Source organism: Ranitomeya variabilis, chromosome 2, assembly GCF_051348905.1.
Source record: "Ranitomeya variabilis isolate aRanVar5 chromosome 2, aRanVar5.hap1, whole genome shotgun sequence".
NCBI lineage: Eukaryota > Metazoa > Chordata > Amphibia > Anura > Dendrobatidae > Ranitomeya > Ranitomeya variabilis.
In genome coordinates, this window is record NC_135233.1 from 1,103,724,822 (window position 1) to 1,103,796,910 (window position 72,089).

At 46.5% G+C, this 72,089-nt stretch overlaps 1 protein-coding gene across 1 annotated transcript; it reads left to right on the top strand.

Annotated features, from left to right (window-relative positions):
• Positions 1-24,218: 24,218 nt before the first annotated feature.
• Positions 24,219-56,915, top strand: LOC143810243 (DNA (cytosine-5)-methyltransferase 3A-like). The gene is made up of 12 exons (XM_077293110.1): positions 24,219-24,273; positions 25,661-25,740; positions 25,867-25,979; positions 32,967-33,150; positions 33,238-33,322; positions 33,626-33,771; positions 39,632-39,722; positions 39,815-39,963; positions 40,635-40,720; positions 42,093-42,162; positions 55,003-55,121; positions 56,667-56,915. Exons 1-12 carry the CDS (start codon positions 24,267-24,269, stop codon positions 56,806-56,808), a joined length of 1,272 nt encoding a protein of 423 aa, XP_077149225.1. The 5' UTR covers positions 24,219-24,266; the 3' UTR covers positions 56,809-56,915.
• The last annotated feature ends 15,174 nt before the right edge of the window (positions 56,916-72,089 follow it).

Below are 72,089 nucleotides of genomic sequence, written 5' to 3' on the forward strand. Positions count from 1 at the left end.
GGGCCTTTCTGAGTCTAGCTACGGCGCTGATTACATGTAAGAGACAAATAATGCCGCTACACCATGATCATATAGTGGCTTAAAAATAACACCGCACTGATCAACAAAACTTGTCCACTATGTGGTTCTCATGCAATAATAACGTCCCCCCATCTGTCTCCCTATGTGACCCCCATATATTAGCAATGTCCATCCCTTATGTAGCCCCAGACATTAATAATGTCCCTATCTAGAAGTATGCTGCCATTGTGTTGCAGCAGTCTGCCCCCACAGTGCTCCTCACAGACCCCACCAGATCTCCCCCGTCCTTGCTCCCACGCTGAGCTCCTTCATCCTTATTGCACCGCCAGTGCCATGCAGCTGCGGGAATCTGATGGGCCTGCGGCTGTAGGTGCGGGACAGGGAGTCAGTGGCCATACTGGGGCTTAGTCGGAGCTGGCACCTCCTGCACTAGTCCCAGCAGGCCCTCAGATGCTGGGGCTTAGTCGGAGCTGGCACCTCCTGCACTGATCCCAGCTGGCCCTCAGATGCTGGGGAGCCTGGTCGGAGCTGGCACCTCCTGCACTGATCCCAGCCGGCCCTCAAATGCTGGGGCTTAGTCTGAGCTGGCACCTCCTGCACTGGTCCCAGCCGGCCCTCAAATGCTGGGGCTTAGTCTGAGCTGGCACCTCCTGCACTGGTCCCAGCTGGCCTTCAGATGCTGAAGCTTAGTCTGAGCTGGCACCTCCTGCACTGGTCCCAGCCGGCCCTCAGATGCTGGGGAGCCCGGTCTGAGCTGCACACCCTGCACTGGTCCCAGCCGGCCCTCAGATGCTGGGGCTTAGTCTGAGCTGGCAGCTCCTGCACTGGTCCCAGCCAGCCCTCAGATGCTGGGGCTGAGTCTGAGCTGGCACCTCCTGCACTGGTCCCAGCCGGCCCTCAGATGCTGGGGCTTACTCTGAGCGGGCACCTCCTGCACTGGTCCCAGCCGGCCCTCAGATGCTGGGGCTTAGTCTGAACTGGCACCTCTTGCACTGGTCCCAGCCGGCCCTCAGATGCTGGGGCTTAGTCTGAGCGGGCACCTCCTGCACTGGTCCCAGCCGGTCCTCAGATGCTGGGGCTTAGTCTGAGCGGGCACCTCCTGCACTGGTCCCAGCCGGCCCTCAGATGCTGGGGCTTAGTCTGAACTGGCACCTCTTGCACTGGTCCCAGCCAGCCCTCAGATGCTGGGGCTTAGTCTGAACTAGCACCTCCTGCACTGGTCCGAGCCGGCCCTCAGATGCTGGGGTCCTGGTCTGAGCTGCACCCCCTGCACTGGTCCGAGCCGGCCGTCAGATGCTGTGGAGCCTGGACTGAGCTGCACCCCCTGCACCTGCCATCATTATGTCTCTGACTCCCAGCAGCACCAGATGAAGCCTCAGACATAGAAAGGTCCCAACGGTGTGATAAGGATAAAACCTCCGCGTGGTTTGTGTCCAGGGGTCACTTACTTAGGTCTGATCAGACATGTCAGGGTGTAAACCTTCAGCTTCTCTTTCCTTGTCCCATGAGTCTGACAGCGGAAGACCGATGGCCGCGATTCCTCCAGTCTGACGTTATATCCCCCGGAGTACAATGCGTCACATTGATGGCGGAGCGCTCACTGCCGCCACTCACAGCTCTGGGCACCGCTGGTAGGAACGTTCTCCACTTGTGGCCGACGGGAAGTTTCTGATATTTTTCCCACTTTTGTAACCTAAATTGTGATGAAGCTGTCGGCCGCTCTTGGCTACGGACCCCCTGAGAAGTTCTGCACACTTTTTTAAAAAGTTTATGGAGCTGCCGAGACCGGAGCGAAAACTTCAAGGGTCAAGACATTCCTGTCCAACCGAGAGGCAAAGAGGTCCTGCAACAATTCACACTGTTTTATGCAAAAACGTAACGAACGAACGATGATCTTCATCTGGAGACCAATAATGCTGTCTGACAACTATAAACCAGTGACGCTGTCTGACAACTATAGACCAGTGACGCTGTCTGACAACTATAGACCAGTGACGCTGTCTGACAACTATAGACCAGTGACGCTGTCTGACAACTATAGACCAGTGACGCTGTCTGACAACTATAGACCAGTGACGCTGTCTGACAACTATAGACCAGTGACGCTGTCTGACAACTATAAACCAGTGACGCTGTCTGACAACTATAGACCAGTGACGCTGTCTGACAACTATAGACCAGTGACGCTGTCTGACAACTATAGACCAGTGACGCTGTCTGACAACTATAGACCAGTGACGCTGTCTGACAACTATAGACCAGTGACGCTGCCTGACAACTATAGACCAGTGACGCTGCCTGACAACTATAGACCAGTGACGCTGCCTGACAACTATAGACCAGTGATGCTGTCTGACAACTATAGACCAGTGACGCTGCCTGACAACTATAGACCAGTGACGCTGCCTGACAACTATAGACCAGTGACGCTGTCTGACAACTATAGACCAGTGACGCTGTCTGACAACTATAGACCAGTGACGCTGCCTGACAACTATAGACCAGTGACGCTGCCTGACAACTATAGACCAGTGACGCTGCCTGACAACTATAGACCAGTGACGCTGTCTGACAACTATAGACCAGTGATGCTGCCTGACAACTATAGACCAGTGATGCTGTCTGACAACTATAGACCAGTGATGCTGCCTGACAACTATAGACCAGTGATGCTGCCTGACAACTATAGACCAGTGATGCTGCCTGACAACTATAGACCAGTGACGCTGTCTGACAACTATAGACAAGTGATGCTGCCTGACAACTATAGACCAGTGATGCTGCCTGACAACTATAGACCAGTGATGCTGTCTGACAACTATAGACCAGTGACGCTGTCTGACAACTATAGACAAGTGACGCTGCCTGACAACTATAGACCAGTGACGCTGTCTGACAACTATAGACCAGTGACGCTGTCTGACAACTATAGACAAGTGATGCTGTCTGACAACTATAGACCAGTGACGCTGTCTGACAACTATAGACCAGTGACGCTGTCTGACAACTATAGACAAGTGACGCTGTCTGACAACTATAGACAAGTGATGCTGCCTGACAACTATAGACCAGTGACGCTGCCTGACAACTATAGACCAGTGACGCTGTCTGACAACTATAGACCAGTGACGCTGTCTGACAACTATAGACAAGTGACGCTGTCTGACAACTATAGACCAGTGACGCTGCCTGACAACTATAGACCAGTGACGCTGCCTGACAACTATAGACCAGTGACGCTGTCTGACAACTATAGACCAGTGATGCTGTCTGACAACTATAGACCAGTGACGCTGTCTGACAACTATAGACCAGTGACGCTGTCTGACAACTATAGACCAGTGACGCTGTCTGACAACTAAAGACCAGTGACGCTGCCTGACAACTATAGACCAGTGATGCTGTCTGACAACTATAGACCAGTGATGCTGCCTGACAACTATAGACCAGTGACGCTGTCTGACAACTATAGACAAGTGATGCTGCCTGACAACTATAGACCAGTGACGCTGTCTGACAACTATAGACAAGTGATGCTGCCTGACAACTATAGACCAGTGATGCTGCCTGACAACTATAGACCAGTGATGCTGCCTGACAACTATAGACCAGTGACGCTGTCTGACAACTATAGACAAGTGATGCTGCCTGACAACTATAGACCAGTGACGCTGTCTGACAACTATAGACAAGTGATGCTGCCTGACAACTATAGACCAGTGATGCTGCCTGACAACTATAGACCAGTGATGCTGTCTGACAACTATAGACCAGTGACGCTGTCTGACAACTATAGACAAGTGACGCTGCCTGACAACTATAGACCAGTGACGCTGTCTGACAACTATAGACCAGTGACGCTGTCTGACAACTATAGACAAGTGATGCTGTCTGACAACTATAGACCAGTGACGCTGTCTGACAACTATAGACCAGTGACGCTGTCTGACAACTATAGACAAGTGACGCTGTCTGACAACTATAGACAAGTGATGCTGCCTGACAACTATAGACCAGTGACGCTGCCTGACAACTATAGACCAGTGACGCTGCCTGACAACTATAGACCAGTGATGCTGCCTGACAACTATAGACCAGTGACGCTGCCTGACAACTATAGACCAGTGATGCTGCCTGACAACTATAGACCAGTGATGCTGCCTGACAACTATAGACCAGTGACGCTGTCTGACAACTATAGACCAGTGACGCTGCCTGACAACTATAGACCAGTGACGCTGCCTGACAACTATAGACCAGTGATGCTGCCTGACAACTATAGACCAGTGACGCTGCCTGACAACTATAGACCAGTGATGCTGCCTGACAACTATAGACCAGTGATGCTGCCTGACAACTATAGACCAGTGACGCTGTCTGACAACTATAGACCAGTGACGCTGCCTGACAACTATAGACCAGTGACGCTGCCTGACAACTATAGACCAGTGATGCTGTCTGACAACTATAGACCAGTGATGCTGTCTGACAACTATAGACCAGTGACGCTGTCTGACAACTATAGACCAGTGACGCTGTCTGACAACTATAGACCAGTGACGCTGTCTGACAACTAAAGACCAGTGACGCTGCCTGACAACTATAGACCAGTGATGCTGTCTGACAACTATAGACCAGTGATGCTGTCTGACAACTATAGACCAGTGACGCTGTCTGACAACTATAGACCAGTGACGCTGTCTGACAACTATAGACCAGTGACGCTGCCTGACAACTAAAGACCAGTGACGCTGTCTGACAACTAAAGACCAGTGACGCTGTCTGACAACCAGAGACATGAAATGATTGTATTTATCTGACAACCAGAGAGCAGAGCTGCTTTCTTTGCCTTTATGAAAATGATGGGAGTAGTTACAGGTTGGCAATGACATGTCCTTTTATTTGGTGACATGGAGCCGAGTCCCAGCTGTGCAGTTGGCCAGGAGAGTGCAGCCCAGGCCTGTGGTGCCGGCTGTATACAGTGAGGACCCCTGTGTACACCACCACTGCTCAGACAGCGCCATGTAATAATCTGCCCCTCACTCCTGTACACGGGTCTCTGCAGGAACAGTCTGCTGCGCCCTCTGCTGCTCATCCGTGGAAGTGCAGGCTGCAGCAGTGAACGCACACAGCGCCCTCTGCCGGCCCCTTGTGCAATCGTGCAATGCAGCAGTGACCGTGGGTGAAGAAAGTTCCTCCAGAATGTGAGTAGTAAGAAATGGTGGAGATGTATGAAAGTGATGATCACACACACAGCCTCAGATACAAGCACTCAGCACAGCCACACAGCTCAGATACAGCTCAGATACAGCTCAGATACAGCACAGCAACACAGAGAATAAGTCACAACCTCCACACAATCATCCATAACATCCACCACACATATTAGATACAAGATGACGAAGATAATAAACCCTCACAGATACTTTATCGCTCCAAAGAATCACAGAGACAACAGGTACAATAATGGACCGACTGTCCGCAGCGGTCACTGCAGGGTTTACATCTTGTTTTGTAAAGTTCAGCCCTGACTTTACATTTCTTAGATACTTTATAACACAGTTTTGTAGTAATTAGTGTGTTGTAGACGCTGTACTGTGTCCATATCGGAGACGTCCGTCACTGCCTCTGGGCCGTGCATTGTTTAATACTGCTGATGGATTGTCGCTTTGTTATCTTGTTACTTATTAACCTGCAGCTTTGCTTTGTTTCTATTCTTCTGCTGTTGATGTTTTGTGCATTATTTTATGTCCCGTAATTCTGAATCTATTCTGTATATTGTTGGCGCCCTTGAAATTGTTCCAGAAAATGAAGTCTTTCTCCCAGAATATTATCACAGTTCCTCGTGCTTTGTTATATATATGATTATTTCCTTTGTGTGTATTAGAACAAATAAAAAAAACTGAAAAAAAGGCAAATTGGACAGAATTTCACACAAACCCCAAAGATGGGCCAGACAAAATTCTCGGCACCCTCCTTAATATTTAGTTGCCCCCTTTGCAATAACTAACTGCAATCCATCGCTTCCTATAACCATCCACAAGCTTCTTCCTTCTCTCAGCCGGGATCTTGGCCGTCTCTTCTTACAATCTGCTCCCGCTCTCATATTTCACCTTCTCCCAACAGTAATATAAAGATCTCTCCACAGGGGATCTATGGGATTTAGATCCGAACTCATTGCTGCCACTTCACAAGTCTCCAGCGCTTTGTTTCCATCCATTTCGGGGGGCTTCTTGAAGGATGTTTGGGGTCATTGTCCTGCTGGAAGACCCATGATCTAGGACACAATCCCAGCTTCCTGACACTGGACACTACATTGCCACCCAAAATCCTTTGGCAATGTTCAGATTTCATAATACCTTGCAAACAGTCAAGGCACCCAATGCAAGAGGCAGCAAAACAACCCCAACATATGTGACCTTCCACCATATTTGACTGTGGGTACTGTGCTCTTTTCTTTGTAGGCCTCATTGCGTTTTTGGTAAACAGTAGAATGATGTGCTTTACCAAAAAGCTCTATCTTTGTCTCATCTGTCCACAAGACGCTTTCCCAGAAGGATTTTGACTTACATACATTTTTACAAATTGCAGTCTAGATTTTTTCTGTCTCTGTGACAGCAGTGGGGTCCTCTGGAGTCTCCTGCAATAGTGTTTCATTTCACTCACATGTGGACGGATAGTTGGCACGGACATTGATGCTGCCTGAGCCTGTGGGACAGCTTGAGTTTATTTCGACCTTGATTGGGGCTTATCCACCATCTGGACTATCCTGTAATGCAACCTTTCATCAATTTTTCTCTGCCATCCACTTCCAGGGAGATTAGCTACAGTGCAATGGGTTGTAAACTTCTTGATTATGTTGCGACTGTGGACAAAGTAACATCAAGATCTCTGGAGCTGGATTTGTAACCTCGGGGGAATTCGGTGTTTCGGTCCAGAGGATTTTCCCCTTGTAGGTTCTCCTGCTTAAGAGTCTAAATAAAGCCTTGCAATTTATCTGAGATCCTTGTCCATCTGGTTCCTAGGGTTCAGCTTCCACCGTGTCCTCTGTGGTCAAGTGGATTCACCAACCTCGCTCCGCCTGTCTTGGCATGACAGATTTTGCCCAGGCCATGGATCCTGCTGGTACCCAATTCTCCGCCCAAAGGGAGCTAGCCAGTCTTCGAAAAAGTCAGGACCAACTGGTGACTTTCATGCAGACTCTGGATGCCCGTCTCAGTACTCTTTAGGCTGCCGAACTCACCAATGCTACACAACTTGCGGATTTGCATCAGGAACTTGACCGGCAACGTGAGATGCAAACTCAGATGTTGAATTACTTGACTTCTGTGGATGAACGCCTAAGCAGCATGCAAAGGGCGCCCGCTCCTCCTCCTGCACCTGTACCAGTGCTCGATCTGGTGGTTGCCGTGGCATTCAGTCCCTCTCCTCGTCTCTGCAAAGTCACTCGGTATGCTGGTGATCCCAAGTTGTGCTGGGGGTTTCTTAACCATGGTCAGCTGCATTTTCGGCTGTTGCTCCATCAGTATCTGACAGACGTAGCTAAAGTGGCGTTCCTTGCCATACACATGGAGGGAAACACTTTAGCGTGGTTTAATCCCTTACTGGAGCGGAACGATCCCGTTGTGCCCAACTTCAAAATTTCCTGGACACCTTCTGTTAAATCTATGATTTACCCGGACTAGTGGTGTCGTCGATAGAAGCTATCTTCAACCTACAACAAGGTTCTCAATTGGTCAGTATGCCATCCAGTTCCGTACTCTGGCTTCTGAGTTACATACAGTCGTCTGGTGAACCATTGATTGGAGTGTTCTGACATGGGTTATCCGGGAGACTTAAGGATGAATTGGCAGTTCGGGATCTACCCAATACCCTGGATGACTTCTCTCTCATAATCCGAATTGATCTTTGCCTACAGGAACGGACCAAGGAAAGAGTCCATGACAGGCGATTTCCCGGTTTAGCTCCATCTTTCCAAAGACCCCTCATCTCATCTGATCCAGCCCCAACCTTGGTTTCCAAGCCTAAGGAGGTCAACCGCATCAAGTTGGGTGAACGAGAACGTGAGGAAAGGTTTTCCAGGAGGCTGAGTCTATACTGTGGCAGTGCTACCCATTTTCGTAGTCGATGTCCCAAGAGGACAGAAAACTTCTCCGCCTAGGTCTTTAAAGTGAGGCCTTCCTAAGTGAGAGTGAATCCTCTCTACTAGTGATGAGCGAGTAACATTATTTCTCGGGTCTCCCCGAGCATGCTTGGGTGATGTCCGAGTATTTTGATGTGCTCGGAGATTTAGTTTTCATCGCCTCAGCTGCATGATTTACGGCTTCCGGACAGCCTGAATCCATGTGGGAAATCCCTAACAAACAGGCATTCATCACATGTATTCAGCCTGTCTAGCAGTCGTAAATCATGCAGCTGAGGCGCGGAAAATTAATTCTCCGAGTACATCCAAATACTTGGAGATCACTCGAGCATCCTCGGGGAGACCAGAGCAACGAGTATACTCGCTCATCACTACTCTCTACCCCTTACTGGGTCTATATAGATGTCAGCTGATGGCAGATGATTTTCCAAGATGGCGTACTTGGATTCCGGTTCAGCAGGTAACTTTGTGCAGCAAGCTGTGGTTCATCACTTTGGGATTCTGGTTGTTCCTTTGCAGCATCCTCGTCTCATCACTTCCGTGGATGGAAGACCCTTGCAAGATTCCATCCTAGGAATCACAGAGGAGGTGAAACTTCAGATTGGGGCTCTCTAGAAGATCGCCTTCTATGTACTACCAAACCTCTCCACTATTTATCTTGGGTCTTCCTTGCCTTCGTACCCACGAACTGGTCTTGGATTGGCATACAGGAGACATCCTTCGTTGGGGTCAGTTGTGTCATCATCACTGTCTCACACCTGTGCAACCAGGTCACACTCCGTGATCTCCTTCACCCCTGGCCGGGTTACCTTTGGGCTACTGGTCTTTTGCGGATGTGTTCAACAACTGTGAGGCAGAGACTCTACCATCACACAGGTCGTATGACTGCCCCATTGATCTCATTCCAGGTTCTACTCCTCCCAGGAGGTTGGATTTATCCTCTGTAGCCTGTGGAGACCCAAGCTATATCTGACTACATCAAAGAAAACCTGGCTCAGAGGTTCATCCAGAAGTCCTCCTCCCCAGCTGGTGCGGGGTTCTTCTTTGTGAAAAAGAAGGATGGTCTTTGCGCCCATGCATCGACTATCAAGGACTCAATGCAATCACTGTGAAGAATAAGTATCCTCTGCCTCTTATTCCAGAGCTCTTCGATCACCTTCGTGGATCCAGGATCTTCACCAAATTGGACCTCTGAGGAGCCTACAATCTCATTAGGATTCTTTCCGGGGATGAGTGGAAGACCTCCTTCAACACACGTTATGGTCACTACGAGTACGGGGTAATGCCTTTTAGGTTAAGCAATGCGCCTGCGGTATTTCAGGAGTTCGTCAATGACATCTTCCGTGACCTTCTCTATGTCTGTGTAGTTGTTTATCTGGATGATATCCTGGTGTTTTCTCCGGACATTCCTACTCATAGAAGAAACGTCAGCCAAGTGCTCCAATGGTTGAGAGAGAATCGGCTGTATGCCAAATTTGAGAAGTGCCTCTTGGAGCAGAGCTCTCTGCCCTTCCTGGGTTACATCATCTCTGACACGGATCTCAAAATGGATCATAGAATGGTAGAGTTGGAAGGGACCTCCTGGGTCATCTGTTCCAACCCCCTGCTCAAAGCAGGATTCATTAAATCATGCCAGACAGATGTCTGTCCAGCCTCTGTTTGAAAACTTCCATGGAATGAGAACTCACCACCTCCCGTGGCAGCCTGTTCCACTCATTGATCACCCTGTCAAAATGTTTTTTCTAATGTCTAATCTGTGTTTCCTCCCATTCAGTTTCATCCCATTGCTTCTAGTCTTTCCTTGTGCAAATGACAATAAAGATGATCCTTCTACACTGTGACAGCCCTTAAGACATTTGTAGACAGCTATTAAGTCTCCTCTCAGTCTTCTTTTTTGCAAGCTAAACATTCCCAAATCCTATAAACGTTCCTCATAGGACATGGTTTGCAGACCAGTCACCATTCTGGTCGCTGTTCTCTGAACTTGCTTCAGTTTGTTGATGTATTTTTTAAAATGCGGTGCCCAAAACTGGACACAGTATTCCTGATGAGGTCTGACCAAAAAGGAGTAGAGGACAATAATGACTTTGCGTGATCTAGACTGTTTGCTCCTGTTAATACATCCCAGAATTGCATTTGCCTTTTTTGCTGCTGCATCACACTGTTGACTCATGTTCAGTTTATGATCTATTACTATATCCAAGTCTTTAATCCTGAAAAGGTGTCTGCCGTTCTCAAGTGGCCATGTCCGGTTGGAGTCAATGCTATTCAGCGATTCCTAGGGTGCGCCAACTACTACCGGCAGTTTATCCTGCACTTCTCGGATCTGACCAAACCTCTCACCATCCTGACTCGAAAGGGATCCAATCCTAAGGAGTGGCCTCCAGAAGCAGAGTTTTCCTTTTTGTCTCTCAAACAGGCCTTCTCTACTGCTGCCGCTCTCCATAGGCCGATGGTCAATAAGCAGTTCCTCGTGGAGGTGGACGCTTCTTCTTCTGGACCTGGAACCATACTCACGTAAAAAATTCCTTCCGGGAAGATGGTGACCTGTGGGTTCTTCTCTAAGGCGTTCTCGCTCTGTTAGCATAATTACTCCATTGGTGACAGGGAGTTGTTGGCCATCAAATTGGCATTGGAGGAATGGCGTTACATCCTGGAGGGTGTAGTTCATCTGGTTATTATCTACATCTATCATAAGAACTTGTCCTACATTCAGTCGGCTCAGAGACTTAACCCTCCTCAAGCTTGATGGTCGTTATTCTTTGCCCAGTTCGACTTCCGCCTCCACTTCTGTTCAGCTGAGAAGAACATCAAGGCTGAGGCTTTATCCTGGTTTTTTATCTCTGACAACCAGGATGAGGAGCCTCGCCACATCATTGATCCGTCTAAAATGATCACCATAGCACCGTTACGGCTGTTGCATCCCCCTCCGGGTAAGACGTTCGTCCCTGTCTCGGACAGGAAACGTGACCTTCTGTAGGGACATTCGTCTAAGCTTGCTGGTTCTGTGGGACTAAAGAGGACCTTGCAGCTGATTTCACAGCACTACTGGTGGCCCCAGATGCGCCTAGAGGTCAGTGATTTTGTCACTGCTTGTCCCTCGTCTACCGACAATAAGACCCCCAGGAGGCTTCCTACTGGTCATCTTCTGCCTCTCCCTGTACAGTCTGCTCCCTGGAGCCCTGGAGGCACATCGCGATGGATTTAATCACCGACTTGCAAGTGTCTTCCGGTTGTACAGTGATATGGGTTGTGGTGGATCGGTTCTCCAAGATGGGTCACTTCGTCCCTTTGTCCGGTCTTCCCTTCGCACCCAAGCTGGCGGAGTTGTTTGTTTAACATGTTATTCATATTCATGGTTTACCGTTTCATATTATGTCCGACAGAGGAGTGCAGTTCATGTCCCGGTTTTGGCAATCCCTCTGCAAGCAGCTGGATGTTTCTCTGGACTTCTCCCACATCACCCACAATCCAATGGCCACGTGGAACGGGTGAAACAGGTACTCACCAACTACCTGTGTCATTTTGTCAATGTACACCACAGTGACTGGGTTGCCTTGTTGCCATGGGCAGAGTTCGCTTTCAACAACCATGCCGGTGAGTCTTCTTCTAATTCTCCGTTCTTTGTGGTTTATGGGTGCCACCCTAGGACTCCGACTCCCTTCAAAACCTCTAACAATAATCCAGCAGCTGAGGATCTGGCTAGAGACTTCTCCAAGATCTAGTTCGAGACCAAGGCTTCCTTGGAAAGGGCATCCGTGCGGATGAAAGATCACACAGACAAGAGATGTCTGAATTTCCCTCCATTTGAACCTGGGGACAAGGTATGGCTCTCTTCTAGGCTCATTCGCCTCAAGGTTCCCTCCTACAATTTTGCTCCTCGGTTTGTCGGTCCATTTGAAGTGCTTCAGAGAATCAATGAGGTATGCTACTGGCTGAAATTGCATCCCTCTTTGCAGATTCACAACTCTTTTCATGTCTCTCCTTAAACCTGTCGTCCTTGGACGCTACTTCCGGTATCCTGGTATTCTTCCTTCCCCTATCTCTGCTGGTGATGTCTTTGAGGTCAAGGCCATACTTGATGTGAAACGGAGAGGGAACAAAATGCTGTTTTTGGTCGACTGCAATGGTTTTGACCTGGAGGAGCGGTCTTGGGAACCAAGAGAGAATATTAATGCTCCTCGTTTCATGCATAGGTTCCTGGCTGGCTTGAAAAGGAGGGGGCATAAGGGAGGGGGTAATGTAACTATCCGGTCAGCGGGACCCGTCTCTCGGATACTGGGAGATCAGGCTCCGTCTGGCCGCAGGCATTTCTCTGCTTTCTGCAGTTGCTTACCCTGTCCGTGCTCCCGTGATGTTCCCTCAGGCTGCGTAGCCTTCCTGACATGTCTCCTCCGCCTCCTCACTTTCGGGTTACGGGGGAGCAATCACGGGATGTGTGTGTGTTGCTGTCAAATGATTTAAAGGACAAGTGCACCCTTTTCCTGTAATCACCTCTCAGCCAATTTCTGAGAGGCCTGTCTTTACTTAAGGCCGTCACTTCCTTTGGGAGGTGCCTGGGCAACTTTGTGCATTGTTCTGTGTTGCCGTTCTCAGGTCCAAGACATCGCCTGCTTGTTCAGCCTTGTCTTGCTTTGTACTAATATCCAGTGTTTTCTTCTAGTGTCGGGGTTCTGCCTACCTACCATCTACCTGTGGAATCAGACGGTACCCTCTGGACCTTCCAGTTCATCTTCTCCTGCTCCCTGGACCGATTACTCTCCTCCTCTCAGTTCCACTCTTCCTCTTGGGTCTGACCCTCTGGTCTTGGAGCTGTTGCACTTGAGCCTCCACGGTTGTTCCGGGTCAATCACTGTTAAGGGGTTCGCCCGCCGGAGCTCCCTTTGGGGAATTCGGTGTTTCAGTCCAGAGGGTTCTCCCTTGTAGGTTTTCCTGTATAAGATTCTAAATAAAGTCTTGCAATTCATCTGAGGTACTTGTCCGGCTGGTTCCTAGGGTTCAGCTTCCAGTGTCCTCTGTGGTCAAGTGGATTCACTAACCTCGCACCTGTCTTGGTGTGACAAACTATAACCAGCAATGATCTGTGTATTGAGAAAATCATCCAGCTCTTGTATAAAAGCTGTTATAGTGTCGGCCATTGCTACCTCTTGTGGTTGGCCTTCCACAGTCTGACTCCTATTTAGCTGTCGGAATCGCCTTTCTTACACCTGTAGTGAGTGCCCCCTGGTCCTCAGTATAGTCTTTGGAAGGAATAAGTCCTGTGCCGTCCTCTGTACTGATCACACATTTATATGTGTTCTAGTATTATATCTATGTTGTGTCATTGCTGTTTATGTGTTGTATTATATCACATCATCACATTGAATAATGCAGTGTTACCCATCAGATAATTTGATATTTCCAACCAGGTTTGCTTCCCTACACAGTGACACCATGAACAGAAAAGAGAACACAACTGAATTGACCAAACCCTGGATGCACGGCATGCAGGACCCCAGAGGCGAGTCAGTCAAGGTCATGGGGTGCTTCGATTGTCTTCATTCACCCCTAATCAGCAATCTAATTAACTTGTTAATGTAGTTGTACAAAGGGGCTGCACAAAAAGTATAGAAATAATAGTTGTTATAGAAGTTGGAGGTTACTAAATGAGAGATCAGAGATTACCTAGAACATCTGGAGGACAGAGAATCCCGGAGCAGATAGAGGAGTCTGGAGGAGTAAAAAAGGGTTCTGGAGAAGACAGGAGTCTGGAGGAGGAAAAAGGGGTCTGGAGCAGACAAAGGAGTCTAGGGGAGGAAAAAGGGGTCTGGAGCAGACCGAGGAGTCTGGAGGAGGAAAAAGGGGTCTGGAGCAGACCGAGGAGCCTGGAGGTGGAAAAAGGGGTCTGGAGCAGACAAAGGAGTCTAGGGGAGGAAAAAGGGGTCTGGAGCAGACCGAGGAGTCTGGAGGAGGTAAAAGGGGTCTGGAGGAGACAAAGGAGTCTAGGGGAGGAAAAGGGGTCTGGAGCAGACAAAGGAGTCTGGAGGAGGAAAAGGGGGTCTGGAGCAGATAGAGAAGTCAGGAGAATGAAAAAGGGGTCTGGAGTAGACAGAGAAGTCAGGAGGAGGAAAAAGGGGTCTGGAGCAGACAAAGGAGTCTAGGGGAGGAAAAGGGGTCTGGAGCAGACAGGAATCTGGAGGAGGAAAAGGGGGTCTGGAGCAGACAGAGAAGTCAGGAGAATGAAAAAGGGGTCTGGAGTAGACAGAGAAGTCAGGAGGAGGAAAAGGGGGTCTGGATCAGACAGAGAGCTCTGGAGGCTGAAAAGGGGGTTTGGAGCAGACCGAGGAGTCTGGAGGAGGAAAAATTGGTTTGGAGCAGACCGGGGAGTCTGGAGGAGGAAATAGGGGTCTGGAGCAGACAGAGGAGTCTGGTGGAGGAAAAAGGGGGCTGGAGTAAAGAGAGGAATCAGGAGGAGGAAAAAAGGGTCAGAAGCAGACAGAGGAGTCTGGAGGAGGAAAAAGGGGTCTGGAGCAGACAGAGGAGTCAGGAGAATGAAAAAGGGGTCTGGAATAAAGAGAGGAATCAGGAGGAGGAAAAAAGGGTCAGAAGCAGACAGAGGAGTCTGGAGGAGGAAAAAGGGGTCTGGAGTAGACAGAGGAGTCTGGTGGAGGAAAAAGGGGGCTGGAGGAGGAAAAAGGGGTCTGGAGCAGACAGTTTTTGGTCAAGGAACAGAAGAAGAAGGAGTCTAGTGTGAAAGAGAAGTCTGAAGAATTCAGAAGAGTTTAGAGAAGTTAGAACTGTCTGGTGAAGGACTGAAGGGCCTGGCAGAAGACAGAGGGGTCTCACAGAAGACAGAGGGGCCTGAAGGAGATAACAGGGTCTGTTGGGGAAGTGAAGTCAGGAAAGGACAGATAGACCACTATGTCTATTCATGACCTAAGGGGTACAGAGGGTTCTGGAGTGAACAAAGGAACTTGGAGGGGAAAGAACAGTGTGGAGAGGAACAGAGATGTCAGAATGGGAAGATATAGGGGTGTTTAGAGGGTACAGAGGAGTCTTAGGGGGCAGAGAGGTCTGGAGAAAAAGAAGTATATGGAAAGGACAGAGGGGTGTGAGGGGACAAAGGAATCCAGCATGGAACAAGGATCTGAAAATAAAACAGTAGTATGGAAAGGGCAGAGGAGTTTTGAACTGGCAGAGTAATCTAGAGATAAACAGATATGTCAGCAGGGTACGGAGGAGAACGGAGAAGGACCGAGACATCTGGAAAAGTTAGAGGGGTAGGAAGAATGAGGATTTTGGAAAGGAGAGATTTGATAGGAGTCTTCAAAAAAACAGAGGCAACTGGCGGGTCAGAGGATTTGGAGGGTGAAGACAAGTCTAAAGAAAACAGAAGAGCCTGGATGGAGAAAGAAGTGTCAGGAGCAAAGCAGAAAGATCTGATGGGTAAGGAGATGCCTTGAGGGGACCCTGAAGTCTGCAGGGTCCAGTTTTGGACAGATCAGAGTCATCTAAATGGACTGAGGGGTGTAAAGGAGATAAAAGGTTCTGGAGAGGACAGTGGTGTCTGGAGGTGACAAAGTGAAAGGGCAGAGGAGTCTGGACAGAACAGTTGGGTCTGTAGAAAAATAGAATTGACTAGGGCTGTACAGAGGCTTCTGGAGGATGCAGAGGCATCTGAGGGCAGACAGAAGAGTCTACAGAGAACAGAGGAGTCCGCTATGAGCAGAGAAGTCCACAGAAGAACACCGGCATGTGGAGGAGGACAGAGGAGGGACAGTCAGTGTGGGATGTCGCTCACAGGTATCTTTCTTTTTTTCAGAAGATTGTATCTATGTTGGGTCCGATGATGAGACCCTTGGAGAGAAGAGCAAGGAGAATAAATATGATTATGGCCCCAATGGTAAGAGACCCCGAGGATGCTGTACACAATGTATATACCGACATGTACGGAGACATATGGAGTAACAGACAATATGACCGCATCATGTCCTCATCATCTGTGTAAAAAGGGGCAATTCCCCTGTACATTGCTCAGGTCAGATCCTTCTCCTGACAGGTTACATCTATGTGGAGTCTGATGATGACGGAGATCAGCCACGGTCTACTGCTGGAGGCTCCGAGAAGAGGAAGGTGAACGACGAGGAAGGTATGTCAGGTGAGAAAGTAACAGGGAAGAGTCACACAATGTAATGCAACTGTATATGGTTACAGTGCCCCCATAATAACAGTGATATCCACCGTGCCCCCATAATAACAGTGATATCCACAGTGTCCCATAATAACAGTGATATCCACAGTGTCCCATAATAACAGTGATATCCACAGTGCCCCATAATAACAGTGATATCCACAGTGCCCCCATAATAACAGTGATATCCACAGTGCCCCATAATAACAGTGATATCCACAGTGCCCCATAATAACAGTGATATCCACAGTACCCCCATAATAACAGCGATATCCACAGTGTCCCCATAATAACAGTGATATCCAGTGTCCCCATAATAACAGCGATATCCACAGTGTCCCCATAATAACAGTGATATCCACAGTGTCCCCATAATAACAGTGATATCCACAGTGCCCCCATAATAACAGTGATATCCACAGTGCCCCCATAATAACAGTGATATCCACAGTGCCCCATAATAACAATGATATCCACAGTGCCCCCATAATAACAGTGATATCCACAGTGCCCCATAATAACAGCGATATCCACAGTGTCCCCATAATAACAATGATATCCACAGTGCCCCCATAATAACAGTGATATCCACAGTACCCCATAATAACAGTGATATCCACAGTGCCCCATAATAACAATGATATCCACAGTGCCCCCATAATAACAGTGATATCCACAGTGCCCCATAATAACAGTGATATCCACAGTGCCCCCATAATAACAGTGATATCCACAGTGCCCCATAATAACAGTGATATCCACAGTGCGCCCATAATAACAGCGATATCCACAGTGCCCCCATAATAACAGTGATATCCACAGTGTCCCATAATAACAGTGATATCCACAGTGTCCCATAATAACAGTGATATCCACAGTGCCCCATAATAACAGCGATATCCACAGTGCCCCATAATAACAGTGATATCCACAGTGTCCCATAATAACAGTGATATCCACAGTGTCCCATAATAACAGTGATATCCACAGTGCCCCCATAATAACAGTGATATCCACAGTGCCCCATAATAACAGTGATATCCACAGTGCCCCCATTCCTCCACACACAGTATACCCTCCGGTTGACGCTAGCGCCCTTTCCCCGATTAGTAGATATACAGTTGTGCTCAAAAGTTTACAAACTCCGGCAGAATTTTTGCTTTCTTGGCCTTCTTTCAGAGAATATGAATGATAACACCAAAACCTTTTTCTCCGCTCATGGTTAGTGGTAGGGTGAAGACATTTATTGTCAGACTACTCTGTTTTCTCTTTTTATATCATAATGACAACCCAAAAAATGACCCTGATCAAAATTTACATCCCCCTTTTCTTAATACCGTATATTTCCCCCTCTAACATCAATGACAGCTTGTCTTGTAGTCTTTTGTGGTGGTTGTGGATGAGGTTCATTATTTTCTCAGATGGTAAAGCTGCCCACGCTTCTTGGCAAAAAGCCTCCAGTTCCTGTAAATTCCTGGGTGGTCTAGCATAAACATTCTTCTTTCCTTCAACTTTGACCACGTTTCCTGTGCCTTTGTAACTCACACATCCCCAAAACATCAGCGATCTACCTCTGTGCTTTACTGTAGGAATGGTGTTCCTTTCATCATACACCTTGTTGACCTCTCTCCAAATGTAACATTTATGGTTGTGGCCAAAAAGCTCACATTTGGTCTCATCACTCCGAATTACCTTCTTCCAGAAGTTTTCAGGCTTGTCTCTGTGCTGTTTTCTGTATTGTAGGAGAGTTATATTGTGGCATTTGCGCAGTAATGGTTTTCTTCTGGCGACTCGACCATGCAGCCCATTTTTCTTCAAGTGCCTCCTTATTTTGCATCTTGAAACAGCCACACTGCTAGTTTTCAGAGAGTCCTGTATTTCAGCTGATCTTATTTGTGGGTTTTTCTTTGCATCCCAATTTTCCTGGCAGTTGTGGACGACATTTTTGTTGGTCTACCTGACCGTGGTTTTGTTTTTACAGAGCGCCTGATTTTCCATTTGTTAATCACAGTGTGAATGCTGCTGACTGGCATTATCAATTCCTTGGATATCTTTTTGTATCCGTTTCCTGTTTATACAGTTCAACTACCTTTTCCCGTAGATCCGATGACAATTCTTTTGCTTTTCCCATGACTCACAATCCAGAAACGTCAGTGGCTGGATGAAAGATGCAAGAGTCTGTCTGGATCCCAGAAACTCAATCAGCTTTTATGCGCACACACGGATTACAAGCAAAGAGGTCACAGGTGAGGATGTTACCTTTAGTAGCCATTCACACCCATTTGTGTCAACTTCTGTGCATGTTATCAGGCCAAAATCACCAGGGTATGTGAACTTCTGAGTTGGGTTGTCATTATGATTTAAAAAGAGAAAACACAGGAGTCTGACAATAAATGGCTTCACCCAACCACTAACCATGAGAGGAGGAAAAGTTTTGGTGTTATCATTCATATTCTCTGAAAAAAATGCCAAGAAAGCAAAAATTCTTCCGGAGTATGTAAACTTTTGAGCACAACAGTATATCTCCAGTGTTAGAGATTTCGGGCTCCCGCTGTTCTCGCCCCTTGGTCAGTGTGACTGGAGCAGACTCGGGTGATGTCAGACGCTGCACCTATAACATTACAATCACTGGATTTCTCCCCAGGACACCTTCGCCCACTGTGGCCACAATCTGCATAACATTATCACATATCTCTATAGTCATGAAACACCTGGTGCCGAGCAATGGGGTAGCTGTCAGGGAGCACAGACCAGTGTGTGATTGTGTCGGGTGGTCTTCATCATCTCATCCATCACATCAGGGGGAGGGAAAGGGTTAAATAATAATTGAGGCCGATGTGCTGGAGCCTTGAGACCTGTCACTTCTGACCTGATATCTTCTCATACAGCGGATTATATCTACGTGTCTGATGACGAATCGCATCCCAGAGAGAAAAAGAAGAGGAAAAGCGACGTGCGAATACGAGGTCTGTCCACCAGGATCTATAGTGTGCAGCCCCTGATCCCTGTAGTGCACCTGGTGCCAGATATTGGTGTTATATCCCCCCGATCCCTGTAGTACGCTTGGTGCCAGATACTGGTGTTATATCCCCCTGATCCCTGTAGTACACCTGGTGCCAGATATTGGAGTTATATCCCCCCGATCCCTGTAGTGCACCTGGTGCCAGATACTGGTGTTATATCCCCCTGATCCCTGTAGTGCACCTGGTGCCAGATACTGGAGTTATATCCCTCGATCCCTGTAGTGTGCCTGGTGCCAGATATTGGAGTTATATCCCCCCGATCCCTGTAGTGCACCTGGTGCCAGATACTGGTGCTATATCCCCCTGATCCCTGTAGTACACCTGGTGCCAGATACTGGTGCTATATCCCCCTGATCCCTGTAGTGCACCTGGTGCCAGATACTGGTGTTATATCCCCCTGATCCCTGTAGTGTGCCTGTTGCCAGATATTGGTGTTATATCCCCCCTGATCCCTGTAGTGCACCTGGTGCCAGATACTGGTGCTATATCCCCCTGATCCCTGTAGTACACCTGGTGCCAGATACTGGTGCTATATCCCCCTGATCCCTGTAGTGCACCTGGTGCCAGATACTGGTGTTATATCCCCCTGATCCCTGTAGTGTGCCTGTTGCCAGATATTGGAGTTATATCCCCCGATCCCTGTAGTGCACCTGGTGCCAGATACTGGTGTTATATCCCCCCTGATCCCTGTAGTACGCCTGGTGCCAGATATTGGAGTTATATCCCCCCGATCCCTGTAGTACACCTGGTGCCAGATACTGGTGTTATGTCCCCCCGATCCCTGTAGTACGCCTGGTGCCAGATACTGGTGTTATATCCCCCCGATCCCTGTAGTACACCTGGTGCCAGATACTGGTGTTATATCCCCCTGATCCCTGTAGTACGCCTGGTGCCAGATACTGGTGTTATATCCCCCCTGATCCCTGTAGTACACCTGGTGCCAGATACTGGTGTTATATCCCCTGATCCCTGTAGTGCACCTGGTGCCAGATACTGGTGTTATATCCCCTCCCCTGATCCCTGTATTATGCCTGGTGCCAGATACTGGTGTTATATCCCCCCGATCCCTGTAGTACGCCTGGTGCCAGATACTGGTGTTATATCCCCCCGATCCCTGTAGTGCACCTGGTGCCAGATACTGGTGTTATATCCAGCGATCCCTGTAGTACGCCTGGTGCCAGATACTGGTGTTATATCCCCTGATCCCTGTAGTGCACCTGGTGCCAGATACTGGTGTTATATTCCCCCTGATCCCTGTAGTGCACCTGGTGCCAGATACTGGTGTTATATCCCCTGATCCCTGTAGTGCACCTGGTGCCAGATACTGGTGTTATATCCAGCGATCCCTGTAGTACGCCTGGTGCCAGATACTGGTGTTATATCCCCTGATCCCTGTAGTACACCTGGTGCCAGATACTGGTGTTATATCCCCTGATCCCTGTAGTACACCTGGTGCCAGATACTGGTGTTATATCCCCCCGATCCCTGTAGTGCACCTGGTGCCAGATACTGGTGTTATATCCAGCGATCCCTGTAGTACGCCTGGTGCCAGATACTGGTGTTATATCCCCTGATCCCTGTAGTACACCTGGTGCCAGATACTGGTGTTATATCCCCCCTGATCCCTGTAGTATGCCTGGTGCCAGATACTGGTGTTATATTCCCCCTGATCCCTGTAGTACACCTGGTGCCAGATACTGGTGTTATATCCCCTCCCCTGATCCCTGTATTATGCCTGGTGCCAGATACTGGTGTTATATCCCCCCGATCCCTGTAGTACGCCTGGTGCCAGATACTGGTGTTATATCCCCCCGATCCCTGTAGTGCACCTGGTGCCAGATACTGGTGTTATATCCAGCGATCCCTGTAGTACGCCTGGTGCCAGATACTGGTGTTATATCCCCTGATCCCTGTAGTGCACCTGGTGCCAGATACTGGTGTTATATTCCCCCTGATCCCTGTAGTGCACCTGGTGCCAGATACTGGTGTTATATCCCCTGATCCCTGTAGTGCACCTGGTGCCAGATACTGGTGTTATATCCAGCGATCCCTGTAGTACGCCTGGTGCCAGATACTGGTGTTATATCCCCTGATCCCTGTAGTACACCTGGTGCCAGATACTGGTGTTATATCCCCTGATCCCTGTAGTACACCTGGTGCCAGATACTGGTGTTATATCCCCCCGATCCCTGTAGTGCACCTGGTGCCAGATACTGGTGTTATATCCAGCGATCCCTGTAGTACGCCTGGTGCCAGATACTGGTGTTATATCCCCTGATCCCTGTAGTACACCTGGTGCCAGATACTGGTGTTATATCCCCCCTGATCCCTGTAGTATGCCTGGTGCCAGATACTGGTGTTATATCCCCTGATCCCTGTAGTGCACCTGGTGCCAGATACTGGTGTTATATTCCCCCTGATCCCTGTAGTGCACCTGGTGCCAGATACTGGTGTTATATCCCCCGATCCCTGTAGTACGCCTGGTGCCAGATACTGGTGTTATATCCCCTGATCCCTGTAGTGCACCTGGTGCCAGATACTGGTGTTATATCCCCCCTGATCCCTGTAGTACGCCTGGTGCCAGATACTGGTGTTATATCCCCTCCCCCAATCCCTGTATTATGCCTGGTGCCAGATACTGGTGTTATATCCCCTCCCCTGATCCCTGTATTATGCCTGGTGCCAGATACTGGTGTTATATCCCCTCCCCTGATCCCTGTATTATGCCTGGTGCCAGATACTGGTATTATACCCCTCCTTCTCCACAGTATAACAGGCACAAATTATGATATTATACAGCGTTATAGTTCAACTCACGTGGCGGTATACATAGGAAGTAATAGAAGCACCGTCTCTTTAAATCTTCAGTTGGTTTATTGCTATGCAGCATAAACCAACAAGAATAGAAAATAAAAGCTGCCTTTCCGGCTAAAACAGAAAACAGCCAAAAAAAAACAACTGCAACACAGTCCAAACGTATGAGGGTGGCAGCCCGCTCTGGAGTAACGCATGTTCAGACTCGTCAGGACACCAAACCACTGGAGACCCCTCTCTCCAGGCTCGCTGAACCCAGACTGCCTGTAGGGCCCAGTGATTGAAACCCCCAGACCATGTGACTCTCTCCATCATGTGACTGACCACATGATCATGACATCACACAGGTCCTGGCAGCTCTGCAGGTGGAGATATGGTGGACCTCCTCCCTCCCACTCTATGAATGTCCACATGAAACCATCCCACTGTGCAACTTTAACTTATCCCTCACATCACATAGTGTGCTGGAGGAACATACTCTGGATTCATATCACTGACGCCATTAAGTGCAGTGACACATATCCCCCCTCTATTACATTATCAGTGATTTGTCACAACGGGCAGAGATGACTGGTATATCATGGGCTCTGACTATTGTATAACATGGGCACTGACTATGGTATAACGTTGGCAAAGACTATGGTGTAACATGGGCACTGACTATGGTATAACATGGGCACTGACTATGGTATAACATTGGCGCTGACTATGGTATAACATGGGCACTGACTATGGTATAACATTGGCACTGACTATGGTATAATGTTGGCACTGACTATGGTATAACATGGGCACTGACTATGGTATAACATGGGCACTGACTATGGTATAACATGGGCACTGACTATGGTGTAACATGGGCACTGACTATGGTATAACATGGGCACTGACTATGGTATAACATTGGCGCTGACTATGGTATAACATGGGCACTGACTATGGTATAACATTGGCACTGACTATGGTATAATGTTGGCACTGACTATGATATAACATGGGCACTGACTATGGTATAACATGGGCACTGACTATGGTATAACATTGGCAAAGACTATGGTATAACATGGGCACTGACTATGGTATAACATTGGCACTGACTATGGTATAACATGGGCACTGGCTCTGCTATATCTTGGGCACTGACTATGGTATAGCATGGGCACTGACTATGGTATAACATTGGCACTGACTATGGTATAACTTGGGCACTGACTAAGGTATAACATTAGCACTGACTATGGTATAAAATTGGCCCTGACTATGGTATAACATGGGCCCTGACTATGGTATAATATTGGCACTGGCTATGGTATAACATTGGCACGGACTATGGTATAACATGGGCCCTGACTATGGTATAACATTGGCACTGACTATGGTATAACATTGGTAAAGACTATGGTATAACATGGGCACTGACTATGGTATATCATGGGCTCTGACTATTGTATAACATGGGCACTGACTATGGTATATCATGGGCTCTGACTATTGTATAACATGGGCACTGACTATTGTATATCATGGGCTCTGACTATGGGGGTATAACACGGGCACTGACTATGGTATATCATGGGCTCTGACTATTGTATATCATGGGCTCTGACTATTGAATATCATGGGCTCTGACTATTGTATAACATGGGCACTGACTATGGTATATCATGGGCTCTGACTATTGTATATCATGGGCTCTGACTATTGAATATCATGGGCTCTGACTATGGTATAACACGGGCACTGACTATGGTATATCATGGGCTCTGACTATTGTATAACATGGGCACTGACTATTGTATAACATGGGCACTGACTATGGTATATCATGGGCTCTGACTATTGAATATCATGGGCTCTGACTATTGTATAACATGGGCACTGACTGGTATATCTTGGGTACTGACTGTGGTATGTCTTTGGCACTGACTATGGTATAACATGGGCACTGACTGTGGTATAGCATGGGCACTGACTATGGTATAACATGGGTACTGACTTTGGTATAACATGGGCACAGATAAGATGTATCGTGTTTATGAGACTCCTTATATTTTCAGGGCTTCTCTTCGATGAAGTTCGGCGGGAGGTGAGAAGAATGGCGGGTGAGGAACCTTCCATAGTAATAATATTCTCCAGAGATCCATCGCCCACCTTCTGTCCTGCGGTGACATCTGCCCCGGACAGCGTAGTGTTGCCCCTGTGGGATCTGTCATGGTGGCTCAGGCTGATACCGGACCCTCGGTGATGTCCCCTGTGGGATCTGTCATGGTGGCTCAGGCTGAGTCCGGACCCTTGGTGATGGCTCCTGTGGGATCTGTCATGGTGGCTTAGGCTGTGTCCGGACCCTCGGTGATGGCCCCTGTGGGATCTGTCATGGTGGCTCAGGCGGTGTCTGGACCCTCGGTGATGGCCCCTGTGGGATCTGTCATGGCGGCTCAGGCTGTGTCCGGACCCTCGGTGATGGCCCCTGTGGGATCTGTCATGGTGGCTCTAACTGAGTCCGGACCCTGGGTGATGGCCCCTGTGGGATCTGTCATGGTGGCTCTAGCTGAGTCCGGACCCTCAGTGATGGCCCCTGTGGGATCTGTCATGGCGGCTCAGGCTGTGTCCGGACCCTCGGTGATGGCCCCTGTGGGATCTGTCATGGTGGCTCTAACTGAGTCCGGACCCTGGGTGATGGCCCCTGTGGGATCTGTCATGGTGGCTCTAGCTGAGTCCGGACCCTCGGTGATGTCCCCTGTCCTGGTGGCTTAGGCTGTGTCTGGACCCTCGGTGATGGCCCCTGTGGGATCTGTCATGGTGGCTCTAGCTGAGTCCGGACCCTGGGTGATGGCCCCTGTGGGATCTGTCATGGTTGCTCTAGCTGAGTCCGGACCCTGGGTGACAGCCCCTGTGGGATCTGTCATGGTGGCTCAGGCTGTGTCCGGACCCTCGGTGATGGCCCCTGTGGGATCTGTCATGGTGGCTCAGGCTGTGTCCGGACCCTCGGTGACGGCCCCTGTGGGATCTGTCATGGTGGCTCAGGCTGTGTCCGGACCCTCGGTGACGGCCCCTGTGGGATCTGTCATGGTGGCTCAGGCTGTGTCCGGACCCTCGGTGACGGCCCCTGTGGGATCTGTCATGGTGGCTCAGGCTGTGTCCGGACCCTCGGTGATGGCCCCTGTGGGATCTGTCATGGTGGCTCAGACTGTGTCTGGACCCTGGGTGATGGCCCCTGTGGGATCTGTCATGGTGGCTCAGGCTCTGTCCGGACCCTCGGTGACGGCCCCTGTGGGATCTGTCATGGTGGCTCAGGCTGTGTCCGGACCCTCGGTGACGGCCCCTGTGGGATCTGTCATGGTGGCTCAGGCTGTGTCCGGACCCTCGGTGATGGCCGCCTATAGAGGGTCACAGACACCAATAGACATTTAATAATGCGCTGTGGGATTAATGTTCATAAATAATTCCCGCCGACCTCCCGGCCATGACGCAGATTCTTCTTTCCTGTAGATTTTTGCATTGCCTGCGGAGATCTGGATGTCGCCACCCTGCACCCCCTCTTTATTGGGGCGCTGTGCAGCAGATGCACGGTAATTATCGCAGGTGGCTGCAGTAATGCAGAGGCTGTGTGACCAGTCTGATATACAGAGGTCATGAGTCAGTATCGGCCTGAGCCCAGTCCCTGTGTACCGACCACTTGCCTGTTTCCCATATAGAGCTGGTTCCTGAGCTGGGGGTACCATATAGGAGAGGATGGGCGGCAGAGTTACTGCTGTATCTGCATCTCCGGAGAACAGATTCTAATATGCAGAAGGAGGAGCTGCTGGAGGTGAGAGAAGGGCAGGAATCCTGATAATGAAGGACACATTCACACTGCTCATACAGGACAGAGAATGGATCCTAGGCGATACAGTGAGGAGGCAGTGCCACTTCTGGCTACCAGGTGGCAATAAAGCCTACATACAAGCCTACAATCCCATCACCATCACCCAACTTTCCTGATCTTCCTCACCCTGCTATTCCTGGTATGTCCGCTGGCTGTTTTCTCATTTTAATTCCTTGATGCCAATACACAGTTTGGCTTTATCTTTCCATTTGGATCTATTTCCCCTTGCATTTTCCCTTCTGACTTCTAATTAATCCCCACCTGTGTCTGTGACCAGTCTCCCTGCTGCCCCTCCCTCCTGATCACACCTGGCCTATTTCATGTGCACTTAGCCTGTTATAAATTCAGAGACACAGGTCTGTCTGGACAGTGGTCTGTCTCTAGAAGGATGTCTCTAAAAGGATGACAGCAGAAATGAGCCAGAAGTGAACAGGAGGTGCGACTAACCACTGTTAATAAATGTACTACATTTCTTTCCCTTTCCACCACACTTACTCTCATCATGCTGACATACGCTCTAACAGTTTTGACTCCATTATTCCTCACTCTCCTTCGCTATCCCCAAACCCCAGCACCCTCTAACCAAGTAATAATCTCTCCTTCCATCTTGCCTCCCCACCTGACCTCCTCTGCTGACCTGCTCCTCAACCTCAGATCTCTCCTAATAACACACAAAACAAGCCGCCCACTCTCCTTCTCCCACCTGCTCTCTCTATCTACTTCTCCTCACTGCTGGAGACATATCTCCCAACCCTGGACCCCCACAGCTCATACCTGCCATTACTACCCCCTCCTATGGCTCCCAACCCAATATAAACACCCAAAATCTTGCCCACCACAAACCTGTGCCCCTGACGCCCACCCCCTGCACCCTCTCTCTGGATTACTATGGAATGCCCGCTCTATCTGCAATAAACTCCACATGATTCACGACCTCTTTACCTCTCGTAATCTTTTCTTTCTGGGCCTCACCGAAACATGGCTGACACCCTCTGAGACAGCCTCCCCTGCTGCACTATGTTATGGCGGCCTCCACTTCACCCACACTCCTCGCCCTGGAAATAAACATAGTGGAGGAGTGAGCCTTCTCCTTTCTTCAAACTGTACCTTTAGCCCAATCCCACCTCTACCCTCCCTTATCCTCCCCTCTTTTGAAGTCCACTCTGTCCGCATCTACTCCCCCTACAACCTCCAAATGGCCGTCATATACGACCGACATTCCCACCATCATCATGGGTGACTTCAACCTCCCCACTGACACCCACCAGTCAGCAGCCTCAAAACTCCTGTCCCTTACTTCGTCCTTTGGTCTTACTCAGTGGTCCTCCTCAGCCACCCACACAGATGGACACACATTAGACCTGGTCTTCACTCGTTTCTGCTCCCTATCTAACTTCACCACCTCCCCTCTCCCTCTATCTGACCACCATCTACTCACTTTCTCATCCCTGTCCTCCTCACCTGTCACCCATATCCAGCAACATGCTCACCCACGCAGGAACCTCGCACACCTAGACACCCACACGCTCTCTGACTCTATCCTACCACTAGCTTCCATATCCTCACTCCACGACACTGACAGTGCCACTGCTTTCTACAATGCCACTCTCGCATCAGCTATTGACACAGTTGCCCCTCTCGTTCATGGCAGAGTGTGACGTATCAATAGACAACCCTGGCACAATAACTATACAAAGAAAGTGCAGGCACCACAGACACAAATAAATCAGGGATCAACCATATGCATATGTATATATATAAAGTAATTAAGAACTTTAAGCAAGAGAAAAGATATGCATACCAACGGGATCAACCATCAAAAAATACAACTTTATTTATAGAAAAAAGGCACAATAGAGCAAGACATACATTTAAAAACATTTATAAAACCAAGAGACGGCACATGGCTGATAAGACATATGCACCCCCCCAGACAGTTGGAAATAAATAGCTAAGAGCACTAAGCAAAATGAGGTAAATTCATGAAAAGTCCATATACATATACAAATATATGCACCAATACACATTACTCTGCTACCAGCTATACCCTGTGTGCGCTGATCAATTACTCACAAATAAATAAATACAGGAATTAAACTTAAAGTCACAAATCCTAGACCCATTCACCCTGTGCAAGAAATCTCATTGCACCAAATGCTGTTTAATAACCGGGATATATCACCCAAGGGTCCGGAAACAAAGCGTCACAAGAGCCAAGTAAAGATGCGGTAGCCCAATAGCAAATGCTTGTGCTAGTCCTGGGGGGGAACTGGAGCCCCACGCGTATCGACGCTATGAGAGCGTCTTCATCAGGGGAATGTAAGACAAAAAGTTTGTGCTCGCTCTAATATAGCCAGATGATTAAGCAAGATAAATATCACCTGTAAGGATGAGGCAGCGTGAGGTCTCCTTGCAGCATGAACAGACCGGCAATGATTTCCGGTTCAGTAAGTTCACTCCACTGCAGATAAGGCCTCTTTCACACTTCAGTTGTTTGGCGTCAGTCTAAATCCGCCATTTTCCTCAAAAAACGGATCCGTTTTTTTTTTCGACGGATCCGTTTTTTTCCCCATAGACTTGCATTAGCGACAGATTGTGACGGATGGTCGTCCGTTCCATCCGTCATGCGACGGATCCGTCAAAATTTGGCGGACGTCATCTAGACATTGACGGTCATTGCAACATTTTTTGTCTGCGTTGAAATGGCAGATCGCGACGGATCCATCGCGTCCGTCATTTCATAGAATGGCCACCTATGGGCGACGGATCCGTCGCGACCGTCATTTCGGCGGATCCGTCGCCCCAATCCGTTTTTTCAATTTTTTTCAATTGCGCATGCTCCAAAAAGTATATACAACCCCCGAGTAACGGATCCGTCAAAAAAACGGATCCGTTACATCCGTTTTTTCAACTATTGTGACGGATCCGTCGATCCGTCATTATGTCGGAAGTGACTGATGCCAAAAAACTGAAGTGTGAAAGAAGCCTAAGCAGGAGGTCAGAGACACTATGTTGCCGAAGTGTATGTGTAACTAGGCACCAAGGCATATATACCATATACAAGCAAGAGATACTTTTGATGGCCGAACAGCCCGGAATTGAGTGTCCATACAGTCCGACGACTTTACTTAGAAGAATAAATGTGCATAAACCAACATAGTTGGAATACAGGCGAGAGTAACACACACTCCAGGGCCACTGGGCTAATGTTAGCCTACCCCATAGGAGGATGGCACCAGGAAAAAAGAACACACGCAAACGGCGAGGATTCAAAAAAGTATACCAAAAAAGAGCCCTTAATGATCGAAGGCCAGTAATAAACGCATGCGCAGTGCAGCCAACTGATTTAAAGGGTGTACCCAAAGGTTCACATAAATGGGTAAAGCATACGGCACAAATAGGAGCGATCGCAAAAAGCACCAAATGAAAACAGCACACTTAATAAACAATTGGTGCCGACGAAAGACACACAGATTGTAGGTAAGGGTAAAGCCATGACATCAGAGAAGCCCCCCGCTAGATCTCAAAGCAGAGCATGTTAGTAGGTACCGTTGCATCAGCAGCTAGTTACTATCATGCACCGGGATTACACTGCAACACGTACGTTTTTTAGCATGCGGACTAAGGATGACCCTTAAGATAGAAAAAAGGTAGATGGTACTAATGCCTGTGCAATAAAGCATACCCGCCCAGAACGTAATATAGACGCAAAGAGAGTGGCGCTGTGATAAAGCCAACATACATTTCCAACATAAAATATACAAATTTATATTTATTAATTAACCCAAAAGGATCCAAACGCCTAATCGGTGGATTATGCCCACAAAGAATAACAATCAATGAAACTCAGTACATAGTATAGCTGGCAGCAGATATAAATTATCAAAGAACAAAACACAAAATAAGTGGAAAAACAAGGCGAATGAAGAGCCAGTGGGCCAGGGGGTCGACAATTCTCGGATCCATGATGTTTTCTTCATATTCAAGCTAAATAGGGACCAAAGCAGTGAACATGTCCACAGGATCTAGAGTCAAACAAGAAACACAAGGTTAAACAAAAATGAGCAATGAGAGGACAAGGGTTTTTTAAATGTTTTTAAATGTATGTCTTGCTCTATTGTGCCTTTTTTCTATAAATAAAGTTGTATTTTTTGATGGTTGATCCCGTTGGTATGCATATCTTTTCCCTGGCACAATAACATCACTAAAAAGCTTCAGCAAGTATCCAGATTTGCAGAACGGCGTTGGAAGAAAACCCATTCGCAAGACGACTTCACTGCACTCAAACAAGCAACACTGGCATTCAAATCAGCTCTCACCTCTGATAAACAGGCCTACTTCACAACCCTCGTATCTTCCCTATCCTACAACCCCAAACAGTTGTTCAACACTTTTAACTCCCTCCTCCGCCCCCACACTGCCCCTTCCGAGTTCCCTAATCATTGCCAAGGACTTTGCCAAGCACTTCAAAAATAAGATCGACCAAACAAGGCAAGTCTTTGTTGTCAAACCACCACACCTCCTTTGTACACCAGACCAATGCCCAAACCCCATAACCTCCCTCTCCAAAATTACTTAAGGGCAGCTTGCTCATCTTCTCTCCAAATCACACCTCACCACTTGTGCGCTTGACCCCATCCCACCCCAACCTCACCACCACACTAATCCCATCCCTAACCCATCTCTTCAACCTATCACTAACTTCTGGTACATTCCCCTCTGCCTTCAAACATGCCACAATCACACCTATCCTCAAAAAGCCATCCCTTGACCCAAGGTATTGCCCCATATCTTTGCTCCCATTTGCATCCAAACTCCTTGAGCAGCACGTCCATGCTGAACTTTCCTCTTACTTTGCATCTAACTCTCTCTTAGACAACCTACAATCTGGCTTCCATCCCAACCATTCCACTGAGACTGCCCTGACCAAAATTACTAACGACTTACTTACAGCCAAAGCTAACAGACAATTCTCTATTCTCTTCCTTCTACACCTGTCCCCTGCCTTTGACACAGTTGACCACTGCCTCCTACTACAGATCCTCTCTTCCTTTGGGGTCAAAGACCTCGCCCTATCCTGGATCTCCTCATACCTTACCAACCGCACATTTAATGTTTCCTACTCCCATACTAACTCTTCATCGCGCCCCCTCTTCTCAATCTATACACTCGGCCTAGGACAACTTATAAGGTCCTATGGCTTCCAGTACCATCTATATGCTGACGACCCTCAGATCAACCTCTCTGGCCCAGATGTCACCTCTCTGCTCTCCAGAATCCCTGAGTGTCTATCAGCCATATCCTCCTTCTCCAATCACTTCCTCAAGCTCAATGTGGACAAAACTGAACTAATTATCTTTCCTCCATCTGGCACATCTTCCCTACCTGATCTATCTATCAAAATAAATGAAATCACACTTTCCCTGTCCCCGAAATCCGATGCCTCGGAGTAACCCTGGACTCTGCCCTGTCCTTCAACCCGCACATCCAAGCTCTCGCCACCTCCAGTCGCCTCCAGGTCAAAAATATTTCCAGAATCCGTCCTTTCCTCAACCCTCACTCTACCAAAATGCTTGTGCATGTCCTCATCATCTCCCACCTCGACTACTGCAACACCCTCCTCTGTGGCCTACCTTCTAACACTCTCGCACCTCTCCAGTCCATCCTTAACTCTGCAGCCCGACTTATTAATGTCTCTCCTCTCTACACTTCTGCTTCCCCTCTTTACAAATCCTTTCACTGGCTCCCAATTTCGCAGCATATCCAGTTTAAACTACTAACACTGACCTACAAAGCCATCTACAACCTTTCTCCTCTGTATATTTCTGACCTAATCTCCCGATATCTTCCCTCACGTAATCTCTGGTCCTCCCAAGACTTCCTTCTCTCCTCCACACTTGTTCGCTCCTCACCCAACTGCCTCCAAGACTTCTCCAGAATATCCCCCATCCTCTGGAATTCTGTGTCCCAACACGTCTGGTTATCCACCACATTTGGATCCTTCAAAAGAAACCTGAAAACCCATCTCTTCAAAGAAGCTTACAGCCGGTAATGACCACACGGCCACCTCAACACCATCGGAGCTAACGCAACCCCTGACCTACTGTCTCCTTCCCTATAATCCTGTAGAATGTAAGCCCACAAGGGCAGGGTCCTCGCCCCTCTGTACCAGTCTGTCATTGTTAGTTTTGTTTACTGTAAGTGATATTTGTATTTTGATGTAACCCCTTCTCATGTACAGCACCATGGAATTAATGGTGCTATAAAAATAAGTAATAATAATACTGTAAATTGCTATAGTAACTCTGCCCTTCATCTGGCCAAACAATCCTACTTCACCACCCTCATCACCTCACTATCCAACAACCCAAAACGACTTTTTGAAACCTTAAACTCCCTCCTGAAACCTAAAGTACAGGCCCCCATCACTAACCTCAGCGGTGAGGATCTGGCCACTTTTTTCTTAGAAAAAATCAACCACATCCATCAGGATATCTCAGCCCAATCTCCTCAGTGCCTGGATCCCCTTCCCTGCCGCACCTCAAGCTCACTAGACCTCTTTGAGCCTGTCTCAGAAGAAGAAGTTTCCCATTTCCTTGTAGATTGTAAGCTTGTGAGCAGGGTCCTCACTCCTAATGTCACTGATTAAATTGTCTTAACTTGTACTGAATTTATTGTCTGTACATGTCCCCGCTTAATTGTAATGTGCTGCGGAATATGTTGGCGCTATATAAAAATTATTATTATTATTATTATTGTGGTAAGAGGTACTTTGCTGCCACCTGCTGGTCACACTCGATACTGTATCATTACATTTTTCTAATTTACTGGATTTCCAGACTTGTTAATTTCTCGTCATTCTGATTCCTCTTGTCTCATGTGCACATATCTAACTGCTTACACGGAGAACAATAACCCTTTGTGTTCCAGGTGCTTCTGTGTGGACTGTGTCGACTTGTTGGTGGGACAGGGTACATCTCAGGAGGCTATAAAGCAAGACCCCTGGTACTGCTACATGTGCAGAGAAGAGAGCGTCCATGATTTACTGCAGAGGCGGGAAGACTGGGCCAACCACCTGGAGTGTCTGCTGTCCAACACCCACAACCTGGACTATGTGAGAAAGCATGGGTGGGCACGGGGTCCGACACAAGGCAGCTGAGGGGTTAACGGTCATTACCTAATATTGAATGTGCATTAACAGGACCCACCAGTGCTTTATCCCCCGATACCAGCAAGCAGGAGGAAGCCGATAAGAGTGCTGTCCCTCTTTGATGGAATCGCTACAGGTGAGCGGAGCGACAGATGGTCACAGCAGTGCAAAGTATTTCAGGAGACAAGAGGGCTGATCTAGTGTGAGGGCACAGGCTGATAGCTACATAGTGGATGGGGCAAGATCATGAGCAGCACAGAGTGTTTCAGGAGAGCCAAGTTCTGAATCTTGGCGGTCAGTGACCTGTCCATTCATATGGTGGTCAGGATGGAGATCCTGCGGAGAAGTCAGAAAACACATTGCAGAAAAATATCCGTAGAGTCCAGAAATCTTAGCTGACGATCTGCATGCACATCTTCCATTTCTCCGTGTTACACAGGACTGCTGGTGCTGAAAACCCTGGGAATAGGAGTAAAGCAGTATGTCGCCTCCGAGGTGTGCGAGGACGCCATCGCCGTGGGAAGAAGCCGTCACCCGGGAGAGATCACATATGTGGGAGATGTGCAGAACATCACCCGCAAACAGGTCAGCAACATCAGATAAGGCTGCCGCAAGATGGTGGGGGGCTGTGGTCAAAAGGGACATTTCACTGGGGTCTGTCCTTCACCAAAGCACAAAAAGCTGTCAGGAAACTTCTATCCCCACGTTGTGTGGAGAAAAACACTCTGGGTGTATATGTCTCCTCCGTATGTGGATCTCAGGATTTCTTACACGCAGAAGGGATTATAAGTACAAAAAGTGAGATAATATCCATCCTACTGGAGAGTGGTGGACGCTCGGTCACACAGGACCTTGGTCTTTTCTGAAGTTCTCTTGTGAAGCCCGTCCCCCTCAGACTTATAGACTCTGCACTTCTGGGTCAGGGAAGATTTACACAGGAAGTGTATAAAGTGACCCCTCGTGTAGTGTATAAAGTGACCCTTCGTGTAGTGTATAAAGTGACCCTTCATGTAGTGTATAAAGTGACCCTTCATGTAGTTTATAAAGTGACCCTTCGTGCAGTGCATAAAGTGACCCTTCATGTAGTGTATAAAGTGACCCTTCATGTATTGTATAAAGTGACCCTTCATGTAGTGTATAAAGTGACCCTTTGTGTAGTGTATAAAGTGACCCTTCATGTAGTGTATAAAGTGACCCCCCGTGTAGTGTATAAAGTGACCCTTCATGTAGTGTATAAAGTGACCCTCCTTGTAGTGTATAAAGTGACCCTCCGTGTAGTGTATAAAGTGACCCTCCGTGTAGTGTATAAAGTGACCCTCCGTATAGTGTATAAAGTGACCCTTCATGTAGTGTATAAAGTGACCCTTCATGCAGTGCATAAAGTGACCCTTCATGTAGTGTATAAAGTGACCCTCCGTGTAGTGTATAAAGTGACCCTCCATGTAGTGTATAAAGTGACCCTTCATGTAGTGTATAAAGTGACCCTTCATGTAGTGTATAAAGTGACCCATCGTGTAGTGTATAAAGCGACCCTTCGTTTAGTGTATACTGTGACCTTTTTTGTAGGGTCTCGTCACAGGGAGCTGCTTTCTTGTTATCTTCTGGAAGGTCTCTGTACTCCTATTATGTTGGGTCTTCCCTGATTGACTAACCATAATCTGGTCATAGACTATCAGGCCAGAGAGATAATTAAGTGGAGTGATTTTTCCAAGAATAATTGCCTAGGTACAATTATCTCTAATGTCTTCACTAAAACCATTCCTTCTTTTCTGGCTGATTTTGAGGAGGTGTTCTCTGAGAAGCGGTGTCAACAACTGCCTCCCCATCATGTGTATCACTGTCCTGTAAACTTGCTTCCAGGATCAAAGTTGCCCAAGACCAGATTATATAATCTTCCAGGCCCTGAGAGACAGGCCATGAAAGACTATATTTCTAGGAGTGTGTCCAAGGGACACATTAGACCCTCAGCTTCGCCTGGGTTCTTCTTCGTTATGAAGAAAGATGGAGGCTTGAGTCCCTGTTTAGACTTTGTTGAGTTAAAATGGATTATGGCCAGGACTCATGTCTGTAACTACCCTGCCGGCATCACTGCATGGCCTTCCATTCCCAATCTGCCTGTTACATCCACTCACTCACCCAGTGCCATGCTGTGAGATCTGTCTGCTGCCGGCTCCATGCCATGTGCTTCATGGCGGCTTGCTCTGTGTACACTTCCTGGCTGTGTGCATAGGGGGGCGGCGCCAGCCACTCCAGATTCTTATTGAGACTGTGTGCACCTCCCTTGGTTGTTCCTGGCCAATAGCCTTGAGGCCTCTAATACTTAAGGCATCCTCACCCATTGGAGGAGGCCTGAGCAAACTATTCCCCTCAGTTAGCATTAGCTAGCATGAGCTGCCAGGTCGTGTCTGTTTCCTGTCTCAGAGGGCTGCAATACTGCAGGCCTTCATCTGTGTTCTGTTTGTGTATCCATGTCCGTTCCTGTCTGAACTCTGGTCTATGTCCGTTCCTGTTCCTTCTTTGTAATTTGTCATTTCCCACTCTGCTGTGTGTACCTCCGCCTTATCTCTCTGCTCTGCTTGCCACTATCAGTGGTTCTGCATATCTCTGCTCTGTTCTGCCACAACCTGTGGTTCTGTGCTTCTCAGCTTTCCTCGCCACAACCTGTGGTTCTGCACTCTTTTGCTCTTGGCGTTACCTCCTGCGGTTCTGGCTCTTGGTTCCGCCTCCAGCGTCTCCGCTCTTGGTTCCGCCTCCTGCGTCTCTACTCTCTGCTCTGCCTTCTCCTTCTCTACTCTTTGCTCTGCCTTCTCCTTCTCTGCTCATAGCTCTGCCTTCTCCTTCTCTACTCTTAGCTCTACCTCCTGCTCTTACTCCGCCTCCTGTGATTCTGCTTTGCTTCCACTCTTGCTCCATCTTTATTCTGCAACTTGCCGTACGGGTCTCTACCTGTTTCTTTATGTTCTCCAGTCTGAACAGGTTCTTACCTGTTTCCATACAACCATCTGAATACCAGTTCCTACCAGAGTATCAGCCCTGTCTGCCAGTACCAGCCGTGCCCGCCTGTCTGCCTGAGTGCCAGCCGCGCCTGTCTGCCTGCCTGTATCTCCGTCAAGCCAGTCTGCCCGTCAGGACCTCTGCCATACCCGTCTGTCAGCCAGTGTCACAGCCATGCCTGCCTGCCTGTGTCTTGTCCCCGGTGGGATCAGCATCCACAGTCCGACTCCACCCTGGAGTGGTACCTGGTAGCTTCCTATTGCACAAGTCTGACCTCACCATCAGAGGCTCCAGCGAACACCTAGGAAGCTACTTAGTTACGCCCCTTCCAGGGAAGTTCGGTCTGTGGTCCAGTGGGGCCACACCCCCAGGCGCCCGCGCCAACCAGTCTCGGCGCGAGCGTTACAATGTCCCCTACCACTCATACCTGATTTGTTCAATCAGATTATTTGGGCAAAATGGTTCTCCAAGTTTCATCTCAGGGAAGCCAGTAATCTGATTAAGGAGGGGGATGAGTGGAAGACTGCTTTTAACACCCCAGAAGGGCATTATGAAAACCTTTCGATTTGACTAATGCTCCCGCCATGTTCCAACATTCCGTTAATGACATCTTCCGTCACCTCGTGGGTGATCGCCCAATCTCAAGTCTCATCAGGTACATGTCATGCAGATGTTACAGGTTCTACAGGATAATAAACTGTACACCAAGTTGGAGAAGTGTGTATATGCCATACAAGAAGTTCAGTTCTTAGGTTTTCTAGTGTCAACTGCAGGTTTCCGTATGGATCCTTATAAGGTCCGAGTGGAACCTCCCAGAAAATCTGAAAGCATTACAATGCTTTTTGGGGTTTGCAAATTATCACCGGAAATTTAGCTGAAACTTCTCATCTATTGTCAGACCCCTCACTGACATGACTAGAAAAGGTGCAGACTTCTCGAAGTGGTCTGACTGTGCTCAGCAGGCATTTTCTTCTTTGAAGACATATTTTTCCACTGCGCCGCTACTCATCCAACCCGAGGCTTCTCAACCATTTATTGTCGAGGTTGATGCTTCGGAGGTGGAGGTCAAGGCTGTATTGTCTCAAGGGTCGTCACTTAGTATATGTCATCTATTCGCCTTCTTCTCCAAAAAGTTGTCGTCGGCCGCAAGAAACTATGATGTAGATAATAGGGACCTTTTGGCCATTTGAGGAGTGGCGTAATTTTTTGGAGGAGGCAGTTCACCCGGTCACAGTCATCACTGATCACAAAAACGTAATGTACCTTGAATCTACTAATCCCCATCCTGACATATATGTCCCTCACCCTGGGCCCATCCTGGTATATATGTCCCCCATCCTGGTATATATGTCCCCCCATTCTGCCACTCTGTTTTAACGCATAACATTTTTCTTACTTACCTTCTCCCACTCCCACAGCACATGTCGTTCTCGTCTGCAGCAGGTGCAGAAGCCGGCAGATTACTTCAGAGTGCAAGCGACGGGCAGCACATGGCATCCCTGCCGTGCAATGCCAGTAATATTGCAGTACAGGGACCAGCGGGCCTCTTTGCTACAATGCATTCCACCTTCCTGCGCCTCCTCAGTCATACATCGAGCTGAAATATTAGCTGGTGTCGGCGGCCCCCGTCCTGCACGGTCGCAGTCGCACCCTCTGTGACTGCGATCATTACGCCTCTGACTTTAAAGGGCTTTTCCTATAAGTTCCCCTTCATTTCTAAAAAAAAAAAAAAAAAAAAAAGAAAATTACTCCCCCTCCCCTGGTCCAGCATGGACTCCTTGCCACTGCTGCCAGTTTCTGCTGTTGTCTGCACCGCTGACGTCATGTTGACAGCACTGCAGATAATCAGTGGCTGCGGGTTGCACTGGTTATAGTGGTGCAGACATCGGGAGCAGCGGTGGAGACTCGGTGCCGGAGCTGGGAAGGGTGTGTAAAGCTAAATTGGTATTTTAATCATAAAAAACTATTTTATAAGAAAAATTCCTTTTGAAAGGGGACAGCCCCTATAAAGGGTGGTGTGAGGATCTGAGGTTGTGGGTGGAAATGGTCACATGGGAAGGTTAACGGTGCAGCTATGTTTTATTCCTTGGTTTTACAACAAATCCAGGTAGATGGCCAAAATACAATGTCCTCAGTCCACAAGTTTCCAACCTGGGATCGGTAGTTCCACTGCCCCCGTTTTGGTATCTCCAGGCGGTATAGTGCACAGCCTATGTTCCTCCAGACGATGGATATCACGACCATAGCTCATGGATACCCCGCCAGCCAACAACCGATCTCCAACTCCATAGATCATCCATCTATGTGCTCCAAGACACCATTCTCGATCCTCTTCCTTGGAAGTCACTCTTCCAACTGCCTGACCAAACAAGCGGCTTCTTTTTCTTCCTCCCCCTTAAAAATTAGCTTTTAGCTCAAAGAATGAAGAATATTCCAGAAGCCCATCACCTTGGACTGCATGTGAGACCCCCTGTAGTGACGGCTCCCTTGAGTCTACAATCCACATCCACACAATGGAACTACCGGTTACGCGAACATTGGAATGACTGAGTTCCTTGATTACTACTCTTGGGTTTGGCCTTAGGTATACATAAGATTTAGTCTGCTCGTCTTCCTCTGCTTACTCTCACTGAATGGAAACATTGATTCCTGAGCATGAACTGACGAGCAACCAAATCTTTAATAAAACAGCAAGAAAATATGTAATAAAACACAATAATATTGACGCAAACGGTGCTCCATGCATCCCTGATCTGCATCCCTTAGAGCCATGGACTCCGCTCTCCGTGCATTGGTCAAATAATCTTTAGTCCATGGCTAGCTCCTCATAGGTGGATATTGACTTTTGAATTGTTAATTAAAGTAGGTGGAGCTAGAGTTCCCATCTTCTTCCTTTCTAAGAGATGCTTCCATTGACTGCACATACATGGAGCCACCGTCGTAGACAATTTTTAGTTGCTAATAGTAAAAAAAATGATTGGTAATATCTGAGGTGTTGTCACACTGTACTATTCTTTATTCCTGTAACAGAAAAATGTGGGAAAGTACAAGCAAATCTATCTATTCTTCCTCTGCCCCGTGTCCCTACATCACATGGCGGAGGGAGGATCGGCTAATCATGAAGACCGATCCCAGTGATTAGAGACACCCAATCGCAGTTGTTGATGGCTGTTCATGAAAGTGCGGTATTCTCGCCTCCTCCTGATCTATAGGAAAACGTATCTAAAAAACATCATTTACCATGTCATTTACTATTTGTGTACCCATATAGAGGAAGCCTACACAGAAATGTGCCTGCTCCATACCTGGTGATTAAGGATGATCGCTAGATAATAGCACCAGATAATGAGGAGATTACTACATTATGATCGTATGAAGAAGAGAAAACGCCACCTAATATTCTATTATTTCACACAATTCTGCTGAGACTTTATAACGGATGTTTCTGTAGATCGAGGAGTGGGGTCCTTTCGATCTACTGATTGGTGGAAGTCCATGTAATGACCTATCTGTGGTCAATCCCTTGCGGAAAGGTCTATATGGTAAGTCGATCGTTGGATTATAATTCTGTTCTTCTGTAGATGTGTAGGACTAGCCTCGATTGTATCTGACGAGCATGTGTTGCCTTCACCAGGGGGCACCGGACCACTCTTCTTTGACTTCACCCGTTTGTTGCACATAATCAAGCCGCAGCCTGGTGAAGATCGACCATTCTTCTGGATATTTGAAAATGTCGCCTCCATGGAAAACAATTTCAAGAGAACGATATCCCAGCATCTGGAGGTGAGAAGCAATTGCGGCGGTGTAGTTAGCCTAATTGCTACTGCTCGAAGAGGCTTTCATCTGATAACTGTAAATATATGGCCCTACAGCTGTGTTAGAAAGCAAGGCTTACACCAGCCGGGATTGGATGTAACTCTGATCCACGATGGTCAACCCCTTAGATGCCATGACTAATAGTGACCAAGGAATCTAAGTGCTTACAGATTTCCTTGTCATTAAGAAAATATTGCAGTGGTTAGGGGTCAGAGTTGTATATAAATTCAATGTGTCATACTCTAGTTACATCCCAAGCTGAGAAGTCCAGAAATGGAAAAGAATCACAAATCTAAATGCAGCTCTGTATGTGATTGGAGTATAACGGTATGATGTAAGTGAAGCAAGGTAGTGCAAAATAACAGACTGTGCAATATCCAGTTATACATTGTAATGTAATGTTCACATGTGGAGCAAAACTTTAACCCCTGGGGCTGTATGTAATCCGGATTTTGAGTACGTCCTGATTGTGAAATACAATACTGTGCGCACGGCGTCAGCAGTACTAAGATGTCACCACCGTATGTATGATGCAATATTACACTGTATTTGAGTCTTTCACACTGATTTGCCCCATTCTACATTCCCCACATAAATCAGGGTCGAAATGCTCATTAATTAAGGTTTTCTTCTTCCAGATGAACCCAGTAAAGATTGACGCCAGCACAGTATCTGCGGCTCATCGCATCAGATACTTCTGGAGTAACCTCCCTGGCATGAACAGGTTAGTAACACAGATCTGTAAAAAAAAAAAACGTCGTCAATGTATCGCCTGCTGTGGCATCCTGAGATTCATGTAGGGGACTCTGCCAATTCCATCTAAGTTTGAAGTACAAGACAGGTCCACACACTAATACTGAGTTCTCGAGAACTATTTAAGCAGCATCGGCTGGTAGTAACTTTTATAGTCTTCAGTGCAGTGATGATTACATTGTGGAGATGTCGTCAGATATTGCTGACTTATCTTCAACCACAATGGATTTCACACAATGAAATGACTGTCTGATCTCCAGAAATAAAACTTTCTGTTATGATACTGATATAAGAGTGAGGAGAGCTGTGGCCAAGTTCCAAAAAATGATTAGTGTACAGGATGCTGATAATTACAGGTAATGTAACTGTGTTGTTTTTATGTGGGAAACCATTGTCCCATATTGTGTTTTGTAGGCAATAATAAGCTGGTGATGGAGGGTCCATGCCCTAGACGGGCTCAACTGCCTACTTCTGGTATGGTGTGCCTCTGTTTTTACAACTGCAGACTCGGACACCAACCTCTCCGACAGCAGGGGACCCCTCTATTAAGATACATATAGGGCCTTCAACATCCCATCACAGGAAGTGTCCATCATGGCTTATATACAGGACCCCTGTACATATGACTACAGGGCCAGCTGTGGATATAGTATCTCCAGACTTGGTGTATCCTCCATGTGACAGTGTCAATGGGCTGCTTCAAGGCCAGCAGAATATTGTCATGGTTGTATTATAAGAATCATAGATGTGCAGGTCGGAACTTAATTCTACCAAGTTAATAATCGGCACCAGTTTATCGGGGACTTCACCATGAATCATGATTATATACCGCAGTATTATTTGGACACTGAATGTGCTTTTTATTTGCTTATTGACTGGCGGTATTGGGTGGGAAATGTTTGGCACTTTTATGTGGACACTAACTGGCAGCATTATTTGGAGACTTTATGGCAGTATCATTCAGACCATGTATGGCACTATTATATGGGCACTGAACTGGGGTCATATATGGATCCAAGAAGTATCGTTTCTCCTTGCAGAGAGTGACATGATGTCCAAACAGTCCAATATTTGGTTCCATGTTTCCTAATTTTGTGGATCATTAGTGGGAGCAGTTGCTTTGATCTGACATGGTGACGATGCCCCAGAGTCGGATGCTACTTACATAATTCCATATTTTGCTAGAATTGCTGTAAACTTGCAGCCTTGTCATAAAGTGAGAATGAATCATTTCTGAAGTTTTGACCTTTGGTTCGGTTCTTCCTGCCGCACCGTTGTATGCCCTGTGTACATACCGTATATGCACCGTTGTATGCACTGTACTAGCCCGTCTGTCGTTCCAGGCCTCTGGTGGTTACAGCAGATGACAAGACAACGCTCCAGGAATGTTTAGAGCCAGGAAGAATTGCAAAGGTGAGAAGTGATGGGAAGGTGGAGGAAATGAGAGAAGCTATTCACATCGATGGATTATTAATATCACAACAATGCAGAATAGAGTAAGGATCAGTGATCCACCTCGATCCCCCGATCTGGTGGAATCCTAAGAAATAACTACTAGAATTTAGCAAATGATCTGGAGCGGCGGTATAGTGTTCCGGACTTCTGTGATTGATGACGTATACTTGGGATGAGTCAACAATATCAGATCAGTGGAGGTCCAACATCTACATAGTGCCACCACCTATCTGCCTTATTCACCTCCATCAGTGGCGGGATGTGAAGCTCCGCGCCATAAACTGTAAGTGACATCTGATCTCTGCCGGTACGAGCTGGTGAGGGGAAAGTGGAAGAAAAAAATACCGCTGTTCTGAATGGCGTAATGTTTAGTCAGAAGAAGACATTGGCGCCTTCTCCACACTGCTGCCATGGGGCAAACTGGCTCCAGTATCGAGGTTCCAAAACTCCTGATTTCTTACTTTTAGGGCTCCTGCACCGATTTTCTCAGACAAGTGCCATCTGTAGTTTTCACACTCGTTCCCATGTTATTCTATGGTGCTGTTCAAACGGATGATTTTTGATCCAAGTGTCGTATCTAAATGGGAGACCAAGAGTTGGGTCTACGTCCTGAGTCATGGGCCGAACACCCCTCACTGCCACCGCCCATGTGACATCTCCTCCTGCCAGGGTAGAAAGAAATGACAAATGGGTGTGGCTAAGGGGCATACTCGAGAGTGGGACCAAAAACTGTGTGCAGCTCATGAGGCTCCCACACATTCTGTCCCTCCCCTTGGAAGGGGGTATGTGTTTTTTCTTTTTTTGTTTCAATAATTTTTATTTAAAGTATATCACAAAGGTCTCCCAACATGGGAGTATTGAATGCATAGAAATTACACAAATATCAACAGTAACAAAGCATTATATATAGGGGATATTAATGTTACATAGTTACATAGTTATTAAGGTTGATGGAAGACTTTAAGTCCATCTAGTTCAACCCATAGCCTAGCATGCCCTAACATGTTGATCCAGAGGAAGGCAAAAAAAAAACCCATGTGGTAAGAGTAAGCTCCACCATGGGGAAAAAAATTCCTTCCCGACCCCACATACGGCAATCAGACTAGTTTCCTGGATCAACGCCTTATCAAGGAATCTAGTGTATATACCCTGTAACATTATACTTTTCCAGAAAGGCATCCAGTCCCCTCTTAAATTTAAGTAACGAATCACTCATTACAACATCATACGGCAGAGAGTTCCATAGTCTCACTGCTCTTACAGTAAAGAATCTGTGTCTGTTATTATGCTTAAACCTTCTTTCCTCCAGACGTAGAGGATGCCCCCTTGTCCCTGTCTCAGGTCTATGATTAAAAAGATCATCAGAAAGGTCTTTGTACTGTCCCCTCATATATTTATACATTAACATAAGATCACCCCTTAGTCTTCGTTTTTCCAAACTAAACAGCCCCAAGTGTAATAACCTATCTTGGTATTGCAGACCCCCCAGTCCTCTAATAACCTTGGTCGCTCTTCTCTGCACCCGCTCCAGTTCAGCTATGTCTTTCTTATACACCGGACACCAGAACTGTGCACAGTATTCTAAGTGTGGTCGCACTAGTGACTTGTATAGAGGTAAAATTATGTTCTCCTCATGAGCATCTATGCCTCTTTTAATACATCCCATTATTTTATTTGCCTTTGTAGCAGCTGCCTGACACTGGCCACTGAATATGAGTTTGTCATCCACCCATACACCCAGGTCTTTTTCATTGACGGTTTTGCCCAGAGTTTTAGAATTAAGCACATAGTTATACATCTTATTACTTCTACCCAAGTGCATGACCTTACATTTATCCCCATTAAAGCTCATTTGCCATTTATCAGCCCAAGCTTCTAGTTTACATAAATCATCCTGTAATATAAAATTGTCCTCCCCTGTATTGATTACCCTGCGGAGTTTAGTGTCATCTGCAAATATTGAAATTCTGCTCTGAATGCCCCCTACAAAGTCATTAATAAATATGTTAAAAAGAAGAGGGCCCAATACTGACCCCTGTGGTACCCCACTGCTAACCGCGACCCAGTCCGAGTGTGCTCCATTAATAACCACCCTTTGTTTCCTATCCCTGAGCCAGCTCTCAACCCACTTGCACATATTTTCCCCTATCCCCATTACTCTCATTTTATGTATCAACCTTTTGTGTGGCACCGTATCAAAAGCTTTGGAAAAGTCCATATACACTACATCTACTGGGCTCCCTTGGTCCAGTCCGGAACTTACCTCTTCATAGAAGCTGATCAGATTAGTCTGACATGATCGGTCCCTAGTAAACCCGTGCTGATACTGGGTCATGAGGTTATTCCTCTTCAGATACTCCAGTATAGCATCCCTTAGAATGCCCTCCAGGATTTTACCCACAGTAGAGGTTAAGCTTACTGGCCTATAATTACTGAGTTCAGTTTTTGTCCCCTTTTTGAATATTGGCCCCACATTTGCTATACGCCAGTCCTGTGGTACAGACCCTGTTATTATGGACTCTTTAAAGATTAAAAATAATGGTCTATCAATGACTGTACTTAGTTCCTGCAGTACTCGGGGGTGGATCCCATCCGGGCCCGGAGATTTGTCAATTTTTGTGATTTTTAGACGCCGCCGTACTTCCTGCTGGTTAAGCAGGTAACATTTAATTGGGAATTTTTATCACTAGTCATATTGTCGCCATGGGATTTTCTTTTGTAAATACTGATGAAAAAAAGTAATTTAGCATATTGGCTTTTTCCTCATCCTCATCCACCATTTCACCCAGACTATTTTTAAGGGGGCCAACACTATCATTTTTTAGTTTCTTACTATTTATGTAGTTAAAGAATATTTTGGGATTATTTTTGCTCTCTCTGGCAATGAGTCTCTCTGACTCAATCTTTGCTGCCTTGATTTGCTTTTTACAGAATTTATTTAATTTTTTGTATTTATTTAATGCCTCCTCACTACCTACTTCCTTTAATTCTCTATATTCTTTCTTTTTGTCCCTTATTGCGCCCCTTACAGCTCTATTTAGCCATATTGGTTTCCTCCTATTTCTAGTATGTTTATTCCCATACGGTATATACTGTGCACAGGTCCTATCCAGGATGCTAATAAACGTCTCCCATTTTCTTTGTGTATTTTTGTGTCTCAGGATATCGTCCCAGTTAATTGCACCAAGATCCTCTCTCATCCGTTGGAAATTTGCCCTCCTGAAGATTAGTGTCCTTGTCACCCCTCTACTACCCATCTTATTAAAGGAGACATGAAAACTTATTATTTTGTGATCACTATTCCCCAAGTGACCCCCAACCCTTATATTTGATATGCGGTCTGGCCTGTTGGTTAATATTAGGTCTAGCAGTGCCCCCCTCCTTGTTGGGTCCTGAACCAGTTGTGAAAGGTAATTGTCTCTCATAGTTGTCAGACCCCGATCACCTTTACTGGAACTGCAGGTTTCTGTTCCCCAATCTATTTCAGGGTAGTTGAAGTCCCCCATAATAATGACTTCTCCTTGAGTCGCAGCTTCATCTATTTGCTTTACGAGGATATTCTCCATTGCTTCCATTAGTTTTGGAGATTTATAACAAACCCCTATCAGTAATTTATTATTTTTTCCCCCTCCCCTTATCTCCACCCACAGGGACTCTACATTTTCATTAGATTCACCTATATTATCACGCAGGATGGGTTTTAAGGAAGATTTTACATACAGACACACCCCACCCCCTCGCTTATCTGTACGGTCATTTCTGAAAAGGCTATAGCCCTGCAAGTTAACAGCCCAGTCACGGCTCTCATCCAGCCACGTTTCATATCCCTATATCTGCGCTGTAGGCTCCCAAGGAGAACAATTAATAAGACAATTTCCTGCCTATATTATCCAACATAAATTATATCCACAGTTAACTAATTTAAGGTTACTTAGTGCGTAATTCCTGCGTTATATATAGTGCATATAGAAATGTCAATATTTACCGGGTGTGTCACAAAAAAATCTCCTGAATATGTCCACAGTCATCGGGTGTATCGCAGTCCAGATCTCCTGAATTAGTGCGCAGCGGTAATTCTTTCAACCGCTTTCCTTCCAAAGAATATGTGAGGAAGGGGTGAGAAAAACCTGTCCCGGCCGGTGACAGTTCACCCCTTACCCCACCGATAATGCTACTGGATCTTCGGCGTGAGCTTGCGCTCCCACACGCCAGATCCCTGAGGGATCCCTGAGGAAGGAGTCCGCCGACTCCGAAACGCGTTGGATAGATCATTTTTGGTACTGTGTGCATTATATATATATATAATTTTGACAAATAGTGTTTTTTCACTTCATATCGGACAATTTTGGTAGTTATGTCCGTTTATCTGCAGCAGTAGAATTACCAGTGCCAATACACTGTGTGCAACGCCCGCAGTCGCTTTTATATACGTTTCATATCCCCACCATGTCATAATTATGTTCCAACAACATTAGTTCTAATTCGTCCATTTTGTTGGCGAGGCTTCTGGCATTAGTATACATGCACTTGATGTTACTCTCTGTACCTCTATTCTTTCTTAAATTACTAACTGTTCTAACCCCATCCCCCATGCCACCACCACCCCCAACTTCCTTATTTGTGCCCAGGTCTCTATCTGCCCTATCTTCCCCTCCTATAAAATGAATACCCTCCCCCCAATCCCTAGTTTAAACACTCCTCCAACCTTCTAGCCATTTTCTCCCCCAGCACAGCTGCACCTTCCCCATTGAGGTGCAGCCCGTCCCTAGCGTAGAGCTTGTAGCCAACTGAGAAGTCGGCCCAGTTCTGCAGGAACCCAAACCCCTCCTTCCTACACCAATTCTTGAGCCACTTATTAACCTCCCTAATTTCCCGTTGCCTCTCTGGCGTGGCACGTGGTACAGGCAGTATTTCGGAAAATACCACGTTGGAGGTCCTTGCTTTCACCTTGCAGCCTAATTCCCTGAAATCATCTTTAAGGACCTTCCACCTACCTCTAACTTTGTCATTTGTGCCAATGTGCACAATGACCGCTGGGTCCTCACCAGCCCCTCCCAGTAATCTGTCCACCCGATCAGCGATGTGTCGGACTCGAGCGCCAGGTAGGCAGCACACCGTTCGACGATCCCTGTCTTTGTGACAGATTGCCCTATCTGTTCCCCTAATAATGGAGTCCCCCACTACCAGCACCTGTCTGTCCTGCCCTGCTCTCCTATTTCCCTCCTTACTGGAGCAGTCACTCCTCCGGCTTTCAGAGGACATGCCTGGCTGCAGCAGTGCTACCCCTGTACTGGCACCCCCCTCATCTGCCAACTTAGCAAACTTATTGGGGTGTGCCAGATCAGGACTAGCCTACCTGGCACTCTTCCCTCTACCCCGCTTCCTAAATGTCACCCAGCTTGCTACTTCACTGTCCTGCAGCTCCATCCTACAATCCCCCTCCTCATCTATCCCATTGAGCGTCTGCTCAGTGAGCAGAAGACTCCTCTCCATATTGTCTATGGATCTCAGTGTTGCCAGCTGCACATTTAGATCCAGAATCTGGGATTCCAAATGCACAACGTGCTCACATCTCGCACAGCAGTATGCACCCTCGACCGGCTGATCAAGGACTGCATACATGTGGCAAGATGTGCACTGGATGGCATTAACAATTGTGGAGCACATTTCCTAATGGGGATTGCACCAGACAGAAACGTTAAATAAAAATAAATACAAAGTATTAATAAAATACTAATAATGTTGATTGATTTGAGACAAGACAAAGACAAGACAGAAACAAGAGGGGATAAACATTAGGATATGAACATTATAGATCCACTTTACAATAGTTTCTCTCATAACAATAGACATCAGGCCGACACTGTCATAAGTTGATTCATGGGTTGCCAACTCACAAAAAAAAAAAATACCCTCATCTGCATTTCGGGCCATCTAGAGGCTTCCAATCAATGCCTCATGGAGAAAGAGTGAGAGCTAGCGTCATTTGATCACCTGGATTTAGATCTAGCCATGGAGTCCAGATTTGAAAAAAGGAGTTCCAGCTGTCAGTTCTCGTTGCTTGAATACGTTCATACATCATGATGGTGTTCATTTTATCTTTGACTAGAGATATTAAGAGAGAGGGAGACCTCCACTTTGATGCTATATGTATTTTGGTCGCCATTCCCAACAAAATTACCAGTCTATGTAACCTCTTGGAGAATTTCAGCGGCTTTAATCCTAATAGGAAGGTCAGTGGATCCAGTGGAGTCTCTTTTCCGCAAATCCTATGTACCATGAGTTTTACCTCCCGCCACAGGTCAGCCACCACTGGGCATTTCCACCATATGTGCCCCATATCTCCAGGCGCATAACAACCTCTAAAGCATCTGTCTGAAATCTGAGGGTAGATGGCATTCAGCCTCGTGGGTACCTGATATGTACTATGGAGGACTCTAAGAGAAGTCTCAACCAAGGATACCTGATGGGAACCCCTTGATAAAGCATCACAACAGCGTTGCCATTCTTCTAGTGAAATGTCAAACCCCAGTTCCTCCTCCCATTGTCGCATGAATCTAAGTTTCTTCTTCTCTTGTGTAGTGGCAAGGGAAGAATACAGGAGAGAGATTACCCCCCTTCCTAGAGGATCGCTTGAACATTTTTGTTCAAATCCGGTGAGTCTAATAGAGCTCCCACCTGGCACACATCTCCTGACAAAATCCAAGATCTGGTTCATGCGAAATGCTTCCCGAACTGGAGGTTCATATTTTTGAATGAACTCCTGTCTAGATAGGGCAACATTAAACGGGGAGCAAAGATGTAGTTAAGCCTTTCAAAATCCACTAGGAGAAGGGCTGGGGATCAAGTCCCGGGGGGAACATTGGGTTATTGAATAGTGAATTTAGTGGCGTGTTCTTAGTTTGCAGCTCATTCTTAAACCTCTCTTTCCTCCAGAGGAGCAATGACTGGGCCGTAAAAGGCGATTTAATTGAGATATGTTGTGGGAGTTTTGCTTCAGTCCATAGTAGGCCCATCAGAGAGTAAGGTTTTAGCAGAAATGACTCCAGATGGACCCATCTAGGTTTATCTGTTGTTGAACAAATTCTGGTCAACTGGGCAATCTGGGCAGACTTAAGATAGTTCATGAAGTTAGGTAGAGAAAATCCTCCCTTTTTTCTATGCATGAACATAATTTGTTGTTTAATCCTTGGCTTCCTCCCTTGCCATATAAATTTAGATACCATAGAGTGTATGTCACGCAAAACTCTAGAGGGTACGGGTATAGGGAGGGAGCGGAATAGATATAAAAACCTTGGGAGAGAGACCATTTTTATGGCGTTTATTCTGCCTAGCAAGGAAAGTGTTAATGTTGACCATTTGGACAAATCTCTCTGAAGATTCTTTATTAGAGGGGCATAGTTCCATTTATATAAGGTTGATTTGTTAGATGTAAGGTTAATCCCTAAATAGGTTAGATAGTGTTCCTTTTTTTCAAAGCCAAATTGCGACACTAAATACGATTGATTTTTGTCAGGTGTATTCAGGAATAGAGCCTCCGATTTTTCAATGTTTATTTTAAGCCCTGATATTAATTCGAAATCGCGAAGCAGAGAAAATACATTTGGAAGGGTGGTATGAGGGTTAGTGAGGGTCAGAAGCAAATCGTCGGCAAACAAGCTAACTTTGTATTGTTCTCCCAAATTGGTAGGCCCTAATATATCAGGGTTTTTTCTTATTGCTTCCGCCAGAGGCTCCATCGCTAAAGCAAATAAAGCTGGCGAGAGTGGGCATCCCTGTCTAGTTCCTCTCATTATATTTATCGGGGTAGGTTGCACTGACGGAAGTTTAAGAAATGCAGTTGGTTTGTCGAATAATAGAGTTAAACAGTTGATTAACTTGTGGGGCAAGCCGAATGTAGATAGTACCTCAAAGAGATATGGCCAGGACACTGAGTCAAAAGCTTTTTCAATATTTAAAGCTAGGAGCATAGTGGGTTGCTGGGAATTGGTCGATGAGTGTATTATATTTAGGTTTCGTCTTATATTATCTGGCCCTTGTCTCCTTGGTATGAAGCCTACTTGATCTCTGTGTATAAGAGAGGGGAGTACTTTGTTAAGTCTGTCTGTAATAATGGATGTGAAAATTTTAAGGTCAACATTAAGCAAAGAGATGGGTCTGTAATTTTTAGTTAACAGGTAGTCTTTTTTTGGCTTGGGGATCACTGCAACATGCGCCACGTAAAATTCTGAGGGCATTTGAGATCCATTTAATAGCGCATTACAAAATTTTACAGTGTGTGGTATGAGAATTTCTTTGAACTTTTTATAGTATGGCGCTGTAAGTCCATCAGGCCCAGGGGCTTTGTCAGTTTTCAGTTTTTGAATTATTAGCCCTACGTCTTCGTCTGTTATCTCCGCCTGTAGTGATTGGGAGGAGGGTTCATTAAGTTTAGGAAGTGAAAGATGCTGTAAAAAGGATTGCAAGAGATGTGGCGGTGGGGACGTAGGAGATGAGTATAATTTTTGATAGAAACTATGAAATTCATTGTAAATATCCTCAGGGTGAGCAGAGACACGGCCATTACTATTTTTAATTGAATAGATAGTATTTAAAGATTCTTTTTGGCGTAGTTGTCGTGCTAATAATTTGCTTGGTTTGTTTGCCTGTCTATAGAAAGAGGCTTTTGTCCATGCTAGGGCTCTTTCTGTTCTATAAGTGAGAACGGCGTTTAACTGGAGCTTAACATTTTGTATCTGCTTGGCTAAAAACCATGAAGAAGACTGCTGGTTAGCCTGTTCAAGGTTTAGCAATTTGTTTTCCAGTTTAGTTTGTAGTTCTGATCTTTTTTTTTTCTAATAGTGGCTAATTTGATTAAGGTACCGGTGATATATTTCTTGTGTGCTTGCCAGTTGCCATATGTTTCTTGGGGATGATTCTTCATTAACGTTAGTTTGAAAATAGAGCTTAAGGTCATTGCTGATTTTGGTAGCGATTTCTGGGTCTGTCAGTAATGAGTCATTTAATCACCATCTAAATAGTTTAGATGAGCTTGCATTAAACCTAAATACCGAGAGGACTGCGTCGTGGTCCGACCAAGAGGATGGGACGTGGCGAGAGAACAACACTCCCGGCAGTGTATTAGCTGTGGTCATGTGCAGGTCTATTCTTGAGTAAGTTCTATGTACAGTAGAGAAAAAAGTGTATCCTTTTGCGGTCTCATTAGTCTCTCTCCATACGTCAACTAGCCTATACTCACTCATCAATCTAAATATCTTTCGTCTGTCTCCCTTGGAAATGTCTGATCGCTTTATTGCTGTGCAGTCTAAAGCAGGATTTCAAGTGAAGTTGACGTCTCCACACCAGATCAAATGTTGGTAGGAGATCACCGATATCTCAGATAATATTAATTTAAATACAAGCGTTTGAGTTGTAGCGGGCATATAGCTGTTTATTATGCAAATACTTTGCCCTTGTAAATTTCCATGTATAATTATGAATCTGCCATCCGGGTCCTCTACAATGCCATCAATTTGAAATGGTAAGCTATTTTTAAGTAGTGTGGCTACGCCTCTAGTTTTACGATCCCATGCCGCCAGATAGAAACGAGAGTAAGCAGAGTCAAAGTATTTAGGGCTAGAAGACCTAGAGAAGTGAGTTTCCTGCAAACATATGATATCTGGTTTATGTTTGTGGTAGTCCAAGAACGCTTTTTTACGCTTCATAGGTGAATTGAACCCATGTACATTATGAGATAAAACTCTACACATAGGTATTAAGTTTGTTACCGCTAATAATCAACAAATGACCATCGTTCGACCTCGCCATCGCATGGGAGATTCGGGCCCGAGATAAGCAGATTAGTGGAGTATAATCGTATCTGTGAAGTACCCTTTTAAGGCGGTATTCTGGGGCTCCATAATAAAAGGAATCCCAAAAATCAACCTGGTCAGGCAGCATGTACTAGAGCCCAACAGCCTAACCCTTGCTAAACAGTATCTTTGCAAGATGACTTAAACAATGAAGTTAACGCAAAATATAAAGTATGGACGAATTACATATTATTTATGAATTATAACTAGCTTCACCAGTTAATCACAGCAGTCTGGTTCTGCTGATAAACAGCCAATGGAGCAAAATATGAATTTAAGACATTAGAACTATGGCACGATAGCTCTAATCAAGGAGGAATCTTCAATATAATCCTGAGAGAGGTTCAAGTGACCCGCGCATTCTGGCTCCTGGTTCTAGGGGTCTGTATCCATTCCCTCTGTGGATGTGATTTTCGCCTTGGCTGGGGAGGTGCAGTTTCTGAGATAGGAATTCCAACGCGTTCAAGTGCTTTTGTTCCTTCCTCTAAAGATCGGCAAATAAACGGTTCGCTGCCATAGGTAAATAATAAAGCAAACGGGAACCCCCATCGGTATCTGGTATTTACCACTTGAAGAGCTGCGGTAATTGGTTTTAGAGACCTTCTGGCAAGTGTAGAGGGGGATAGGTCTGAAAAAATTCGCACCGAATCTGGCAGTCCAGGTAAGGAGGACATCTCTCTAGTTGCAGCTATGATTAGGTCTCTCGATTCTTCATAGTGCATTTTAAGCACGACATCTCTGGGGAGTTCCGTTGTTCGTGGTCTGCCCAATGCTCTATGGATCCTTGTAATGTGAAGTAGTGTGGGATCTACCTCCGGGAGCAGAGCCCTAAACAGCGCTGCTGCTGTGTCTTTAAGAGCTATGATAGACTCTGGGAGGCCTCTGATGCGTATATTACTTCTACGAGATCTGTTCTCGTAGTCCTCACACTTTAATTCTAGGACCATTATGCGCTCAGCGTGGGTTTTAATAGCTTCCTGGTCTTCCTCCAGGGCTTCTGCTGTCGCTTCCATTTTATCCTCCAAGCTGGAGGTGCGTTGGATAATCTCCTGCAGCTGTGTGGTAATATTATGCATAGCTGATTTTAGTTCCAATCGAAATGTCTCCTGTAGCGTTTTAACCAGGGCTGCCGTGGGGACTACTGCCTCACCTGCAATGCCGGGCTCTTCCATTTTGGCTCCGCTGTTTACCGCGGTGAGGGAGGCAGAGGGAGAAGCTGCTGTGGCGGCCATCTTGCCCGCGCTGCTGTTCATGAGGAGCTCCTCAATTGTGCAGTTTGCTGACTGACCCGCACTCCCCTTCTTCGGCATAGTCGCCCTTGCGGTTCCCGATGGTGAGTACTTGCCGTGCCGACAGTTTTCGTCGCGATCTCAGTGCTATTTAGGGTTGTGGTGGCTAGCTGGGATGCGGAGCTCAGCCAGTCATGTCCGACTCCGCCGAGGTCCGCGCATGCGCCTGGTATGTGTTTTTTCAATCGTACTCTAACAAGTTATTTGGTACAGGAAATGGAGCCGATATAAATACTCGTCTTGCACACGGCCACATTAAAGGTAAAATTAAAGGGGCTGTCTACCCCTTGGACAAACCCCTCTCAATTGCTATATTCCCCCATGTAAAATAAAAGCAGCCTATTCGGTGCTGGTGCCATTATTCCACGTGACCACTGCAGCCAGTCAGCAGCCGCTTTGCTGTCACCTCATGTGGAGGGAACTGGACATCCGGTGGAGGTGAAAGATGCCGCTACTCTCTGACCTCCTGAGTGAGACGACTGTTGTGAACTCTGTTTTTGGGCTCCCTCTTGTGGTCACAAGTGGTACTGTGTGAGTGCTGTCTTTGGGCTCCCTCTGGTGGCTCTTTGTGTCATTCTGCAGGTCTGAGGCTGATCAGCTGTCTCGTTATCTGTTAGCTGGTTTCCTATTTAGCTCACCTGGACTTTCAGTGTTTGCCTGCTGTCGATGTATTCAGTGCTATTTTGATCTCTCCTGAATTCCTTCGCTATCAGTCTCTTCAAGAGAAGCTAAGTTTTCTGTTTGGTTATTTTTGCTCATCAGTGTTCAATATGTTTCTTGGTTATTTACTTGTCCTTGTCCAGCTTGCTAATATGTGATTTCCTTGCTTGCTGGTAGCTCTAGGGGGCTGAGTTTCTCCCCTCACACCGTTAGTTGGTGTGGGGGTTCTTGAATTCTCAGCGTGGATATTTTGTATAGGGTTTTTTACTGACCGCACAGTTCCCTGCCTGTCTTCTGCTATCTAGTATTAGTGGGCCTCATTTGCTGAATCTGTTTTCATTTCTACGTTTTGTATTTTCCCCTTACCTCACCGTTAATATTTGTTGGGGGCTTCCTATATCTTTGGGGTCATTTCTCTGAGGCAAGTGAGGTCTTACTTTCTCTATAGGGGTAGCAAGTTTCTCAGGCTGCGTCGAGACGTCCAGGAATTTAGGCACGTTCACCGGCTACCTTTAGTGTGTTTGTTAGGATCAGGTTGCGGTCAGTCCAGTTACCACCTCCCTAGAGCTTGTTCTATGTTCAGTAACTTAGCTAGTCCATTCTGTGATCCTCAGCCACTAAGGATCATAACAGATGACAGTAAAGCAGCCGCTGATTGGCTGCAGTGGTCATGTGGTATTATAAGGTAACCGGAGATCCAGCACTGATCGGTGGTGAGGCATCGGTACAGGCGGTGAGGTTAGGTTGTTTTTACATGGGGGATATAGTGGAGAAGGGTCTGTCCAAGTGGTGGAAATCTCCGACAACCTTTGTTCAGAAAAGCTATAAATTGCAGCACTGAGGGATTAATATCGGAGGATTCTTTACAGTTACAGCAATAAAAATGAGAATCCTCCATGCATTGGGGCAGATTTGGTGGTGACCGTAGGCGCACAGGGTGGATCTGGTGGATGACACTCTGTAAGGATGATTATGTGCCCCATCAATATCTCTGACAGTTCGCGAAGATCTGCACAATCACAACGAACCGCTACTCCATGCGCCAAGGGAAAGACCGTGAATACCCGGTGACCATGAACGGGGAGGAGGACGTCTTGTGGTGCACGGAGATGGAGAGGTAATGTAACCTGCCCTGGGCCTTCACCTGTAGGCGATGAGATCAGGTCACCATACACTTAGTCTTCTACTGACTGTGCCTGATATTATGTCCCGTGCTCCGGTCACAGCCAGAGCTGCATTCACAATTCTGCTGCTTTCTATTGACATCTTTAGCAGCTCTGGATGTAAATGGAGAAAAAACAACATGGAAGGTCATAGGCTTCAAATAAGAAGAACAAGAAATAATACTCGTCAATGCCCCAGGCCACCAGGGACATAGTCATTAACCTCTTTAGAATACTAGGGATGCCTATAGTAAATGCACCAGCACTCCAGACCACCAGGAAAGCAGACATTAACCCCTTCAAAAGCTTCAACCACCACAAATGCAGACTTACCCCCTACAGTACACAAGACCACCAAGGATGCCAACGTCTCCAGCACACCGGTACATCAGGGATGCCAACATTAGTTCCAAGAATTAAAGGACCACCAGGAAAACAGCCATTGCCCTTCCAGCACTCCAGACACCAGGGATGTTATCAATAATGTCTCTAGTATACTAAATTACCAGGAGCACAAACAGTAACTGTTGCCATACACTAGACCACCGGGGATGCTGAAATTAACCCCTAGAGTGAACTAGACCATCGGGCGTGCTAACATTTCCAGAAGTGCACTAGATCACCTTTACCCCTGAAACACACTAGGCCACCAGGGAAGCTTGAGTACACTAGACCACTAAGGATATTAATAATAATGCCTCTAAAACTAAATTACTAAAGGCATTAACTCTTCCACTGCACTTGACCACCAGGGATGCTGTCGTAGGGTTTACCCCGAACATTTAAAGTCATCACTTCCCCACAGGATAGGTGGTGACTTGCAGATCGGTGGGGTCCTACCAATCCCAAGGACAGGGTTTTGGAATGGATGGATGGTTGGCCATGTGCGGGAAGCCACAGCCCCATTCTTTTTCTATGGGATTGCCATAAATAACTGACTACAACTCTCTCCATCTCCGTTGGTCCCACAGAGAACAAAGGACACCGTGGCCCTCAAACACCTATCCATTCCCCTTCTCGTTGGACCTCACCAATCCTTAAGTCATCGCCTTCGGGGAAGCATTAACTTCTGCATCGCCCCCGGTCACCAGGGATTCTGATATTTACTCTCAAAATATAAAAGGGCACCAAGAAAGTGAGAAGTAACCTATTGTGGGGCCCCCAACAATAACACATGAAGGTGCTACTTTAGATGATCCCATTAGTTTTACACAATATCTTTTCTTCTTCTGAAGAGTTTTTTTTTTTTATCTTTTTGATAGGACAGCGTCTTCAAGATCCACCTTAAAGTACAGATATGTAAATTATTTTGTTCTCCAAAGCATTTTTTCTTAAGTTTTCAGAAAAAAAAACTATTTATATGAACATCATAGTGGATTTCCCATAAAAGCGAAATGGAAGAGTTTTCCAGGGGGTTTTGAAGAAAATCCACTAAAAAATTACTCAAAGACCCTTGAGAACACTGTAAATCAAGTAATCTTCTCTTCATTCTCCGTCAGGGTCTTCGGGTTCCCCCCTCATTACACAGATGTCGGTCAGATGAGTCTCAGCTCCAGGCAGAAAGTCTTGGGCCGGTCCTGGAGCGTCCCGGTCATCCGCCATCTTCTCAGCCCCCTGAAGGAGTATTTTGCCAGTGTGTAATATCCTCAGACCATGGAGGAGACAAGATGGAGACCGTCTAGAAGATTGTTCAGAAACATTTGCCTTTATCTGTTGTTATTGTATATAAAGAAGAGTTTACAGATTTTAAAAACTTGTGATGTCTCTTTAATCGATTGCCGTATGGCGGAGCGCCGGATATACTGACTGTCAATGATACACAGCTGGCGGTGTCACGCTGATCCCACCGCTGCCACCAGTTGTCATGGATACACAGCCGAGGGGGTCACACAGAACCCACCACTGATACCACATTGTCACAGATAACAAATTAGAGATCACCCAGATCCCACCACTGCCATCAGTTGTCACAGGAACGCAACTCCACTACTTCCAATCATCAGGACAATTACGCAATTGTCTGACAAGTGGACAAGGCCGTGGCTGCTTACACTACTAGGCCGGTTATTGGAGAACTCACAGTATACATACAGTTGTGCTCAAAAGTTTACATACCCCGGCAGAATCTTTGCTTTCTTGGCCTTTTTCAGAGAATATAAATGATAACACCAAAACTTTTTCTCCCCTCATGTTAGTGGTTGGGTGAAGCCATTTATTGTCAGACTACTGTGTTTTCTCTTTATAAAATAAGATCACAACCCAAAACATCCAAATGACCCTGATCAAAAGTTCACTTACCCTGGTGATTTTGGCCTGATAACATGCACAGAAGTTGACACAAATGGGTGTGAATGGCTACTAAAGGTAACATCCTCACCTGTGACCTGTTTGCTTGTAATCAGTGTGTGCATAAAAGCTGAGTGAGTTTCTGGGATCCTGACAGACTTTTGCATCTTTCATCCAGCCACTGACGTTTCTGGATTGTGAGACACGAGGAAAGCAAAAGAATACTCAACGGATCTGTGGGAAAAGGTAGTTGAACTGTATAAAACAGGAAAAGGATCCAAAAACATATCCAAGTAATTGATAATGCCAGTCAGCAGCGTTCACCCTGTGATTAACAAATGGAAAATCAGGGGCTCTGTAAAATCAAAACCATGGTGAGGTAGACCAACAAATGTCATCTACAACTGCCAGAAAAATTGTTCTGGATGCAAAGAAAAACCCACAAATAACATCAGCTGAAACACAAGACTTTCTGAAAACTAGCGGTGTGGCTGTTTCAAGATGCACAATAAGGAGGCACTTGAAGAAAAATTGGCTGCATGGTCGAGTCGCAAGAGGAAAGCCATTACTGCGCAAATGCCACAAAGTATCTCACCTACAATACACAAAACAGCAGAGAGACAAGCCTCAAAACTTCTGGAACAAGGAAATTTGGTGTGATGAGACCAAAATTGAACTTTCTGGCCACAACTATAAGCGTTACGTTTGGAGAGTGGTCAACAAGGCCTATGATGAAAGGAACACCATTCCTACTGTAAAGCACGGAGGTGGATCGCTGACGTTTTGGGGATGTGCCAAAGGCACAGGAAACTTGGTCAAAATTGAAGGAAAGATGAATTCAGCACGTTACCAGCAAATTCTGGAGGCAAATTTGCAATCATCATCCTGGAAGCTGCGCATGGGACATACTTGGACATTCCTATATGACAAAGATCCAAAACACAAGGCCAAGTTGACCTGTCATTGGTTACAGCAGAATAAAGTGAAGGTTCTGAAGTGGCCATCTCAGTCTCCTGACCTCAATATCATTGAGCCACTCTGGGGAGATCTCAAGCGCGCAGTTCATGCTAGACAGCCCAGGAATTTACAGGAACTGGAGGCTTTTTGCCAAGAAGAGTGGGTAGCTTTACCATCTGAGAAAAAAAAGAACCTCATCCACAACTACCACGAAAGACTTCAAGCTGTCATTGATGTTAGAGAGGGAAATACACGGTATTAAGAAATGGGGTATGTGAGCTTTTGATCAGGGTCATTTGGATTTTTTGGGTTGTCATTATGATTTAAAAAGAGAAAACACAGTAGTCTGACAATAAGTGGCTTCACCGAACCACTAACCATGAGTGCAGAAAAGGTTTTGGTGTTATCATTCATATTCTCTGAAAGAAGGCCAAGAAGGCCAAGGATATGTAAACTTTTGAGCATAACTGTATATATCAATATATAGTATATACACCTGCAATTCCAATGCCTGGAACATATGTATATCCCCCTGTACGGATACTGCCAACTCCACAATAGCAAATAACTGCTAGCTCCCACTACCAATTTTTTATACAGGCCGATTGGACACCCGTTACAGGTAGCGTATGGCTTCAGGGGTGCGGTTCACAGAGCAAGAGGAAGAGAACTATTAAATGTAATATATTTAATTCAGAAAGATAGGCAGTGTTTATAAAAATATTCAAAGAAGATACCAAATGGCCACAACAGAATAAGATATATTCAATAAAAAGGAAAAACTAAAAAGAATTAATAAACTTGATGTCATGGAAATGGCTTAGAGCTTAGTGGAGGGAAGCACTCTGATAAAATAAACAGACAGAAGCCACAGTGAGCTAGGTTTGCAAAGGACTGACAAAGGACCCAAGCGCAGCTACTGCTTTATATCAGCTTAAAGTTGCACCCACACACCTCCCCTTGATCATGTGGGGCGTATTATGGGATGCGCTGGGTCTGTTGGAATTTTTTAATATCCCCAAATTACAGTATATCTTTGCCTCTGAAGGTCCCAGCCAATAGATATTGACATAATACTTCTTATCATTATTTTACCATTGCAAAGAGGAGATCAAACATTGGTTTGTTCACATCATCTATTTGACCATTATTAACCTGGACGGCCCCACGGCGATGTGATTGAATGCATCACGTCCGTCCCTTCGCTATGATGCTGAAAATGTATCTTACCTAAATATCAGATCACTGCAAATCCCAATGTTCATATCTGGTCATCGGAGACGGAGTGTCTAAAAAGATGCTTTGACGAGAAGAAGACAGTTACCTCTGCGTAAACAGATCTCATTTTGGTATGTGGTTTTCAGAGAAGATGTTTCCTGTTTAATTACCTGGCTACTGCAGGTGGCCTCTGCTTCAAAAGAGGCTCAAGCATTATCTCTCTCCATTTCCCTTGTTTTAATTACTTTCTCTCTCCCTGTGTCTAAAAAATCCTAGCTGTTCAATGTGTAGTTCTACTTCAAAAGGAGTTTAAAGTGTCAGCTCTTTCTCCCTTCTGGAAGTGTCTTATGGATTTTAATTTTTCTCTATGACACTGATATACCTGGTAATCTATTACGGGGCAGTATAGAGATCTCATATCTGAAACCTCTGTTCACTCCACCTTCGGGAACAGGGACTATGGAGCAGATTTATCATTGATTTTTGTTCTTTTTCCTCCTCCTAACGCCTCATTGTTGTACCTTTAAGTGTCTTTTTTCATAAATATGTATTCCATTACTTACATTGTATATTTTGCAGGTTGTTTTTTTGCGATAATTAATAATTATGTAATAATTGTGATAATTATGAGGGAGCAGGACTTAACTGATTCAAGTGTTGGGGTAAAAATAAGCCAAAGAACCAGCAGCAATCCGATATGCAGATAATACAACCCTGGTTACAGAAAGTGAGAAGGACATGAAGAACCTGATAATATAGCAGAAGAAAGCAAGAAGATGGGATTTTGCCGGAACATCAAGAAGACCAAAAGCCTCACTACTAACAATGCGGAAGTCCATATAAAGATCAGTATGAAGAAATAGAAGTGGTGACAGCTTTATTTTTCTTAGGTTCATCATGAATCACAATGGCGGCACAACAAAAATCGGTTAACACTGGAGCATGCAGCCATGGTGGGCATGGACTAAATATAGAAGTGAAAGGATGTCTGGTGTTGTGGATTCTGTTTTTGGGCTCCCTCTGGTGGTTACAACTGGTACTGGGTGACTTTGGTGGGTTGCGGTCTCTGGTTTCCACCTGTCCATCAGAGGCTGGGTGTTTCCTATTTAACCTGGCTTTCCTGTCATTCCCTTGCCGGCTATCAATGTATCAGTGTGTGTCTCTGTTACCTGCTCCTAGGCCTTCAAGACAAGCTAAGTCTGTATTTCCCTGTTTCATGATTGCTTTCATGTTTTTTAGTCCAGCTTGCAGATATGTAATTCTCTGCTGCTGGTTGCTCTAGTGGGCTGAAATTACCACTCATGTACCATGAGTTGGCACATGAGTTCAAGTAATTTCAGGATGGTATTTTGAAGGGTTTTTCAGCTGACCGCGCAGTTCACCTTTTGTATCCTCTGCTATCTAGCTTAAGCGGGCCTCATTTTGCTGAATCTGTTTTCATAACTACGTTTGTGCCTTCCTCTCATTTCACCGTGAGGCTGCTATCTCTGTGGGAATATTTCTCTGGAGGCAAGTGAGGTCTGTTATTCTTCTGATAGGGGAAGCTAGATCTCCGGCTGGCGCGAGACGTCTAGGGGCCCCCCAGGAACGTCCCCCGGCTACTGTTAGTTGAGTGTTGAGGTTCAGGATCGCGGTCAGCTCAGGTTCCATCACCCTAGAGCTCGTCCTGTTTTTGCCCGTGTTATGTTGACAAATTCCCTGCCATTGGGAACATGACAGTATAGCCGGCCCACAAAGTGTTAATTGTTTGGGCTGAAGCAGGAGAAAAAGAAGTGTTGAAGGGAATTTTTTTTTTTTTTTTTTTTCCCCTCAGAGTTTTGCTGCCTAGCCCTTAATTGCTGTCTAGCTGCTTCTTACCTCCTCTTAACCCTTGAATGGCTCTGACCTTAGCTGTTTAACATGGATGTCCAGAGTTTGGCTTCCAGCCTGAATAATCTTGCTGTAAAAGTTCAAAATATACAGGATTTTGTTGTTCACACTCCTATGTCTGAACCTAGAATTCCTATTCCAGAGTTTTTTTCTGGAGATAGATCTACCTTCCTGAATTTCAGGAACAATTGCAAATTGTTTCTTTCTTTGAAATCTCGCTCCTCTGGAGACCCTGCTCAGCAGGTCAAGATTGTAATATCTTTCCTGCGGGGCGACCCTCAGAATTGGGCATTTGCATTGGCACCAGGGGATCCTGCATTGCTCAGTGTGGATGCGTTTTTTCTGGCACTGGGATTGCTCTATGAGGAACCTAACCTGGAGATTCAGGCTGAAAAGGCTTTATTGGCCCTCTCTCAGGGGCATGATGAAGCAGAAGTATATTGTCAAAAATTTCGGAAATGGTCGGTGCTTACTCAGTGGAATGAGTGCGCCCTGGCTGCAAACTTCAGAGATGGTCTTTCTGAGGCCATTAAGGATATTATGGTGGGGTTCCCTGCACCTACAGGTCTGAATGAGTCTATGACTATGGCCATTCAGATTGATCGGCGTTTACGGGAGCGCAAACCTGTGCACCAGTTGGCGGTGTCTTCTGAACAGGCACCTGAGACTATGCAATGTGATAGAATTCAGTCCAGAAGTGAACGGCAAAATTATAGGCGGAAAAATGGATTGTGTTTTTATTGTGGTGATTCAGCTCATGTTATATCAGCATGCTCTAAACGCACAAAAAAGGTTGATAAATCTTTTGCCATTAGTACTCTGCAGTCTAAGTTCATTTTGTCTGTAACTCTGATTTGTTCACTGTCATCCATTTCCGTCGATGCCTATGTGGATTCGGGCGCTGCCCTGAGTCTTATGGATTGGTCATTTGCCAAACACTGCGGTTTTAGTCTGGAGCCTCTGGAAGTTCCTATTCCTTTGAAGGGAATTGACTCTACACCATTGGCTATGAATAAACCGCAGTACTGGACACAAGTGACCATGCGCATGACTCCCGTTCATCAGGAGGTGATTCGCTTCCTTGTGCTGTATAATTTACATGATGTACTAGTGCTTGGTCTGCCATGGTTACAAACTCATAATCCAGTCCTGGATTGGAAAACAATGTCTGTGTTAAGCTGGGGATGTCAGGGGGTTCATGATGATGCACCTCTGATTTCAATCGCTTCATCTACTCCTTCTGAGGTCCCTGCATTTTTGTCTGACTATCGGAATGTTTTTGAGGAGCCTAAGCTTAATTCGCTCCCTCCTCATAGGGATTGTGACTGTGCTATAGAATTAATTCCTGGCAGTAAGTTCCCTAAGGGTCGTTTATTTAATCTGTCAGTGCCAGAGCATACTGCTATGCGGAATTATATTAAGGAGTCCTTGGAAAAGGGACATATTCGTCCATCTTCGTCCCCTCTGGGAGCAGGTTTTTTTTTCGTGGCTAAAAAAGATGGTTCCCTGAGGCCTTGTATAGATTATCGCTTTCTGAATAAGATTACAGTCAAATATCAGTATCCATTGCCATTATTGACTGATTTGTTTGCTCGCATTAAGGGGGCTAGGTGGTTCACTAAGATAGATCTTCGCGGTGCGTATAATCTTGTGCGGATAAAGCAGGGTGATGAGTGGAAAACCGCATTTAATACGCCTGAGGGCCATTTTGAGTATTTGGTAATGCCTTTTGGACTTTCTAATGCTCCTTCAGTCTTTCAGTCCTTTATGCACAATATTTTCCGTGAATATCTGGATAAGTTTATGATTGTGTATTTGGATGATATTTTGGTGTTTTCTGATGACTGGGAGTCTCATGTTCTACAGGTCAGGAAGGTGTTTCAAGTCCTGCGGGCCAATTCTCTGTTTGTGAAGGGCTCAAAATGTCTCTTCGGAGTCCAGAAGATTTCTTTTTTGGGGTACATTTTTTCTCCTTCTACTATTGAGATGGATCCCGTCAAGGTTCAGGCGATTTGTGACTGGACACAACCTACATCTGTTAAGAGTCTTCAGAAGTTCTTGGGTTTTGCTAATTTTTATCGTCGGTTCATTTCTAATTTTTCCAGTGTTGTTAAACCTTTGACTGATTTGACTAAAAAGGGTGCTGATGTTGCTAATTGGTCTCCTGCGGCTGTGGAGGCCTTTCAGGAACTTAAGCGCCGGTTTTCTTCTGCTCCTGTGTTATGTCAACCAGATGTTTCACTTCCTTTTCAAGTTGAGGTTGATGCTTCCGAGATCGGAGCGGGGGCGGTTTTGTCACAGAGAAGTTCCGATGGCTCGGTGATGAAGCCATGTGCGTTCTTTTCTAGAAAATTCTCGCCCGCCGAGCGCAATTATGATGTGGGTAATCGGGAGCTTTTGGCCATGAAGTGGGCATTTGAGGAGTGGCGTCATTGGCTTGAGGGTGCTAGACATCGTGTGGTGGTCTTGACTGATCACAAAAATCTGATTTACCTTGAGTCTGCCAGGCGTTTGAATCCTAGACAGGCTCGTTGGTCGTTGTTTTTTTCTCCTTTCAATTTTGTGGTTTCATACTTGCCAGGTTCAAAGAATGTGAAGGCAGATGCTCTTTCCAGGAGTTTTGTGCCTGACTCTCCTGAAGACTCTGGGCCTACTGGCATCCTTAGGGATGGGGTAATATTGTCCGCCGTCTCCCCAGACTTGCGACGTGCATTGCAGGAGTTTCAGGCGGATAAACCTGATCGGTGTCCACCAGAAAGACTGTTTGTTCCGGATGATTGGACCAGTAGAGTCATCTCCGAGGTCCATTCTTCTGTGTTGGCTGGTCATCCTGGAATATTTGGTACTAGAGACTTGGTGGCCAGGTCTTTTTGGTGGCCTTCCTTGTCAAGGGATGTGCGCACCTTTGTGCAGTCTTGTGAAGTGTGTGCTCGGGCTAAGCCTTGCTGTTCTCGGGCCAGTGGGTTGTTGTTATCCTTGCCTATTCCGAAGAGGCCTTGGACGCACATTTCCATGGATTTTATTTCAGATCTCCCTGTCTCACAGAAAATGTCCGTTATCTGGGTTGTGTGTGACCGCTTTTCTAAGATGGTTCATTTGGTACCCTTGCCTAAGTTGCCTTCCTCCTCTGAGTTGGTCCCTTTGTTTTTTCAGAACGTGGTTCGTTTGCATGGGATTCCGGAGAATATCGTTTCGGACAGGGGATCCCAGTTTGTGTCTAGATTTTGGCGGACGTTTTGTGCTAAGATGGGCATTAATTTGTCTTTCTCGTCTGCATTCCATCCTCAGACGAATGGCCAGACGGAGCGAACTAATCAGACCTTGGAAACTTATTTAAGGTGTTTTGTTTCTGCTGATCAAGATGACTGGGTTGCCTTTTTGCCACTGGCCGAATTTGCCCTTAATAATCGGGCTAGTTCTGCTACTTTGGTTTCTCCTTTCTTTTGTAATTCGGGGTTTCATCCTCGTTTTTCCTCTGGTCAGGTGGAGCCTTCGGATTGTCCTGGAGTGGACGTGGTGGTGGATAGGTTACATCAGATTTGGAATCAGGTGGTGGACAATTTGAAGTTGTCTCAGGAGAAGGCTCAGCAGTTTGCTAATCGTCGTCGCCGCGTGGGTCCCCGACTTCGTGTTGGGGACTTGGTGTGGTTGTCTTCTCGTTTTGTCCCTATGAAGGTCTCTTCTCCCAAGTTTAAGCCTCGGTTCATCGGTCCTTATAAGATCTTGGAGATTCTTAACCCTGTATCTTTTCGTTTGGATCTCCCAGCATCGTTTGCTATTCATAATGTGTTCCATCGGTCGTTATTGCGGAGGTATGAGGTGCCCGTTGTTCCTTCGGTTGAGCCTCCTGCTCCGGTGCTGGTGGAGGGAGAATTGGAGTATGTTGTTGAGAAGATCTTGGATTCTCGTGTTTCCAGACGTAAACTCCAGTATTTGGTTAAGTGGAAGGGTTATGGTCAGGAGGATAATTCCTGGGTGGTCGCCTCTGATGTTCATGCGACTGATTTGGTCCGCGCCTTCCATAGAGCTCATCCTGATCGCCCTGGGGGTTCTCGTGAGGGTTCGGTGACCCCTCCTCAAGGGGGGGGTACTGTTGTGGATTCTGTTTTTGGGCTCCCTCTGGTGGTTACAACTGGTACTGGGTGACTTTGGTGGGTTGCGGTCTCTGGTTTCCACCTGTCCATCAGTGGCTGGGTGTTTCCTATTTAATCTGGCTTTCCTGTCATTCCCTTGCCGGCTATCAATGTATCAGTGTGTGTCTCTGTTACCTGCTCCTAGGCCTTCAAGACAAGCTAAGTCTGTATTTCCCTGTTTCATGATTGCTTTCATGTTTTTTAGTCCAGCTTGCAGATATGTAATTCTCTGCTGCTGGTTGCTCTAGTGGGCTGAAATTACCACTCATGTACCATGAGTTGGCACATGAGTTCAAGTAATTTCAGGATGGTATTTTGAAGGGTTTTTCAGCTGACCGCGCAGTTCACCTTTTGTATCCTCTGCTATCTAGCTTAAGCGGGCCTCATTTTGCTGAATCTGTTTTCATAACTACGTTTGTGCCTTCCTCTCATTTCACCGTCATTATATGTGGGAGGCTGCTATCTCTGTGGGAATATTTATCTGGAGGCAAGTGAGGTCTGTTATTCTTCTGATAGGGGAAGCTAGATCTCCGGCTGGCGCGAGACGTCTAGGGGCCCCCCAGGAACGTCCCCCGGCTACTGTTAGTTGAGTGTTGAGGTTCAGGATCGCGGTCAGCTCAGGTTCCAACACCCTAGAGCTCGTCCTGTTTTTGCCCGTGTTATGTTGACAAATTCCCTGCCATTGGGAATCATGACAGTCTGGCCTACTCTTTAATGTCTTGTAGAAGTAAAACAGACCATTAATATCTACATTTTGATATTCTCTGAATGGTAAAAAAAAGTCCGGAGACAGAAAGTAAAAGGCCAGAGCCAAGCCCGTCACATCATGAAATCATAGTCCATCAAGACATAGATGGCCATACCAAGCTATGAGGCACTGAGTCCCACCATACCCAAGCTAACTAAAGTCAAGCCCCATGACCCAAAGGTAAACTTAACCCTGAAGCAAAAAAGCTAACCAAAGCCAAACCACAAGATTCATGGCAAAAGGCAAGCCATGCAAGGCAGAAGCAGCAGGCCTCAACACACTCTAACCATGAGGCAGCAGGCCAAAAACGAACCATGGGGCAAACAGGTACTGGAGCTAAGATATCTAGACACCTCAAAGTTAATGATCTTAAGGCTCAAATAGGCCAGTATACTTACCGCAACCCCTACTAGAGGTTGTTTTGAAACACCCCAAGGATGTTACATGATTCATGGTTGCTCCAGTCAGATGCTCAAGGGGTCCTCTTTTCAAAGGATAGGAAGCCCGCTGAAGTAGGAAGTGTGAGTTGTCTTATTTTGCTCGAGTCTTCCTGTGCAGTGATGGGGCTTCCAGTTATCTTTCTTATGGGTGCTGACTTGACTGATAGGAAAATATTAATTACATAAAGATAACCAGAACCAATGACGGAACACCAGAGAGAGAGGAACCGCCCTTCAAGGACAGGAAATTTATAAAAAGAGGAGCTTCTCCAATCGCATCAGTGGTTTTCAAAGCATGAGAGGACACCGTCAAGCACGTGGATCGTACACCCACTGCGCCACGGTCCGGGTTTATCCTTGAAGGGGCATGGCTAAGCGGCCACCTGGTTTTCGCTAGAGCCCCTTACTAAGGCAGTTGAACCCAAGGGTTAGAATAGCAGTCACAAACATGGACTCGGAGTCACTGGCAGGACAAGATTCAGAAACAGTTTCTGGCAATGCAGATTTTTAAACACTTGACAAGATGGACACTGGTATTGGTTCAGACAATGTGGGTCCTGGAACACTTGACAGGATGGACACTAGTATTGGTTCAGGTACCACTGATGCGGCATCAGGTTCTGGTACCACTGGAGTGGCTTCAGGCTCAGGTACTGCCTGAGTCATTTCAGGCTTAGGTAATGCCAGAGTGGTGTTAATTTCAGGTACTGCCGGATCGGTGTCAGGCTCCGATATCGCCAGAGCTGTGACAGGCTCAGGGAACAGGTCCAGGTTCTGACAGAATAGGTTCAGTGACCTGACAACTAACTAGCAGGAACAAACACAAACTAAAAGAGGGCATTGTACAGGCAAATCCCTATAGGGTAGAGTTCCTTAAACACTAAATACTTCACAGCTGTTTGCTGGGGGCAGATTCAGAGTGCTCACGTTGCTCCTTTATGAATCAGGGAGAGCACACTTTAAGCACACCGCCAGGAGACCTGCGTGATGTGAGCATGCCAAGAAGACCAGGTAGCAGTAGCAGGGAACAGAGACACCGTCAAATGGCTGAGGCAGTGAGTTTGTTGGCATCCCTGCCGGGAGGAGGGGTAGAAAACATGCAGGGATGCCGGCATTAGCGAACTGTACCCTCACGTATGCCCCCTCTTCATCAAGCTCGCAAAAACCTCTGTAGAAGAAGTGGGGCAGAAGTATTCTTGAATTTCCACGATCTCTCTTCCAATCCTCTCCAGACCTCTAGACCTTCGGGCCCCAGGAGCAGAAGAGAGAACCTGTTTAACGAAAAGAATTAAAGATGCCTTCCTCTGTTTCCAGGGGGTGGAAAATCTGGAAACAGGCCAATGGACCCCGATTTCTCTTCAAGGCTGAATTCTTTACAGACCACCAGAAACATCTCTTTACCTTTAGGCCTCAGGCGCACAGGAGAAGAAGAGAAGACTTATTCTAGGGAAAGAATTAAAGATACTTTCTCCTGGTTCATCTTTAATTCGGAGTACTGGATAATAAGTCTTCAAGGGAGGAGAGAATCCCAGAGGCTGGTCAAAAGGACCATCGTATGATCTGTTTCGAAGGCAACGTCTTCGCTTTCTTCCCATTGAAAACGTCAGCACACGACCAACAAGCAGATGGCAGACCTGGCGGAGAAGATGACATCATGGGTGGCTCGACTGAACATCTCTCATGACAGAACTGTCCATCTCTCATGACTGGACTGTCCCCAATGAAACACCTCACCGGATCCCCAGTCTAGGACGGGTTCATCAGTACGCATCCATGGAAGACCCAGGAGTAGTGGGTGCAGCATACTATGCAGTCCGTAAAAAAACAATTTTTACCATATTCAGCATTCCTATCCAAATCATCACCTGCTCTGTAATAACTTGAGCGACTTTTGATAGGGCCTTTCCCTCGACGGAAGACACAGTCAAGGGACGCTGAACAAGAATCTGATACCGATCCACAACAGCTTGCTGCAAGAAATTTCCCGCCAAACCAGAGTAGAGATAGACAGTCTAAACAAACCGGGTGCCTCCACGTTCCACATGATACAGATACATTCGGGGTCAATGGTGGAAAGGAACTACTCCCACCCAGGGCCACTTCTACAGAGCCAAGGCTTTGGAGTTTCTACGACTTCACAGGACAAGAACGGATGAGATGTTCTGTGCTATCACAGTAGTAGCACAATTCCTTGGCACCAGTGTGTTCCTGCTGCTGCTCAGGCAAATTTACATGATCAACTTGAATAGGGTTAGAGAAGACAGCTGTCTCAGAAGGCAGGGGAATGAGCGGTCTCTTGAAGGACAGTGCCAGATGCAATGGTTTTCCTCTCATGCTCTCAAATTTCCATGGAAATCAGGTTGTCTAGGGAAGCAGAGATGTCTCGAACAACCAGTTCTTCCTTAATCCTTCCGGACAATCCCTCCCAGAAGGTGGCTACCAGAGTCTCTTTATTCCAGCCTAGTTCGGAAGACTGTGCGGAACTGGGCGGCATACTGGCTTACAGACAAACCACCCTGACGCAGTCTGAGAAGAGAAGATGCAGCAGAAAACATATGGCCCAGCTCATCGAAGACATTTCAGAAATCCACCAGGAAGGCCTGCAGATTCGAGGTCACAGTGTCTCCTCTCCCTCAGAAGGGGTAGAGCCATGTGAGGTCCCCTCCTGCTAGGTGGGAAATCATGAATCCCACCTTAGCCCAACCAGAAGGAAACTGATGGGCCAACATTTCGTAGTGCAGTGTGCACTGATTCAGGAACCCATGGCACTGGTTAGGATCCCCATCATAACATGGCAGAGAAGACACAAGGATACATAAGTTGCTCCAGGTACATAAGGCTGAGTACTCTGCTGAGGCTGCTGCAACTTGGGCTGGAGCGGGTGAAGCAGCAATGGTCAGGGCTTTCAAATGGGTATTCACAGTCTGCATATAGGACAAAATATTCCTGCTGATCTCCCTGACTAATTAATTATTGGTGCAATTCTGAGGAGGAAGAGGTCTTGGGATTAGCGGGGTCCATGGCCTGTACATGGGCTCTCTGAGCCATGGTCCGGGCTTACCCTTGGTCGGGCATGGCTAAGCGACCACCCGGTTTTCACTAGATCTCCTGATGGTAGAGCTAGACTTGAGCTGCAGGTGTCCTACAGATTCCACTCCAAAGGTAGTCCCTGTTACTGTGGCAGGACAGGATTGAGATACAGGTTCTGGTAGTGCAGATCCTGGAAAATTGACAGGACTGACACTGGTGCAGGTACCGACAGTGCAGATCCTGGAACATTTGACAGAATGGACACAGGTACTAGCAAAAAAAAGGTTCAGGTTCAGACTAAGTGGAATCAACAACTGGTTAAGGTTCTAACTAGCAGGGACAAACATAAACTAACACTAAAGATGCCACCCAGCTATTTGCTTGGGGCAGAGTCACAGTGCATGCTGCCCCTTTAAGAATCGGGAAGAGTGGTCACTAAATGCTGCTGGGACACCTGCGCGGTGTACACAGGCCCAGAAGACCAGGAAGCGGTAGCAGGGAACAGAGACACCACCGAGCAGCTGGGGTAGTGAGCATGTCGGCATCCCTGTCGGGAGGAGGGTGAGGGAACATGCTGGGACGCCGGCATTATTGTTACACACTCCTTTAGTAGTTTTTATACATATCAAAAGAACAATTAAATGTTTTTTTTAATGCAACACTACTTGATCGATCCCCAATCAAGATCAATATGTGATCCACTGTAGCTTAGGGGGCGTGTGTGCGCTCTCTTGGTGTCTTAAAGAGAGCACGCAATCCTATATGTCCCCAGCCAATAGCTGGAAGGCACTTAGTACTTAAAGCACCTCCACCTGTAGGGGGGTGCCTGAGCAACAGTTCAGTTTTGGCAGTCTACTAGCTGAAAGCCTGTGGTCAGGTCTCTGAACCTGCTTCTGTTCTAGTACCTGTTCCAGTCCGATTTGTATCTCTACTTTGAGCCTGAAACCGCTCCGGCGGTACATGAGCTTGAAACCACTTCGGTGGTACATGAACCTGAAATTGCACCTGCGGTCCCTGAACCCGAAACCGCTCCAGGCGTTACCTGAATCTGATGCCACTGCGGTGGTATGCAACCTGAAGCTGCATCTGCGAACATATCTGTTCAATAGGAAAATTTGCTCTCCACGCTCAGGAGGTTGAAACAGACTTAGTAAAAGTAGGCGTGAGGCCCCCTGGAATGGATTGGTGACCTGCAGAGTATGTTGGGATGGTTCTCCTAATCCATCTAGCTAAGGTGCTCTTGGAGGCCTTTCAAGCTTCCTTGGGACCCTGAAAGGAAACAAAGTGTGACTAGCATCTCTTGCAGGATTTTGTGGCCAAGATGTAACCCTCAAGACTCCCCTTGACATTCGGACTGTGGAACTCTGTCCTTCTTTCCTTTCTTTTGTGTAAATCCTAGCACCCCTATGGAAAATCTCATAATTTCTGTACATCCTACAGGCTATCTTGGGGAGGTAGGCTGGGTCAGGTTTTAACACGACTCTGTCTTCAAGAAGCTGAGTAAATGGAAGACCTATTGATAGTGTTTGAAGATCACTAACCCTACAGGTATTGAGTGAGATTTAACCTGATACAAGCTGAATCCAAGGGTTTGAATGGGGAGTTTAGTTAGTGGTGTGAGTACCAAATTGAAGACCCAGGAAGGAAGTTTTGGGGTGAACACCGGTACAAATCTAAAGCATTCTTTTATGAACCTGGAAATCTAACGATTACTTGCACGATCACAAACATATAAAGCACCTAGTGCCGACACTTGAACTTGAGTGCACTCCTTTATCTCATCCATCCGGGAGAAATTCCAAAATGGATCCAACTGGTAGGACATCTTCCTTTTCTATCCCCAAATTATTTAGGAAATAACACCATGTTCTACTGCATATTTTCATGGTTATTGCTGTCCTACTTTTTTGCAATGTAGAGACTAGAGTAGGCGAACAAAACTTTTTTTTTCTCTAGCATTACTCTTTCAAATTCCATGCTGTCAAATGTAGGCTGGACACCTGGGGATTGAGAATTAGCCCCAGGATAGGAGATCTGAAATCTCTGGTAGAACCTATTGAGCAAAGATCGCCAATTCTTGCCCAAGAGAACCATTGTATCTTTGGCCAAAACGGGACTATCAGGATCACCCATTGCCTGATTTTCCCTGATCATCAGAACTGTTGGAATCAGCAAAATTGGAGGAAAAGTGTAGGGCAGTCCAAAATACTTCTCGTGTAGGAATGCATCGACTGCTTGAGG

Excerpts from the sequence above, each read along its gene's own strand:
- LOC143810243 (XM_077293110.1), top strand. Across the intron at positions 25,741-25,866 it reads CGCTGTGCAGCAGATGCACG|AGCTGGTTCCTGAGCTGGGG; the intron begins GTAATTATCGCA and ends TTTCCCATATAG. Across the intron at positions 39,964-40,634 it reads CGATATCCCAGCATCTGGAG|ATGAACCCAGTAAAGATTGA; the intron begins GTGAGAAGCAAT and ends TTCTTCTTCCAG.